General features: G+C 40.8%; 2 protein-coding genes across 2 annotated transcripts in view; one reads left to right on the forward strand and one right to left on the reverse strand.

Annotated features, from left to right (window-relative positions):
- Positions 1-5,131, forward strand: part of LOC308091790 (paired box protein Pax-6-like) — a gene marked incomplete at both ends in the record, with an annotated part of 15,661 nt that extends 10,530 nt beyond the window's left edge. The window contains 6 exons of the mRNA XM_080437511.1: positions 2,107-2,259; positions 2,777-2,859; positions 3,472-3,622; positions 3,807-3,916; positions 4,648-4,789; positions 5,049-5,131. Of these exons, the coding sequence (XP_080293637.1) occupies positions 2,107-2,259; positions 2,777-2,859; positions 3,472-3,622; positions 3,807-3,916; positions 4,648-4,789; positions 5,049-5,131 (722 nt within the window). The remainder of the gene's footprint in view (positions 1-2,106; positions 2,260-2,776; positions 2,860-3,471; positions 3,623-3,806; positions 3,917-4,647; positions 4,790-5,048) is intronic.
- A 36,253-nt stretch (positions 5,132-41,384) lies between these two features.
- dnajc24 (DnaJ (Hsp40) homolog, subfamily C, member 24) lies at positions 41,385-60,724 on the reverse strand. The gene is made up of 5 exons (XM_080437191.1): positions 60,693-60,724; positions 59,130-59,239; positions 55,020-55,155; positions 43,530-43,598; positions 41,385-42,245 (listed from the first exon to the last, which is right to left on the reverse strand). Exons 2-5 carry the CDS (start codon positions 59,232-59,234, stop codon positions 41,989-41,991), a joined length of 567 nt encoding a protein of 188 aa, XP_080293317.1. The 5' UTR covers positions 59,235-59,239; positions 60,693-60,724; the 3' UTR covers positions 41,385-41,988.
- Positions 60,725-66,856: the final 6,132 nt, after the last annotated feature.

Here is a 66,856-nt window from a genome sequence, read left to right on the forward strand (position 1 = left end):
CTGTTTTCCACAGTCACTGTTGATCTACTGGGGATAATGAATAATTAGGCTAGCACCACAGATGATGTACACTCTATTGGGAGCTCGAGTCAGCCTCGCATCCAATATGATTCTAAGCTAGATTACCATTCTAAACTGCCATGCATTCTTATAAAAGGTTTTGAATATTGTATAGTCCATGGTTTGGTTATACCAAGACCCCAGGCATATTCTCAATTATGGATACTATTAATATACCACATGTAACATAGCCTACATGGTGATCTTTACTATTATGGCTCATTCACAAGCTGTAACATCCACTATGTGGAGGCCATTCTTTTTCATGATGGGAGAGGGGCACATGAATAAATCACAGGCTGTTGATGAGAAGATCCAAGTGTCCCACAGGAGATCCCATCACTTTGATTTACAGTATATATTTATTTTATACCAGGGGGGTCTTATTGAAAGAACTTACTAATGTGTGGCTACTTAGACAGTTTGCATTGTGCATCATTTGTGAATCAATTCATGTGAATGTTGTGAGTCAGTTGAGTGTATCAATTGAGTCTGAATTCTATCAGACATTTGTACTTGAGTTAAAGGAGTATTTTCTTTCAAGAATAATGAATACATGTTATTTTGTAATCTGTATAGTAGAGTATGTTAATACGGTATAACTTATACAATTGGGGTGGTTGTAAGAGACATTTAAATGTGTCACCTAGACACAGGATCTGACATGAATTATGTGCGAGATTCAATTTATCCCCTGAGCAAACAGGCAGTCAGAGCCAACTGGAATGGAAACAGAAAAATCTGACTGATACATCTTGATCACATGACTCGAGAGATAATTGTTTTGGAGTAGTAGTAGCAAAAAATGTGTACAAATGGCCGGGGCCTAATATGGGGAGTTTGACCATCCTATGTGGGGAGTTCCGAGTTCGGCCGCCTCCGGACAAAAAAAAGCTTTTGGGCTCCTATAATGTCGGAGGTGGACCATCTCTGGCACAGTCTCTGAATTGTGACTGCTGAGAAGGAGAGTGCTGCTGGGCATCGGTAGCCTGGCTCCAGCCCCTGAATCGCTAGCCTCGCATTCAGGGTCTGGTGACACTGTAGAAAGACAGGGTTTTCTCGGTTAAAAAATCTAACCGGCGGCCCGGCCCAATCGGGATAATGATCCAGTATGAACCAATCGCTAAAGAGAGCCACTTTGGCCTCGCCCCCATTTCAGAAAACGGCTGCACTGAGAGGGCTTTCAGACTGAATAATGGAGTTAAACGAAATGAAAATTCAGGCTGAGTATCAGGCTAGGGCATCGGGTCGTTTTGGGGAGGTAGACTTTTCAAGTCTGAAGAGCTTTACAGGGAATCAAGGTGTGTTGCGAAATCCTGACAGTTAAATGAACAGTGAGGATTTTGCAGTGAAGCTCATGGTGTTTGACAGCAGGTGGGAGACAGGCACAGGGAACAGGCCTGGTGTATCACAGGGTGAGGTCTGCATGTATTTGGGAGGACACACTGTACTGCAAAATCCTGAGAGTCCTGAGGCAGCGCCATGTGTCTGTTAAACTTTTGACCGTGCAATGTCATCCATATGATGAAGAATACATCATGGTTATCATCGTGGTTATGGCCTTCATCAGGGGAAGTTGCCCTAATGAAGGCCTTAATGACTGAAACACATCGGTGTGTTTTTAACTTTGATTCAATCTATTACCTTCTTTAGTGCCTCAGAAGTCTTTCAATAACTCCAAACTGAAGAGCACTAGAGGGACACCTTTTTAGACACAAAAAACACTCCATGCGTTTGTTTCTTGAGAAGTGACTCGTCATTGTGTTACAGGGCAAAGCAGCTCTCCTCTTCATTCAAGAGGACTCGTCTCAAAGGCTCTGCAAACACTTGATTGAAACTGGATTCCCATTGAAAAGACAATGAACAGAAGAGTGGGGCTGCGAAGCACTATTATTAGTAAAGCTTAGATGAGGGTCCTTGAAGCAATTAATCAGCTATGCTAAAAAAAAAATAGGATGTTTTTTTAACACTTGCCCATACGCTTTTTTCGCCTGGTCTCTAAATCACACTCTCTCTCTCTCTCTCTCTCTCTCTCTCTCTTTCCAGATTGTCCTCAGACAGGGGGAGTTGAAAACACCAATTCAGTGAGTTCTAATGGAGAAGATTCAGAAGAGACTCAGATGAGACTTCAGCTCAAGAGGAAACTGCAGCGAAACAGAACTTCTTTCACACAGGACCAGATAGAGGCGCTAGAGAAAGGTGAACTATGGATCCTGAGTTAGAAGCAATTGTATCTGTTTTATGTACCACATACAGTATAACTCAGAGAAAACTGCACAAATCAAAACTAAAGAATGTTCTGTTTGCCACTGCATTACAGATATTTTGGATTTATTTCTTGTGCTGCACTTTAATCTCTCATTTCTATGTTTTATTTCAGCTAATTAGTTATTTTAGATATTCTTAACTCTCCATAGATGCAATTTTATTCAAATGCCCTTTTATAATGAGTCTCTGTTCTTAATGTTTTGTGAAAGCACTTTGAATTGCGTTGTTGTTGAAATATATAAATAAACTTGCCTTGCCAGCAGCCTAAGATAACACCACATTAACATATATGACAGTGACCAATCTCACTATAGCTAGAGTTCATATAAAACTGCTACAGTATATGAAAGATACAGTAGCCTAATATGACATGACAACATTGGGTTATTTCCGTATCAGTTGCATGATATTAAATTAATAATGACCTAACAAAGTGTTTTTGTTTCAGAATTTGAAAGAACTCATTATCCAGATGTCTTTGCCAGAGAACGACTTGCAGCCAAAATAGATCTGCCAGAAGCACGAATACAGGTAGGTTTATTCTATTGCTATCAATATGCCATCGATCAATCAATAACTATCTCCCAGATTCTGTCATTTGTTGAACTGGTTAAAGGGATATTTCACTTTAAAAAAAACTTTGGGTCATTTTATCGTCTACTCAGGCTTTTGTGAGCCCTCCAGACTGTTTTTAAGTTGCTTGATTCAGTATTTAGATATTTGATATTCATTTTATCAGACACGCCCCCTTCCTATACAAACCCATTATAACTTCAAACTCCATTTTTAACATGTTAGATTCATCAAAAACACCCGTCCTTGGTTCTGGTGACTCACCCTGCCCTCCTAATACTCGAGGGGGCCGTGTTTTTTCGATTACTTCTTTTATTCATTTTATATTTTTTTCATTATCCAAAAAAATTTTTTAAAAATAAATGAAAAAAAGTTTTAGCCGTTGTAATAACCATTATTGTTATTATTTAGTAGTTTACTCGGATGTAGACTGGAATACAAATGTGCCAGAGCGAGAGAGAGATTTAATTCTGGCACATTTGTGTATTAGTATGGCAATGCCAGACTAGTACAAATGGACACGAAAAGGTCTCCGAGTTAAATTAACACACAGGATTTTGTTGTGTATAGGTGTGGTTTTCCAACAGACGTGCAAAGTGGAGGAGAGAAGAGAAGTTGAGAAATCAACGACGCCAGGCCTCCAACTCCTCGAACCACATTCCCATTAGTAGTAGCTTCAATACAAATGTGTACCAACCACTACCACAGCCTGCAACACCAGGTACTGGAACTAGAAAATATATGTATTTTCAAACACAACAAATTCTTCATTTGAAAATAACGTTTTTGTCAAGTGACATGTCGCTCAACACTATAGTCACTGAAGCATAAATGTGATTTTATTATGATCAATTTCTTATTTGAACAACTTATTTTTGTCCCTTCTCTGTCCCTGTTCACCCCAGTTTCCTTCTCATCGGGGTCCATGTTGGGGAGGACAGAATCAGTTCTGTCCAACAACTACAGCATACCAGCCATACCCAGCTTTAGTATGGCAACTAGCCTGCCTATGCAAGTAAGTCTGAATTAAGGCTGAATGCCCTACAGTACTCCAGTCAATAACAACTTTAATGGCGATCTGTCGATTCGATTTTGAAACATCAACAACAACGACATAAAGAAAAAAACATTTAAAATAGTGTGGTAAATATGCAAGTCAGTCAAAAATATAAAAATTGATTATACCAACTGTAGTCACCACCAAAATCCAAGATAAGGACTGATCTACAAGCTCATAACGCATTGCATCTAGAGTTGCACCGGAATTTCGGCCACCGAAATTCTTCGGCCTTTTGGTTTTCGGCCAAGTGTTTCCTTATTTTCAGTTTTGGTATCGGCCAATAATTTTCCTTTCGGTGCATCCCTAATATCTTTTTTTTTACGACATGTGACTCCGTCGTTCAATTAAGTAGTACTGTATAAATCTGACTTTACGGTACATGTGATCACAATGTTTACAAGACCGTTTGCACTCGTTTATTGTTCATACTGCTTTACTTAATGGTTTAAGGAAGAATAGAGAAGTGTATGAAAGTGTTTGTGATTAGTCTCACATCGCTGGGACAAGTAACCTTGTATAAATGTTTGTAGAGTTTAGTTTAGGCTATCAACAGACTAGTTTACTAATTGATTTGTTAATCAACATATGAATATAATAACATCAGACCTCTTATCCCGAATGCTAACTACCAGCCCTGTGGTGAGTACTAGAGTTACTGTCTGACAAATATTAATTTATATTTTCAGGTATCAAGTCAAAGCTCTTATTCCTGCATGCTGCCTTCCAGTCCAACAATAAATGGGATTGGGAGGGGTTATGACACATACACTCCACCCCATATGCAGCCACACATCAACAGCCAATCAATGACCTCCTCTGCATCAACAGGTAACTTTAACAGCACTTAATTCTTACATGACTTACAGTACAAATATTAAATTAATCAAGACAAAAACAAGCAAGCAAGTACAGTGTCTGTGCAAACACATTGTATACAGTATGCATGGAAGGACACATCCATTTACCAGCAAACAAGCATACACAGTTTGCAGTCAAAATAACTTAACTAATTAATGCCATTGTGCCTTGATAAAAAAAATACTTATTTTTGTGTGATACCAATATATTATTTTACTAATTGTTTCAGGTCTGATTTCCCCTGGTGTTTCAGTTCCAGTCCAAGTTCCAGGTGAAGGGGACATGTCACAGTACTGGCCACGCCTACAGTGATGCCAGTAGTGGCCACGTTTGTTGTAACATCCTCCCTGCTGTGATGTTATTGGTAGCTTTGAGGGTTGAACCTTGAATTGAGTAAATGGGCCATCAACCTTTGATACATTCTGAACTCAAACTCCTTCTGAGCTCTTTAAAGAAAAACTGCTTAAAAATGTAAAGAAGAAAATGTCAGACTTGCTGACAAACTGTACAGCAGAAAATAGACAAGCAGGGGCTGAGAAAATGCAGGATGTCGGGCACAAGTCCTCTTACCCAAAGCCTGAATGTCTAGACAAAGACTCATACTTACCGTGAGCGAGACTTTCAAGCCAATTTTTTAGACGTGCAAGATGGGAACTGAAGAACTTTGGACGTTTTCCTTTAGCATTACAGCAAGTCACAGAAACATCTAAGCAAGATGAAGTTGGACAAGATGAAAGGCCGTTGGCTGTCTCTACATTACCTCCATTACCACAGATTAATATTCTGGCTAATGAGGACAATTTTGAACCAGATGGCAAACGTACAGATAGCACTAATCTGTGGTACATTGATTGGGCTACAGACAATTTAATAGCATTGCCAAATTAGAGGAAGAGCTGGCCAGTGGTTAGTGAACTTGTTACATTAAGTGGACTAGTTAATGGCTACCTTCGCTGCCAAAACCCTCTTATTTCCTGAGTGTCCCTTATTTTATTATGATTTTAACCCTTTTCAAGTCAATAGAACAAGTTGGTCCAAGTGGGATACAGCTGATTTCTGCCAACTCACTGTTGGCAGATATTGTATGGGTTACAGGTATTGGCACTGGGATACTCGTTTGATTGTTGACTCTTGAAGGACAACCAAGTACCAACTTTAGGAAGGCGAGTGTGTTCTGGACATGATGAACTCGGTGAATGGATAAACAAACAAATTGTAAAGTATCCATTGAAATATTGTTTTGGAAGGAAAATGACCTCTGTTACCTCTTTTTTCAGTTGCTAACTTATGTCATGTTGTTGTATTTGTATCTGGGCACTTGTATGTAAAAATTGTTTAAAAATGTTAAAACAGGAGGAATAAACACTGAAATATAAAGAAAATAATTTTATGAAACATTAAGTGAACTGACTTGGAATTTGTTCCATCATCAGATTCCAAAAAATCATGGACTGGATTCTGTACACAATGTGGACTCTGGTGATATATGTTTTGGTATTTGTAAAGATCCTGGACTTGATCTGTAAACTGGACTGCACTGATTCTAAACTGAAGAGTACAGTCTGTCTGAGAAAATTACTTTTCTCCCTTCGGTACAAATCCAAAGCTCTTACGTTAAATTAAGACACCCTATTGAGAACCAACAAATGCTACATGAAACAAAGCAGGTCAAACTATTTTTTTTGGTTGCTTAAAATAAAAATATATAATTTATTTGAGGGTGTCTTACAAATCTGTTATGTCGAACTGTAAAGTATTTGTCTTCTCCAGAAATCTGGAATGTTTCTATAATAAAAAAAGTAATTTCAATTATAATTCTGGAAATATTCAAAATCATGTTAACCTTCAACAGGTTTCCTTTTTTTTAACGCACTATCATCAACTAAAGAATGTACTGTACATGTGCTGTTGCAAGGATACCTCATATGTCTAGTCTTGGCCTTTCCCCTTTTTAAGCACTTAGACAGACAAAAATATTTTGCGATTTCAAAACAAAGAACATGGTGAATGATCCAAAAACAAGGTTGGATTTATTAAGCCCTGTTAAACACACTGGTTATACTGTAGATATGAGGTTTTCTTCTGACAGTAGATGTACAGTGAAGTGAGGACTCAGGTGGGGCCAATTTACTTGTAACTCCAACTAAAAAATGTTTATAAAAACTGCAGTTCATTTGCCAATGATCGAGAAATAATGATCAGTTATATTTTCAAAAGGTTGACAATATTTTCATTTAATGTTGAAAATCCACATCCTTAATGCAACTGTTTGTTTTACACCAGATCAGATTTTCTCATAATATGATCCGCAAATGATTGTTTTCCTGTTCAGACAGCCATGAATGACAGAACTGGTTGAATTGAACACAGGCCCCAGTAGCTTAGAAAAGCAAAACACGTCGTGTCAGAAAGCTCATATTGTCTACTGGTAGGAATTTGGAACATGCTAACTCAAAACCACTTTTAACAGTAAAATAGTATACAAATGGAATAAATATGGTGCATATTACAGACAATAATATCACATTATGCATTTTGGGGCATACTATAGACATTATTATCAGATTATGCATTGAGATTAATGTTAGTTTTTTATGTAAGCATATTGCATGGTATTGTGCAGATATAAAGTGTACTTTAAGTGTACTACTACATAATATTTTAGATAGTATATAATACATGCTGATATGCCTACTGCATACTATTCAGTAGTTAGAATTTGGCCAGAAGTACAGTATGTATTATGATCTTTCTGACACAGCAGTGGTTTGTTACAGACATCCCTGACAGACTATCAAACTGCTGAATGTAAAACCAGACCAAAGCTTTTGTTTGTGATTCATTACATATCTCTTTTTATCTCAGTTTGTAGTGTACAAGTTTTGTTGGCAACTTTGAAAAATATTGTGGTGTTCTTATAATCAACAGCAAGCCGTATAATAAGAGGTTCATATTTCATTGGTATGGTTTGAGTTAACCTCTTAAACCCTATATTAGTATACTTCTTTTTAATAAGGAAACTCTACAAGCTCACAACCCATTGCACTGCAGTGCGATGTGTTTCTGAACTTGTACATATACTTTCTTTTGCTATTTAAAAAAAAGGGAAATCTTCTAAAGCTTGTGAATGAAATACCCAAAATGAGGGACCCCAGGGTTGGCTAAGATATTTTGCAGATGCCCAGATCTGATCCTCACTAGAAAACAAAATGAAACATGGAATTTAATTTCATACATTTTAGTAATCCATCCAGAAGATGAGGTCTGATCCATTTCTGTTTCAGTGTAAAGGGAGCTCTATGTATTCAAATATCAAGTCACTTATCAATCCTCATATCAACATTACCAACACAGACCACCTTCCTAAACAATGACAGTTGAATTCTAGATATTATCAACAGAGCCACAGCCAGAGACCCTTCAGCCCAGCTGCATATACTGTAACTGTAGCCATGTTCAATTTCTTGTGAAAAATGTTTAATTCCACATTCAATTTCTCAACATCAGTTTTCAAAGCTCATTTATAAGATTAACTGTGATAATTAAGATTTACATACTGTACAGTACGTCAGTCTTACACAGCTGTCAACACATACAAGCTTTAATATGAGTGAGCTCAACACCTTCTGTTGAACACCTATTAACTTTTTTTGTACACGCATTATCCCAACACAGTAACCATGATTCTACCGCTAAACCAAAACTCAAGTCCTAACAGCCTCTTGAAAAGTGAGGACCAGCTAAATGTCCTCATTTTCTGTAATTTTCCTCACCTTGCTACCCTTATTAGGACATTTGGTTCTCACAAGATAGCGGTACAACACACACACACACACACACACACACACACACACACACACACACACACACACACACACACACACACACACACACACACACACACACACACACACACACACACACACACACACACACACACACACACAGGGGCAATACACTCAGAAGCACATAGACACACAATGACACACAATCAGCCTCAGAGAGGCCCAAATCATTTTATACACATCAGTGGGTTCAGGAGCAGAGCGGTATTGAATGGGAAACTCTTTTCATCGGCACTGTCATTCATTCATTCAATCTGTCGTTCCTTTCTGTCCTCCATTGGACGGTGAGCAGTTTGAAAATGAGAATGGGGTCAACCTCTCCTCGTTCACCTGACAAAGGGCTGGAAAAGAAAATGTGGGAGGGAGAGAGGAACGGACCTGATGCCTGCCACAAGATAAAAGCAACAGAGGAGAGACGGAGAGATGAGAGAGAGTGAAAGTGGAAAAACAAAGAAAAAGATACAGACTGAGTGACGGGAACGAGAAGAAACTGGGGGAAAAAGATAAAGAGACCAGGAAGAGAGGGAGAGAGAGAGAGTGAGAGAGAGAGAGAGAGAGAGAGAGAGAGAGAGAGAGAGTGAGGTGTTTTGTGAGCGCATCAAAGACAAATGACCGGTGGATACTTTCTAAAGAGGCTCATTCCTTTAGATTTGAGACGAACCATAGCTGCTTAATGACATTGTGGCAACAACTATCAATTACTATCTTTATCAAATGGCATTATTATGGGAATTATAATTATCAACGGGCATTCTGGGTGTGATGAATGACAACTTTCTACCTTCCATCAGTGAGACAACAGCAACGACAAAATCATTACGTTAGCCCCGTTCATTATGAGAGTGTGTGAGCATACTGTATGTGTGTGTGTGTGTGTGTGTGTGTGTGTGTGTGTGTGTGTGTGTGTGTGTGTGTGTGTGTGTGAACACTCATACACAGGTGCTGCCTACATATGCTGGCGTGTGGTATGCGTCTGAGAGTATAGTATGTGTCCCTGTTAGCATGCGCCGTGTGTGTGTGTGTGTGTGTGTGTGTGTGTGTGTGTGTGTGTGTGTGTGTGTGTGTGTGTGTGTGTGTGTGTGTGTGTGTGTGTGTGTGTGTGTGTGTGTGTGTGTGTGTGTGTGTGCGTGCGTGTGTGTGTGTTGTGTTAGAAGACAAAAGATAAATTAATGTACTTATACAGCAGTTACCTGGCCACAATATAAGACTGAATGCATAGAATATACTGCAAATGAATGCAAGCGCATTCTGTCAATATAATCAATAGGTAGTCCTGGTCATTCTTTTTTCCCCCCATCCAACCTACTGGCATCGTCACTTGTGTTACACAGTTATTGTTGCTCTGAACGTCCTTCAACGGTATGACATGAATACCATTTAACTTGTCCAACATTAATTATCAAGACTCATATTTATGTATATTGGCAGAATCATTTCAGTATGTGCTAAATAAGACAAGAATGAATGGTATCGCAATGTTTGTATCCTCGATCCCAAAGCACAGAAGCAACAGATGAATATGACTGACGATATTTTGACTTACAGTATATCATGTCCAGGTACTACACAACCCAAGCTTCTACCAAAACTCAGCATGACTTTAAAGCTTGGTTGAAAAAGATGATAATCTGGCTGTAATATACAGTCAATTACAGTGTTTCACTGTAAGTCCTATTTATTCAGGTCACACCCATTTTCTCATTTGATCTCCTCTTCTTCACTCGGTGAAGGGCTGGGCTCTCTATACTTTTTACCAAATGTGTTATTCTGTAGTTTGGGACACTTCCAATCAAATTATTGATTGGAACAACGCCCATGTATGTAGATTTCTATCATGCTTCTATCCCATCACCCATTTCTGTATCAGCCCTCTGATATACGCTTTTCTTGATTTAAAAGAACCACTTCCTCTTTCTTAAATGAGTATTCTAGGATCCATGTATATTGTCTGCCCAACATTCCTCTGAACCTTCTACTTGTTACAGTTGGTTGGTAGTATTGTTGATGATAGAGAATTTGACACCGTTATATTTGTCTGTGTTGCCGTGAAAAAGAGCGTAAACTTTTAAGCCTGAAATCTTTCAAATGTAGACACTTGCTGACTCTTGGCAACTCTAGAGCTCTTGAACTGAATGTTGAGGTGTCTCGTTGACCATTTGAAATGGGTCGGTAAAGGAACCCAGCTGTGTTTCACTCCATTCATTAGTACAGCTTTTCACCGGCCGCGTTGCTTGTCTTCCTGATGGAGAGATCAAATAAGCAGACAAAAAGTGACTGAATATCCTTCTCTCTGTCCATTCTGCCCACGCTCCAGCCCTCCACCACCACCAAACACGATAACTACGTATAACAATAATTATGTGAGCTTCCACACTGATGTTGTTGTTATACGGTAGTTGTGGTGTGGACTCTTCCTTCCACTTGAGTTAGAACGATTTTTAAAACAATGTATTTAGTTGTTTTGCTAAACCCATTTAGACCAGAGGCCGATTCTAAAATGGCTTCTAAATCCTGACCTAAATTTTCTGAAAAACCTAAAATTTGTTTTCCAAAATAATAATAAAAAAAGATGTTTTTGTATTATAGCAACAGCTAATGTGACACAGACAGTGTTCCCAGCTTGAAAGGTATAAATGTACATATACGTGTTCCAGGTCTAAATGGGAAATGAAACACTACTTGGCCCAATTTCAATCACCAAATCACAATCTCAATCTAGCATAGATACTTAAAAATCTTAAAAAAAAACAAAAAAACAATAACTGCCATAAATCTTGCTCTAGAATCGCACCTGCCATTGTTCCAATTCATTATATGAGAACGTATTCCCCAGAAGTAATTGATGCTCATTGAATGAACTCAATTTCAGTGTGCGTGTGTGTGTGTGTGTGTGTGTGTGTGTGTGTGTGTGTGTGTGTGTGTGTGTGTGTGTGTGTGTGTGTGTGTGTGTGTGTGTGTGTGTGTGTGTGTGTGCGTGCATGCGTGCATGTGTGTGTGTGCGTGTGTGTGTGTGCGTGCGTGTGCGTGTGTGAACTCAATTTTCCTGCCTCTGTCTCCCCAAGTCCCCAGACGTAATGACAGAAATGAAAGAGAAGAGATGGAGAGATGAAAGGAGAGACGAGGAGGGAATAACACAAACAATAGACAGGACAAAAGGACAGACAGAGGAAAAGGAGAGAAACTGTTTATAGATGAATGAAAGAGCGCCCGTCCATTCAGTGGAAGGGAGTAGAAAAGAAGGACAGAGAGAAACGAGAGAGGGAGAGACAGAGAGAGATAGAGAGAAACAACAGTTGGCTGTCACAGTCCTTTCTGACAGCTGTTGATGTCTTCATAGAAATAATCACCATTTACATTCTAATTAAAAACCATCACATTGTTAATCATTTACAGCCTAATGAAATACATTTGCATGGTAATCATGCCTGGATCGCATTGTGACAAACAGGCATTCTGCCTTTCCAAAGACAAGTCAAAACAAGGCAGAGAGAGTGATAGACAGAACAAGAGACAACAGAAGAGAGAGAGAGAGTGAAATAGAGACAGAGAGAGCGTGATAGAAATCCAAAAGAAGAGAGAGCCTCAGATGGAAGAGGCGCTGAATATTTGATTTGACACCTTTACTTAAACAGGGGAATTCCATGGAGAAGCATGGTCTCTTTTTTTTAAATACTTAATGAGTAGTCTATACAGAATAATTAACATTATAAATCCTTATTGTCATACAGACTGTTGTTCTGCAGCTACTGATAACAAACCAAATGAGGGACGCTGTTGACGTGACCATGATGCCAGACCTCAAGAGTCAGCAGTGGATTTTATCTGTCCAAACAGAAGTACTGCCAAAGCAATTAACAGCTCAATCACTTATTCATTAATTCAATCACTGACTTCGTGGCTGATCTTTTTAATGATTTCAGGGGTAGCAGATAATTGAAATGTTAGTCGGCGTAAATCAGAACACAGTATCATTGCCATGGCTTTAAAATTCAAAAACATTATTATTTTTGGGGATGCAACACTGCCAAATCTATCAAACAATGAAATCAGTCAGGATGAATAGTCTAGCTAGCACACTGGTTCTCAATGTGGGGTCCTTGAGGGGGTTCCAAAGGGTCCCCAGCTAAATGATTGATAGTTAGGAACCACATGGACCCTCAGAGCGTGTAAAATGGTACACTCTCAGAGTTAAAATAACACTTGATGCAACAAAAATTGCATCAAATGGGGGTCCGTTGCCTAGTGCATATCAAACTGGGGGTCCTTGAATTTAGGTTTCTAGGTCTACAGCTGGTAAATCTTTCCTATAAAGATACAGGAACATTCTACAGTTTGCATTAGATCATTTAAGAGTGGACACTGAACTCAGTTGGTGCTATTACTGTACTGTGTGAGCCACGCCAGTCACTACACAAACAACACCAATGATCCTGGACACGTCAATGAAGTGCTGACCAGGAGTTTGAGACTTGATTCAAGTCTCAAAATCCCAAACCACAAACTGGAGAGCCAGGTTTCTTATCTATAATTTACAGAATTCACAGGCTTTCAAAACACTTTGTACTTAACTGACCAAATACCCCTTTCTGTTTTTAGTCAAAGAATCCCAAAAAGAAGGGTGGGCAGTAAGATCCGCTGAAATGCTTCATTGCTTTATTTATCTATGTTATTTTGGCAGGCATTTTTAAGCCAGACAGAGATAGACAGGAAATGCGGAGAGAGAGTAGGAGAATGACATACAGCAAATGGTCCAGCCAGCCGGGAATCGAACAGGGGACTCGCTGACTAGGCCATTGGGTCCATGTGGTATGCGCCATAAACACTTGGCAATCGCCTCTGAATTGCTTTATTTAATCTGATTAATGCACCATGCAGTTCAAATTTAATGTCATTAACAAGATAGGCTACACCCCATTAAAATGATTTGATACATTCCATACAGCAGCTTTAGGGCAAGAGCTCAGAACACAGACTTGGGAAAGGGCATTTTAACACCAGTAAAATCACCTTTTCAAGAAATGCCACTAATGAAGCCTCCTACTTCATAAAATGCAACATATACAGCCAGTACTTCACTGAGGATCTAAAAAACAGGTATACTGATTAAAGCCTAATTTACTGTACATACTTCATTGCACAACGGTGAAACTACAAGCTACGCAATACGTCAATAGCTTGTAGATCTGTTATTTCTGGCAAGTACCCTTGTGCTATATGAAGTATGCTTAAGCCAGCATTAACCAGTAGAACCAAATAGAAAACCAAAGCACTATAATAAAATTAGAAACCAAAATAAATCAATGGGACACAAAATTAACCAAAAGGAACCAGCAGACCCCAGTAGAATGATTAATCCAACAGAAACCAATATCATCAATAGGAACCACTGCCAACAAATAAACTCCAATAGAAACCAACGGGCCAACACCATTGGAATTGATAGAAATCCCAATAGAAAGATGGGTTCCAACAGAAGCCATCAAGTTGAACTCTCCTTGCAGGTTGCCTATATGCATGTGACCATCTGACATGATGCTGTCTGACTCCAGCTACTCACAGGCTTAGAACAGACGGACTACGGCCACGTTGTACTATTCTCTCAAACGGAGCACTTTCCAAAGGTCTTGCCACTCAGCATTAAGAGCTTTTATTAATGACAATAGAAAGGTTGGACTGGGCCACACATTAAATAGGAGGGTTGGACTGGGCCACACATTAAATAGGGAGGTTGGACTGGGCCACACATTAGGACGCATTTAATCTCACCCCTGTTCCCTCGCTGGGACTGAGCGCTCAGCCAGACAACACAGAGCAAAAACAGACTTACATCACCTCTGGCAGCTCAAGCGCTGCTGCTCCTCATGGCTTTTCTCCTGTTGCTGCTGGTCTTTGTGGCTTCACCGTGGACAATCTCCTTTAGCCACAATACCATGGAGGATCCCCTTTTAACCACAATGCAGTGCTGCTGCAGCACGGAGAATCCCTTTCAGCCACAATGCTTGACATTCCCCGCTGCTCAGCTTCAATTAGCTGTGCTCTGATACATCTCAATACAGCCTCCACACACCTTCAATACGTTTTAATACAGCTCAAAACATCTCAATTCAACTCCAATGCATCTCAATGCATCTTAGATTCGGCTTCAATACGGCTATCCTACATCTTAATACGGCTCAGTACTTCTCAATGCAACTTCAATACATCTAAATACAGCTACAATACAGCTCAATAAGGCCATTCAGTGGCCCAGAGCCACCATTCTCCACTCGGCCCCATGGCCAGGCTATACCTGTAGCACTTCACCATGGTGGAGTCTGCTGGTTTCTGTTGGGGCCTAGTGGCTGAACGAATGACAGAATGGAGCGAATTCCTATCGTAATGCTCAGTCAAGTGTTCAGCTTGACTCATAACAACAGGAGCTGAACGCTGATTTAACAAACTGAATAGTTGTCACCACAGACTAACTGAGTTTTGTTGGCTTGTTTCATACATGATGGAATGACTTCACACTATCTAGTATCAACATTTAACCTAAATAAATAGTACCAATATTTACCCTGGTAAGTAGTACCATTAGGGTAATTACTGGTTCTATTTAGTGAAGATACTGAGTCCAGACAATGATTCCATTTGACCACATGAGATAAAGAAAACGTTTGCTAAGCGTGTCCTTTGGTTGTCAGCAGTGATTAGGCAAACTGAATAGTGGTCAGGTATAACAAACTGAAGTGTGTTTGTCAATGTTTTCTCTTGCATTACAAACATGTAATTGTCCAGACACAAAATGCAATCTCAGTAAATATAAACAGATTTCTAAATTCCTATTTAGTCAGTCTACTTAAAGCAAGCAACGGTGAAATTATTATAAGCGATCTAATTATACTGCCAGAAACAGAACTGGTTTCTGTTTTAAACAACAGTACTGAGCCTTAAATTACTGGTCATAGGCTCATATTAACAATTTTGTAAACATTACAGATCAGTGGTTTATATCGGTTTATTGCTTAAGCTGCTATTTTGTTCTGTATTAAGCATCAAAATTGGAATAATGTTTATGTTACGAGGAATTGGAGTTGGTGTTGTTGTTTTGGAACAACAACACCAAGTCATCACGTAGCAACGCATTGTGAGCTTGGAAATCTGCTATTGTCGGCAAAGAGATTTGTTGTAGAGGGAAAATGGAGGGGGCCAAAGAACCCTGGGTGGTTAACAAAGTATATTTCAGAATCAGCTTTATTGTCACATCACAGGTTTACAGGTGTAAAACAGTGGGTGAAATTCATTTTTTTATTATTCCCATAAAAAATAAAGGGAAGAAGAAGAAGGGGGTAAACGGGGAAGAGAGATCAATCAAAGAAAACAAACAAATGATCTACATTTTTACCTGAGTAAGACATACTGTAAATTGCGGTACGTACCTGAGGTACTGCATAGCAGCAGATGTATACTGTACGTGATATGGTATGGACGTTAGTTAAGGTGCGAGAAAAACACAAAAACAAACAGTACAGTCGTACATGGGATTAAGGTACAAAGTGTCAGCGCGTGTTGACCGCTTGGTCCACATAAGGTAAACTGACACAATCCGCAGGTAGATTTTAAGTAGTTGACATGAATGAATATTGAGGACCTGCATAGCATTTCCCTCCTAAAATGTTATCAGAAACCATTTGTGATGGACTTCATAGGTGAAATAAAGCAGTGGTTCTCAAAGTGGGGTCTGGGGACCCCCAGGGGTCCTTGAGGGGGTTGATAGCTAGGAACCAAATGGACCCTTACAGGTCTGTAACTCTGAGTGTTATGGGGGTCTGTGACCTAATACCTATACAATCTTACGCAGAGGGTGTTGGGCGTCGCTATAACGACCAGCTACTGTACACTGAGGGGGTACTATCTGCAGAGGAAGTACTGTACGTGGTATCCAGTTTCATTGAGGTTGATGATGGACCTGCAAGGTATTTCTGCCGGTGCCCAGCTGCAGGGTCTTCAGCTGGGAGCCATCCTACCCTGGTGCTTCTTGCCTTGCTCACTAGAAAGTGTCCCCGGACCCAGCATGGCAGGGATGTCCTCTTCCCTAAGCCAAGCTTGCACCTGGCCACATACCTGATGGTGGAATGGTGATGTTGCAGTTTGTTGACAGGTAACAGGTTTGTTTTGGAATATTGTCCGTGTTAGTGTCACTGCAGATGAAATTTCCATATCGTAGCATAAACTTTGTAGCAAAATCGTTCATAGTAAACATCTTGGGTCTTTCACTGTGACAGGGTCAAGTATTCCGCCGTAGGCTATGATGGAATAAATAATTATATACGAAAATAATAATAATAACCCCCTTTAGTCGTTTTGGGGGTATTTGTCGCTGTACATTTTGCACATTGAATTGAACACATCCTAAATATTAGGAACAGTTGAGTTCTGACAGTGTCAAAAATGTTGTGCCATGTTGCATGTGTGACTGGTGCTATGATGACAGTCAACGTCAGACCATTATATAACAGCTACCAACATAGAAAAATAAAGGGAAGGTAACTGTTTCTTTCTCTTAACATAAACTGCTACTATTACCAGAACAATTACTGTGGCAACCAGGTTTCATGTTTTAAGGTTGAATCAATCACTATCTGCCGTGCAGACAGACAGACAGTTTTGTGAAAAATGACTGCATATTATCACCTCCATTTGGAGAATTGCCAACTGGGCAAAACACCATGTGCACTTCTGCCAAGCCAAGACTGGGTCCAAATTAGAGCCTGACCAATGGCAGATTTTGAGGTCTGATACTGATCCCAATTTTGGAGAGTCATATAGCCCACCAATTACAGATGTTTTGACTGATACTTAAAATAATTATTATTATTATTAAAAGCACAGTTGCTCTTTTTGAAAAAAATTCCAGGTTGAAAGTACAAATCGACAAACATAGGATGCATAATTGCTTTCGGTCAGACCAATATGGTGTGGCTCTAATCCCTAATCTCTATTTTCCTTTTTTGTTTTTGTGTTTTTCTGTGTCGGCATACGGCAGCTGACGGAGGTCATAGTTTCATCACCCGATGTGACAGGCAGAATTCAACTCACACAGTATGACAAGGTGGATAATCAAGATTTTACCTTTTCCACACAGTGTGACATCTAAGGATCGTATAAAACGGCCAAAATCATGATGTGTTCAAACGCCTTTCAGGCTGTGCTTACAATGATCCACAGACAGGCCGTGGCTGAACAAGAATGACACCTCTTCACACCTTGCTCTCCTCTGTCCCTGCATCACTCGCTCCACTTCACTCTCTGCCTCCCTCTTATAGTCCTTCCAAATAAATACTGAATAACATAAATGGCACACCGAATACACTGACAGCTTATAAACAGCGTTAACCACTTGAACCCTAGTGCAGTGGCTCTCAAAGTGGGGTCCAGGGACCCTCAGGGTTCTTTGAGGGGGTTCCAAATGGACCCTTACAGGTCTGTTACTCTGAGAGTGTACAAATGGAACCTTACAGGTTCATTTGGTTCTATTTGTACATTTCTTTATAATTAATATTGAAATTATTTGTCATATATGCCCTGTGCAATTTTTGTTTACTAAGCCAAACAGAAATTTATTTTTCATGTATATGTTCCAATGTTCAATGTCAAAAACACAATGAAATCGTTAATCGCAATTATGTAAAATTTCATGATCGAAACAGCTCAAGTGGTTTATGGATCTGGGGCAAGGTGAGAGACTATATACTTATGACTTTGTGTCCCTGCATGACTGTAGTATTGTAGAATACTCTAGTATAAGAGCACTGGGATATAAAGAATTCTTGGTTAAACGGCATTTTTAAATAATATCCATGAACACACAGGCACACACGCAAATACGATAAACCCCCCATTAATGTGATGGAAACTTCATTATTAAAATGAGGCTTTATGCAGTAGAGGATGGGGACAAATCCTAAGATGAAATCCTGGGAAATATTTGGAACTGTTCAAAAAACACACTTTAATTCCACCACATACTGTAGGTGTGTATTGGTGAGAGAGAGAGAGAGAGAGAGAGAGAGAGAGAGAGAGAGAGAGAGGGGGGGGCAGACATAAGCAAAACTTTCAGGACAAATTATATTGTTGCAACTTTTATACATTGTGGTTATCTTAAATATTGCTCTCAGCAGTTATGAGTATGGCGGCAACCAAACAGTGTATGATGAATTACATACTGTAATTGTACCATGAGGCTAAATGATTGCTAGACTTGCATGATGTACTAAATAGCAGATTTTTTTTGCCACACAGGATTTTCAAAGTGAGGGCATCTGCAACTAAGCCTATTGTGCAACCAAGTGATCTAATAAGAGACTTTGTTGTATGAGAAGAGGGGTCAAAGATCTAGAGCGAGGTTGTCTGTCTATACTCACTGGCACACAGGGTGCACTGCTAGCATAAGCAGCTTTAACTTTTAGCTAGCTATGGGCCTATGAGACCAGCAGAATAGAGAACTATACAGAGCACAGAGAAATCCAATAGAGATGTTCTGCCAGGGAGGTCCAGTGAGAGGCTTTAGCTAAATACATGACACCAGTACAATAGACAGCTAGACACAGATCTTCAAGAGATCTTCGGCCCACCCCAGCAACTTAAAAGACTGACCTACAATGAAAGGCTAAAGCAGGCGAGTTTGAACTCTTTCAGCAAAGGACGCAAGTTGTATTGAGTGCAGTCACTGATCTTTGGGCTCCTGCTCATTAAACATACCGGTTGCATTTCTTTTCTTTTCTTTTATCCAGTATTTTTTTTTACTTTCATTTCAAATATGTCATATAGGGACCAAATCTGAGAGAGATGACCCAGGCTTGTCTCTGTACATTGTATTCACAATATTCATCGTGGAGTTGTATTCTTAAAGGTAGAACTATTAATATATCACTGTTTCATTATTAATAAGCAAGTTGGTCGAGACGGAGCCCACCAGGAGAGAGATGAGCCACTGAGGAGAAACATAGACAGTGTTTGTCTGACAGCTTGTCTATAAAAGATCGATACATTTTAGATGATAAATATGCCATGCTTGCTACTTGATTAATTTCACATCTACAACACCTACTAATTAAGAACTTTGTTATCAATATTTGGTACTTTGATACTTAGTACCCACCCCTTCACCACTGCCCTCCCCCTTCACCACTGCGTTATAGACAACACCTTTTCTTCATAAAAGAAACTTCCCTAAAGCTACAATCCATAAGCTGTATGTCCATTGTCTCCCTCTCCAGACGGAGAGAGATAATTGCAACGTCCATGTCCAAACTAAAATAAAGATGGCAGCGCATTTAGTATCCAATCCGGTGCACCGTCTACTACTAATAACTTTAGTGACATTGACAACCAGTAGGTGTGCCACCCAACACCACGGTCTACATTTCTCAACGGTATTATGGACCAAAATGTGCTGTCTAAAGAAACATGGAACGGGTTAAGAAATAGGGAACGCAGATGCAATACAAGTATTATTGGCAACCCCAGCATGCCTATTCTGGGAAGAACATTCGGCCAAAAATAAGCTACAACTATTTTTAGCCTATAGCCTGTATAGCCTATAGTTATTTTTGGCGAAGAGATTTGACTAAGAATAGAGGGTTTAAGTGGTAAAACCCCTGACTGCTATAGCGAGGGGCACCTACTTGAATGAACAAATGAAAAAGAAGGAATCTGTTTTGGGTACTGAACCTCCAGTGGTACTGGTCCAAATTGTGTCTCCCTGTTGTGAGTTTCACTGAGAACGCATGCCAACTGCATCTGACTGTATGATACTGCTCGCTGTGTGTGTGTGTGTGTGTGTGTGTGTGTGTGTGTGTGTGTGTGTGTGTGTGTGTGTGTGTGTGTGTGCCCTGCTCTGTGCCTGCAGACCACCGATGATCAGTGGTGTTCTAGAAGAAGCCACCTCTCCATCTGTCTCACCAGCTGACTCTGCACACGCGCGCGCGCACACACACGCACGCACGCACGCACGCACGCACACGCACACGCACACACACACACACACACACACACACACACACACACACACACACACACACACAGTTGCACGAGTCAAAAAAGTTGATGTGATGATTTGTGTGGAAATGGATAGTATATGAAATTTGAATGTGTGCGTGTGTGCGTGCGTGTGTGCGTGCGTGTGTGTGTGTGTGTGCGTGCGTAAGTGCGTGCGTGTGTGTGTGTGTGGGAATGGAGGGGGGCGGTGGGGTTGTGGCAGAGAAATATTCCACAGACAACATCAGGGAGCTGGAACTGATAATCAAGCAGGCTCTCTGCCAATATACTGTAAAGACACACAGGGACAGACAATGAGACAGAGACACACATTGAGACAAAGACACACATTGAGAAATACATTGAAACAAAGAATGTGCTGATTTATGTACCATTTCATTTACCCTTTTAGGTATAACTCTTTTTCTCAGAGTAACAATAAGTGGAAGAATGTAGTAATATTCATAATGTTTGTTCAGTCATAATCAGTCACTAAGTTGAGGCAGACATGGAGTGGAGAGGAGAGGAGAGGAGGAAGGGGGAGAAAAGGAGAAGGACGGGCAGAAGGGGAAAGGAGAGGAGAGACTGCCAGAAAAGGAGAGAAAGGGGGGCAGACAGAGTAAGGAAAGTTGGCCTTAAAACTAGCATGGTTTGATTGGTTGCCAGTTCTCCTTTTTTATTATAAAAAATAAACACAATATAAACTCATAGGGGAGAATGAAAAGCTTTGATGTATAAATAACATATGGTATGTGTAGGGAACTTTAAGACTTCAGCACTGCAAAATCCTCAGTGTTAATTTAAATATTTTGTGTAAAAATTTACCAAGGAGTATAGGGGCTTGCTGTGTATTGTCATTGAGGAGAATGAGGCCAGTCATTGCCATCGACCCATCGACTCCCAGACAGAAAACGTATGCTATGGGAGCCAACAAATGGGCATCGATCACGAGGGCGTCCCACACTTACCAACGTGGATGTACAAAAGAAAGATTGAGGGGCAGAAGTACTGGCGAGCTAGCCAGGTGTATGGAGAATCGAGATGACTGGTGACGCCGCTGGAGGGCTCGTTTGAGGACGACCTAGAGAGTGAGTCATTACTAGGGATGTGCGCAGCTAGTTGAATAGTCTATTATATATAAGGTGCTGCCCCTACTAATGTTAACTAAATACTAGTGGTTTAAACTATTACTTAGTATCATACGTTTTTTATTGCAAAACACGCTTTTATTCTGCAAAAAGTAAACAAAATGTTTTGACGACAGCAGTTGCAGCTCTCCTTCAGCTAACACAGGGAAGCTGTCAGAACCTTCCCTAAAACATCCGCTCCACACGTCCCAGACTCTTCTCCCTTCTGGCTCCCAAACTGTGGAACGAACTCCCCATTACAATTAGAGACTCACTCCCAATCTTCCACCATAACCTGAAGACTCACCTCTTCAGACTCCACCTTAGCCCGTAGCACTTGCCCTAGCCTCGACGACCTTGCAGGCTTATGCAAAGGCTAAAATTTAGATATCATGTTATGTAGACAGATGCCAGGTCATGTGTAGACCTGGCATCCTACATAGTGTGTATAGTTTCAATGTACAGATTATAGATCTTTTGATATTATACGGTTTAGACCGATGATCTTTGTGTTCTCTACCGTATCTGTGTCATCTTTTAAATGACTTCTGATGTAAAGGCCTTTTCATATTATTTTTTTTCTTGCCTGTTTTATCCAAGCTAATCTCCCTGGATGCCTTTTTATGTCTTGTGTTTTTAATTGATGTTATTTTATCTTGTTTGATCAAGATCATTATCTTGCCACATTTTGTAAATCTTTGACAAGTATACAAATTAACTTTATTATTACTATTATTATTATTATTATTATTATTATTATTACAATTTAATGGACTGTTGTGACGCTCTATTTTATACTGTGTACAATGGTGTTACCCTAAAATAGCGAAAACAGCCAATCTATTTTTGACACTTGGAAAAGTTGTATCTATAATGACAACACCATGACAATCATTAGTAATAATAATAATAATAATATTAACAAATCTTTAATGCATTTGACCAACATGGTTTCTCTGAAAGTAAAACAAAAACAACCTTGTTTTAAAAAAACAAAGGTACGCAAACTAAAGGTAAACAATCATTATTGAGTCAAGGTAATAAGCAGAAGTGAATCTGTTTAAGGCTTGTTTCTAACCAACTGTATTAGCATGAAGCTAACACAAATGCATGCACGCACACACGCATGCATGCACAGATACACAAATGCATGCACCCACCCACGCGCACACACACACACACACGCACAGACACATAGACACACACACACACAGTATGTTTGTCATCATTTAGCTGGTAAGTACAGTTGTTTTCGTTGGGGACCCTAAGGGCAAAAATGACACAGACTGTGGCCCCTAGAGACTCTGCCATGTTTCAACCTGCCATGCACACACGGTAAACAACTCTGTGTGTGTGTGTGTGTGTGTGTGTGTGTGTGTGTGTGTGTGTGTGTGTGTGTGTGTGTGTGTGTGTGTGTGTGTGTGTGTGTGTGTGTGTGTGTGTGTGTGTGTGTGTGAGTGAGAGACAGAGAGAGAGAGAGAGACAGACAGACAGACAGACAGACAGACAGACAGACAGACAGACAGACAGACAGACAGACAGACAGACAGACAGACAGACAGACAGACAGACAGACACAGAGACAGAGACAGAGACAGAGAGAGAGAGAGAGAGAGAGAACGAGAGTACGAGTGTGAGTGTGACAAAGAGTGTGTACACCCCCTGAGGTTGTAAAATGGTTCTTGACAGCTGCCCCCACCCTCACCCCAAATGCCCTAGGGTTGCTATAGCAACTGTCATGTCATAACAGTCCCTCCTTTACTATCACCAAGCTACAGCCATTTACACACACAGGCACACACACACACACACACACACACACACACACACACACACACACACACACACACACACACACACACACACACACACACACACACACACACACACACACACACACACACACACACACACACACACACACACACCTCCTCCACATGTCCTGTGCTATGTGTTCTTAGTGTCTGAGACATCAAGGCCATGTCACCACGGCAGCAGACTTGTAGTGTGACTGTAATCTATTCTCCCAGGACAAAACAAAGAAGTATAAAAAAAAACGAATGAATGAGTTCTTCCCTGTTGTCTTTATTTCAAATGTTAATATTATGTAAGGTTTAAAAGAGAATGGTGGAGTATTTTGGAATGACAGTAAAATGTCTGTCCTATAGGGTGGGTCAGGGAATGAGGTCTTAAGGGGTCCAGATGGCCCCATATCACTATGCCATTTTCACTATTTTTTAAACGTTTTTAAAATATATATATTTATGGAATGTTTCATTATTATTCGTTATTATTTTCTGAAATTCTTTTGAAAAAGTATTGACTACTTTTATTCTGAAATGTTTTAGTTTTGTTTCTCTTTGATTTGTTTCGCCCTGCGAACCAAGAATTTCGCCCTGCGACCCAAGAATGGGTCCCGATCCGGTGTTTGGGAACCACTGCTCAAGATGACTGCCATCTGTATTGCAGTTGAGCAGCCTGATCGCCAGAGAAAACTTCACTGTTTCTGCAAATTGCAAAAAAAAACATGTACCAGTACCAGACATTGTTTTTATCCCCAAAACATTTCTAGATACTGACCATGTCGACTCAATCCTAGATTTTTTTTTATTCGATGTTCATTATAACTGAGAATGTACATATTATTTTCTATTTTGTCGGTTTGCAACTGGAACGGTGCAGAGTCAGCAGCAGCGGGCTTCACTCTGCTCGGTGAGGCCCCATAATGCCTTGCTCAGAGGCATTATGACAGGGCTTAAGACTTCTGCCTACAGCGCACCTGCCTTGCAACGTTGAAATGCAACGTATCAGTGGTTTGCAGAAATGCACAAAGGTAACATTTCTTCTCTGACAAGATATTGTGAGGTATAGGTATTTCCTAGTGAAACAGGGGATGGGTGTGTCTCAGCCAATCACAGTCTCAGCCAACAGTCCCATCCCCTCAGGCTATGGACTCTAAATGCGACTACACTGCCTTGTCAGCACTCGCACTCTATAAGTGCATGGCAGTGACGAATGAATCACATCGATCTTACTACATTGCCTATTTCTCACCTCAAATGTTTCGACAAACGGTACATATTGTGGGGAACTATGGTTAAGTTTAAAACGAGAACGTTTGTAATACACCGGCCATCTTAAATTTGATTCAGAACAGATTAGCACCACCCTGAGAGTCTAGTGTCTCCATAATGAATCAGCTGCGTGTGGAAGAGGGACATCGAGCTCTGGGATTTACAAGTGAATGAAATAAATCATGATTCATGATTTTATTGGATTAAATTGGTTCATTTTTTTCTTCAAATCAGCATCATGGTGGAGCTATAACAGGCCGATTCGTGTTTTACCTATAACTGCACCAATCTAAGTAAAACTTTGTATTTGCACTTATATAGAGGCCAAGGAAAAACTTTTGCCCTGCATTTTTTTCACATCTGCCTTTCATAGTGCCACCAGGAGGCCAACTTAAGAAAAAAAAAAAAAAAGAAGATATTACTCCTTCATATTGTATCCAAATTTCACGCAAATCGGTACACATGATATCTATAGTCTTTAGATTTTTCATATTCCATCCTGATTGACATCTTAAATTTGCAGGCGTGGCCCGTTTTGAACAAAATGCCTCAAATCATGAACACAGCGTCGGATTGCAGTGAAACTTTGCATGCACATTCGCACTACATTGAGGAATGCCAGCCTTTTGACATGACCTTGTAAAATATACCTCCATTATGACCATGGCCATACGCTCTAAAAGTGTGAAAAAAACATTTTCATTTCAGCTTTGATGTCTCAGTCACTGAAAAACTGTTTAAATGACTGCTTGGATTATTTTATAAACAGAACGACAGCAACAGACAAAACAGACAAGCTACAGCGAGGTAATAAAGCACAAATAACATTGTGTAAAATATACAAAATGCTGCAAATAAACATCTCTTTCATCCACTGTCACTCAGTCTCTCCATTGCATCTGTGTCTTGTAGTGGTTTCTAAATCACTAAACACACACACTACAAATCAGCCAGTCTATCCACTGGGTCTTTTGTGATGGCTGTAGAGGCCTGTGTAAATGTGGGAGGCTTGTGGACACAAAGCTGCTATTTACACTTGGTTTATTTCACAACTCATTGCTCAGTGGTTTGGGCTAATCACCTATTGTATAAATCACTCAGCACTTTGAATCTATGTAGAGTGGTCCGCGTCTTCACCGAGTTTCCTCTAATGAATGGTATAACAAAAACTGTTTAAACTAATGCTTGATTGAGTTCACAACTCACTGTTCGGTGGTTTGTGAAAATCCTTTGTTGTGCAAATCACCATACACACACACTGGAAATAAACCAATAACCAACTGGATGAGTCCATTGTTAAAACTCTAATGTGCAACAGTGTCTTTTGTTTAAACTAGCATTGTTGGTTTATTCAGCCGCATTGTTCAATGGCTTGGACTAATCTCTTGTTGTTTAAATGACTAAATGCACACTTAACATTAAGTGATTTGTCAACACAAGCCTCTATGGTCAAAAGCAGCGAACGCACACAGGCAGAGTTGAAACCCCAGAATTGTGGTGATTGTAGGGATCACCACAACACAACATAGTTGATTTTTCTGTCAGTGTTAGATGATAGTAGGTTTCCACTATTTGACAACATTGATGTTTATTAACCACTAAACCCTATTTTATAATTCATCGTATGAAGGTGTTTTACAGCGAAAGTAGTCAATCTTGTAGGAATAACATTTTTGCTATTTTATTTAAAATGTTTAAAAATGTTTGCCTATGACATGCCCAAAATAGGGACAACAGGTTAAAAGTAGTTAATGTATCTTATTTTTTTTATATCAAAATTGGCTTAAGGGAGGACCAGCAAGCGGGCAGAAGGGCTGGCGGACCACGTCATCATGCTCATGTCACTATGACTCAGCCATAACCATATAAGGAGTTCCCAATGCAGCTAACGCCCAAATATGGAGTGTGTTGTCTGACCTAAATGTGTCGTCATGGCACCAGGCGCAAACAATTCAGTCAGCTCCATATAAGGGGAACAAAAGGTGGCATGCCCATATACATGCCCATATATAGTATGGGCATATTGGTCTGGTCTGCGGTGCGACGTAGGTGTGAGGGTCTCGTCGCCGCCCGAATGCACCACAAATTTCCAATACCTGAATCATGACGCACGCTTCACTCCTGCTCTCTTCTTTTCTGAATGGCCAAGAAAGGTCAATGTTCAACTCACACAGCTTCATGCAGCGTAACGTTCAGCATGTGATTTAGTTAAATTTAAATCTAATCAAACTACTTTCGATTATCATTTTAAGTCAAACTGCCTGGCTGAACATCCATGACAGAGTTCATTGTTTGAAGACATCTACTCGTATCAAGTGCGTTGTTCAAAGTTTTACTCGGCAAGCCTTGAAATAAGTTATGGAGTGTTTCATGTGCCGAGGCTTGGAAGGGGCAGCGTAGGGGGCAAAGAGGGGGCATAGAGGGCAGATTAAGCGGTGAAGAGGGCGGAGAACAATCGGGGAAGGAGGGCAGGGGTGTGCAAGACCTCGGCCATTGAGCCGGCGCAGATTACTCACGCTTAACCTGGTCTGTAGCAGGCTTAGTCAGGACCAGAACAGAGCTTCAGGCTGTCTTCAGACTAGCTGCATTCTACTCTATTCTCTTCTATTCTACCCGCTGCCCCTCGCAACCCTTCTCTTTGCAAACTCCACAGACAAGAGACGGCAATGTTGTTGTTGGGAGATCAACATAGTATATACAGTACATTTATATTTTAAATTAAGGGCTCCATAGCCCTCTACTTCCCCTTGATAATAGCAACAGTCCCTCATCATTCCTCATTGGGAGAACTCTCTCTCTCTCTCTCTCTCTCTCTCTCTCTCTCTCTCTCTCTCTCTCTCTCTCTCTCTCTCTCTCTCTCTCTCTCTCTCTCTCTCTCTCTCTCTCTCTCTCTCTCTCTCTCTCGCCTCAGGCAGCTCCCACAAGCCTGTTCTGCCTCCAGATCTATTCTATTCTTATGGTTTCATCCGCCCCCCAAAAGTGCACCTGCTTTAATCCATCGAGCCAGAGATTAGAGGAGCGGAACAAAAAAGGACCATTCAGGATCCCCCCAGCCCCCAACCCTGCACCTCTTCTACAAAGCAGTGGTGAGCTGTGGGAGGATTAGCAACGTGAATGAAGACATCTCAGCTCTGATCAGACAGCAACAATGAGGGAGAAAGACTCAAAAGACAAAAGTTAAAAAGAATGAGAGAGAGAGATGTAGACATCAACTCAGCTCATTTCAATTAATTTCCTCAATTTTGTGTTTTATGCTTTCTGAGCGCATGTTTGTATGATTTCTGTACAATGTTTGGCCTGTGACGTCCTTGGCGAACATCACGTATGCCGCCGTACAACGTGTTTAGTATAAGAGGAAGACCAATGTTTCAATAGCAAGCTGCCTTCATCAGGGTCAATCAAACTGATGATCGTCGAATCGAATCGTCTTTCACCTCTTGTTGTCTTTCAGTTTGTCCAGATAAACAGACACACATAAAGAGCTACTCCTGTAGCTCTACTGGGGGCCATTAGATACCAGTTAGCTCCCTGACACATGGTAATGAGGTAGCAAAGACACATAGGTTGAGTGGTTTACTGTGGTCCACACTCACTCACACACACACACACACACACACACACACACACACACACACACACACACACACACACACACACACACACACACACACACACACACACACACACACACACACACACACACACAGGGGTTAAGTGGTACACTTCGTCATGCCTGAACAGGCCTTAGTGTTCTTCTGGCCATTCATCAAGCTAACATGGTAACACTAACAAACCCTTCAAGCTAATAGCAAGTTAACAACAGGCTAATGAGCTAACAAGGTCAGTGTTTCCCGAGGGCCATTAGTCTGTTCCGTCACCTGCAGCCAATTAGTTACTGCCCAGAGGGCCATCATGTCCCATTAAGAACATGACTGAATGGTGGACAGGTAAATCGTCACCCATCTTCCTTCTCAGTCAAATTAAGTAGCACTACACACTTTCACATTTCTCTGAGCTAAATGAAACACAGAGGATTTGACTGTTTATAGAACTAGGTGGATGATGGTGAGTTACACAAATCAACGGATACGTAATTTGTAAAGAATTGCAGTTGATTGAAGAAAGAGGAAGCGAAGTTGACATTATAGCCAACATTATTTTAATGATTAATCGATTAATCAGATAAATAGTTCTTATTTAGCTATTACTTTAAAATTTAGTTTGAGGTTGTTTTAGGCATATTCTAACAAACAATAAAGACAATAAAGATGAAAAATGTATTAAAAAATATGTTATAACATTTTGCCACACTGCTGATTAGGCTACTCATAAAAATCTAATAAGTAATGTATGTGTGTTTATGTAGTCTTGTATGTTATATCAACGCGATCTCTTTTTTGTATAAAATGCTATACATTTGTACGAGTATATACGTGTATGTAACATAAAAACTGTAAAATAAAGTTGTAAAAAAAAATAATCTAATAAGTAAGAGCCACCCATGGTACCGTAACTCTTCTTTTCTGCTTGCATACACTTGACCAAACATACACTTGACCAAAAGAAAAATACACATTTGTAAGGCTAAACGGTAACTCAAATATTTCATTAAAACAATTTAAAAACATTCGAGCCCACCCCAATAGAATTTATTAAAAACTGATATAAAGATAAAGCAGCAGTTTGCTGCTCATTCTGATCACTATTCATCCTGGCTGCGTGCAAGCATGTGTATGCTATGACATACAGGTACGTGTGTGTGGGTGAGGGGCTTGCATAAATTGCTAAATATGGCAAGGCAAAGCAATTTTATTTGTATAGCACATTTCAACAACAGGCAATTCAATGTGCTTTGCACAAAACATCAAGCAAAGGAAACACAACTATAAAATGTCATTAGGATGCATAAAACAAAATAAGTACAAATAAATACAATTACAGTGCAGAAGAGAAAGAAAAAGAAAAAAGACAAATGACTCAAAGGCAGCGGCAAACAGGAAGGTCATTAGTTGTGTTTTTAAAGAAATAAGAGTGGCAGCAGACCTGCAGTTTTCTGGGAGTTTGTTCCAGATATGCGGTGCATAAAAACTAAATGCTGCTCCCCACGTTTATTTTTGGTTTTAGGGACAGAAAGCAGACATTTCCCAGATGACCTGAGAGATCTGGATGGTTCATCACAAAAAATCAGAAATGTATTTATAACTATAATAGTTCTTATTTAGCTATTACTTTAAAATTTAGTTTGAGGTTGTTTTAGGCATATTCTAACAAACAATAAAGACAATAAAGATGAAAAATGTATTAAAAAATATGTTATAACATTTTGCCACACTGCTGATTAGGCTACTCATAAAAATCTAATAAGTAATGTATGTGTGTTTATGTAGTCTTGTATGTTATATCAACGCGATCTCTTTTTTGTATAAAATGCTATACATTTGTACGAGTATATACGTGTATGTAACATAAAAACTGTAAAATAAAGTTGTAAAAAAAAAAAATCTAATAAGTAAGAGCCACCCATGGTACCGTAACTCTTCTTTTCTGCTTGCATACACTTGACCAAACATACACTTGACCAAAAGAAAAATACACATTTGTAAGGCTAAACGGTAACTCAAATATTTCATTAAAACAATTTAAAAACATTCGAGCCCACCCCAATAGAATTTATTAAAAACTGATATAAAGATAAAGCAGCAGTTTGCTGCTCATTCTGATCACTATTCATCCTGGCTGCGTGCAAGCATGTGTATGCTATGACATACAGGTACGTGTGTGTGGGTGAGGGGCTTGCATAAATTGCTAAATATGGCAAGGCAAAGCAATTTTATTTGTATAGCACATTTCAACAACAGGCAATTCAATGTGCTTTGCACAAAACATCAAGCAAAGGAAACACAACTATAAAATGTCATTAGGATGCATAAAACAAAATAAGTACAAATAAATACAATTACAGTGCAGAAGAGAAAGAAAAAGAAAAAAGACAAATGACTCAAAGGCAGCGGCAAACAGGAAGGTCATTAGTTGTGTTTTTAAAGAAATAAGAGTGGCAGCAGACCTGCAGTTTTCTGGGAGTTTGTTCCAGATATGCGGTGCATAAAAACTAAATGCTGCTCCCCACGTTTATTTTTGGTTTTAGGGACAGAAAGCAGACATTTCCCAGATGACCTGAGAGATCTGGATGGTTCATCACAAAAAATCAGAAATGTATTTTGAGTAATATGCTCCACTTTCTTGGTTTTAGTAAGGACTCAAGGAACAGCGTTCTGAATCAAAAGTCGTCTGATTGATATTTTGTGCGGACCTGCAAAGACAACGTTACAGTAGTCAAGTCTGCTAAAGATGAATGCATGGACAAGTTTTTCTAGATCCCGCAGAGACATTAGTCCTTTAACCTGTGCTATATTTTTTAGGTGATAGTACAGTACTTTGTGATTGTGTTAATGTGGCTGTTTAAATTCAGGTCTGAGTCCATGACTACACCAAGGTTTTTGACTTGGCTAGAGGTTTTTAACATTACCGATTGAAGCTGGGCACTGACTTTTTTGAGTGGTTGGCACCACTCAAAAAACTATTACTTCAGTTTTGTCTTTGTTTAATTGAAGAAAATTATGGCACATCCAATTGTTGATTTGTTCAATGCATTTACTCAGTGTTTGTATCGGACCATAGTCGTCTGGTGATACGGTTATGTAGATTTGTGTATCGTCAGTGTAACTATGGTAGCTTATTGTCTCCGCCAGGCCGAAAGGCATGGCGAGAGAGTATGTTTTGCCCCCTGTCCGTCCGTCCGTCCGTGTGTGTGTCCGTCCGTCCGTCCGTGTGTCCGTGTGTCCGTCATTCTGTCATTTTGTGTACAGCTAATCTCCGGCACCGTTGGCTTGATCGCAACGAAACTGTGCACACACACTCCCTGGATGCCAGAGCAGAACCTCTGCCCCAAATGTTTCAAATTAGCCTTTTATAGCGCCACCAGGAGGCCGCTTTTTGCAAAACACACTTCTTGACAGTACTCCTACAGATTTTATCCAAACATCACGCAAATCAGTACACAGTATCTCTATAGTCATGTGATCAACACGGATCTGTCCAATTTTCCATATTTCATCCTGATTGGCTAAGGTTGGCTTCCAAAGTTTGCAGGATTGCTCCGTTTTCAACAAAATGCCTCAAATCATGAACGCAGCTTGCGATTTCCGTGAGATTTCACACGCACATTCCCACTAGGCAGAAGAAGAAATGCCACTTGAAAATGTTCAAATCAGCCTCATGGTGGCGCTATAAATGGACGATTTATGTTTTTAACTATAACTGCACCGATCTGCATGAAACTTTGCACGCACACTCCCTAGAGGCCAAGGAAAAACAACTGACCTGCATTTTTCACATTTGCCTTTCATAGCGCCACCAGGAGGCCGACTTATGTAAAACACATTCTTTGATATTAAGCCTTCAGAATTTATCCAAATTTCACGCACATCGGTACACTTGATCTCTATAGTCATGTGATCACGATGGATCTTTTAAAATTTTCATATTCCATCCTGATTGGCTAACATTGACATCTAAAGTTTGCAGGAGTGGCCCGTTTTGAACAAAATGCCACAAATCATGAATGCAGCGTCCGATTGCGACACTTTGCACGCACATTCTCACTACATTGAAGAACAAATGCCACCCTTTTAACATTGCCCTATTATAGCGCCACCAGGAGGCCAATTTTGCAATACTTTTCTTTTTTATATTACTCCTACAAATTCACACATCATGCAAATCGGTACACATATAGTCAAGTGATCAAGATGGTTCCATCCAATTTTTCATATTCCATCCTGATTGGCTAATTCCGAACATTGCTGCCCCACAATAACCTACCTGACCTGGAGGAGGAGCACTTTTTCTAGTTTTGTTGTCTTCCATTATCTGAGCTAGTGGGAGCATGTAGATATTGAACAGTGTCCCTAGAAGGGATCCTTGCGGAACTCCGCACGTAATTTTTGTCTGCTCAGATGTGTAATTAGAGATAGATACAAAATAGCCTCTGTTCCCCAAATATGATTCAAACCAGTTTTAGAAAGCCAGAAAGTCCCACCAAAAAATTGACCACTTTCAACACTTTAACAAAAGAGAGCAAATAGCAGAAAATTAAAACCTGAATCCTGCGTCTCTGAGGCTGAAGAAGAGGGGAAGGTACAGAAGACACTGAGAGAAAATTGAATAAGAGAAACTTTCTGTCAGCACCAGACCAGTTAGATACTGTAAGCTGCTCCACAGGCGCTGCATGTGCTACTGGACCAGCCACACAAGTTGCAGTACCCCCTTAAAGGACAACTTTGTTTTTTTACAACCAAGGTTTATGTTTTAGATTGTAATTAAAGTAAATACAAATTTTAAATGTACTGCTTTCTATAGTTTTAGCAATTTTCGCGATCTTTTTTACAGTGGGCGGGGGCATTCTATCCGGTGGCTAAATATGTCTTTTTTTTAACACAATAACCCGGTGTTTTCTTTATTATTATTTACAGTAGCTCATCTAGCCCCCAATAACTCACATCTGGCCATCAAATACCGCAGGACCTTTTTCATTGTGTAAAAAATGCATATTTAGCCACCGGACAGAATGCCCCCGCCCACTGTAAAAAATATCGCGAAAATTGCTCATCACTCATCTTTTATTTACTTTAATTACAAGCTAAAATATAAACCTTGGTTGTAAAAAAAACAAAGTTGTCCTTTAAGACTGTCAGCACTCGGCAGCTGAATAGCCACATCGCCCTTTTCTCTGGCGCTATTCAGCAATTTTGTGTATTATTGGAATGCTGAGTTGTAAACGTGACTGGAAGCTGCCACAACCTGCTACAGTATATCCACATATCCATATAGGTGAAATACTTTCATAATTCCTGGAGGCAGACTTGGACCTCCCCCCAAAAACAACAACAAACAAACAAACAGCACACACCTGTCAACCACACTGAGGCAGAGACGGAAGGATGTAGACAGGGACAGCCCGAGAGGGCGATGGGTTTTGAAGATGGTTAGAAACTGATCTAAATGGGTCTAATAATGGCAGGTGGAGAGAGGAAGGTGGGGGAGACGGAGGGGTGGAAACAGAGAGGTGGGGGAGGGTGGGGGTTAGCGAGGGACACAAAGTGATTTAAAGAGGTCTAATTGCAGGGATAGCGAGATGTGGGAGTTAGTGAAAGAAGGACAGAGAGGGATACAGAGGATGGATGGATGGATGGATGGAGACAGAGGGAGAGGAAGAGGGGGGGGGGGTAGTATATGTTAGAAAGTGATCTAAAGCACTCTAATTGCAGGCAGTGTGTTGGTGAAAGTGATTTTGTGTCCCTCTATATCCCAGCATGTCTCTGTCTCTGTCACATCAATATTCTACTAACCTCTAATTTAAACATCAGCTGTCAGTCCTCACCCCCCGTCTCTCCAGTTCACTGTATTCAGTGTGTGTGTGTGTGTGTGTGTGTGTGTGTGTGTGTGTGTGTGTGTGTGTGTGTGTGTGTGTGTGTGTGTGTGTGTGTGTGTGTGTGTGTGTGCGCACGTGCGTGCGTAAAGGTCCACCACGCTACTGACCACCAAGCTATTTCAGTATAGTGGGGACACATTTTAATGGAGTAATCAAATGCGTCACTGACTCCATCTTATGCTTTCCTACTCTCCAAACCACTTTCTTCCATCTCTTTCAGCCCTCTATCTCTTCCTTTGTCTTAATTTAATACACAGACAGAGAGACAGACGGACGGACGCAGGATGGACAGACAGACAGACGGATGGATGAGAGAGGATAATGGATGAGAGATGATCGTCAGTTCCTGGTTTTGTACATATGTCAGCTGTCAGCCAGTAAATCAGCAGTGACCTTTGCCAGCTGAGTGACCAGTGAGAGAAGCGAGTCATTATGAGTCTTTATCCTATTGTGTGTCTGTCACCACCCAGCTGAGAGAATAGCTCTGTCATTTAGAAGAGGGAAAAAAAGAATACATACTGATGCTTGAAGATGAGGGGGGGGGGATGTCTTGCATCACCATAAAGGCAACTTTAATAATAAGGAAAGGACACAGCCATAATTTTCAGACTGACGATACGAATACGACAATTTACGTTTTATTATTTTAAGCATTTTTCCAAACAGGGTTGTAAAGTGCCATTATATACAATAGCAAGATGAAATGTAGCCATGACAAAACAAATTGAGAATTTTTTTGTGCAAAAGTGCAAAATAAAGCTGGTCATCTTTATAGCACACAGAGTTGACGCAAAGCACTTTCCAACCAAGGCAGATGACAAGAAATAAAATGTTCTCCAAATAAGTTTCAGTCATGACTTATTTTGGCAAAGCATGCATGTGACATAATATATGTAATAGATATTATTTATTAAGTGCAGATGTGTACATGTATTTGCATATTGTGGTAATGAGCATCAGCTATTCTAAGTGTGTCTGTGTGGGTCCCTAGGCCTGTCACAATTATTATATAATCGCCTGATTGAAATTATTTGAGATAATCGCAATTATTTTGCATAATGGTCATTATCTTAGCTCAACAAGAACGTGCCTGGCGTCTTGTACATCGGTCGGTCATTTCTTTATTATTTGTCATATCTACCCTGTGCAATTTTTGTTTGCAAAGCCTAAAAAGTAAAACAGAAATGTAATTTTTCTTCATATGCTCCAATGTTCATGCCCCAAAACAAAACAAAAAAATCGTAAATCGCAATTATTTGTATGACAATTAACCGCCACGTAAAGTTTCATGACCGTGACAACTGATAACCCTATGTGTCCCTGTTAACTAGCATCAGGTAAGGTGGTAGGGCAGGTTCAGACTTGCAGTCCTGTATGTCAGGGATGCACTAGCAAGCCCCCTGGGCTTTTCAGGCTGTACTGTACTCCATACTGCCTGAATTAAACAACTTCTCCAGAGGATATGGTGTCACCCGCTACCATTTGAGCTGTTCTTCACATTGTCTGCACAAAATTCCCATGATAATGTCCCAAGTGGTCTTTGACAAGCTCTGTCCACAACATAATAAAAGGCAATAATAACCACTGAGAGCTTCACAATAAACCATCCAGAAAGGCATCTCGAAGTAGAGAACCCTGAGGTCTCTTTTAAGTGACCTCAAGTACAAGACACCCATGTGTGAAACACCTGGTTTCTTATACAGAGAGTGGGTCTTTACTAGAGGGCTTTGTTTTGTATCTTCTAATGCACCCTAAGTTTTTTATCTGTTTAAAATAGTTACAGTGTGATCTTTTTTGCATGATGTTTGTTTCAAACAAACATAATGCAAATTCTTGTTGCGAATAGTTTCCGATAGTCATCTGATGGATGTGTGTGTGTGTGTGTGTGTGTGTGTGTGTGTGTGTGTGTGTGTGTGTGTGTGTGTGTGTGTGTGTGTGTGTGTGTGTGTGTGTGTGTGTGTGTGTGGTCCCACAAGTTTTAATGTTTTTTACTTATAGAGGTGGGTTTGTACACTGAATGGCGGGTGTGTGCCTGTTGAAGCCGGACAAAGGTTCAATAGAAGGATAAATGCTCCTACACACTATGATATAATCCTGATGAGTTTACTGCTGACAGTGTGGGAATAAGTAAAATCATAATTGCAGTTTGACCTTTATACTTTAGCTATGCCTTTTATTTCTTAATCTATTTTATTCATTTATCCTTTATTTATTTTTAAAAGCCTAATTATGCCTTTATTATGCCTTATGTAAAACACTTCAAATTGACATTGTGCCCTACACATACATTTCCCTGGCCTAAACACACTTGGAGTAACCTGCCGTAAAGACAAGTAATGATCACGTGATAACAACAGTAGACTAGAAAAGTGTGCTTCTCGGAGCAGAGGTCTCCGCCAGGCCGGCCGGGTTGCCTACCGCCAACTTTGGAAGGCAGTCTTAGCCAATTGGAATGGGATCTGAAAAATCTGACTCATACATCTTGATCACATGACCCAGAGATAATGTGTACAAAATCTGTAGTAGTAGCAAAAAGTGTGTTTTGAAGAAAACGCAGAAAATGTAATCTGGAACTAAGTTGAGTCATGAGAAAAATATGTTGATTGTACGACCTACGGTTCAAGAGTTATAGGCCAAAACGTGCATTTGGGATGGAGGCTTAGTGGGAATGTGCGTGCAAAGTTTCCCAGCAATCGGGCCCTGCATTCATGATGTGTGGCATTTTGTGCAAAATGGGCCACTCCCGCAAATTTTGGAAGCCAATCATAGCCAATCGGAATGGAATATGAGAAACGTGACAGAAACGTCTTGATCACATACCAGAGATACTGTGTACCAATTAGAATTTTGTTTATTTTTCTAGGCTCTACATACAGATGGAAAACAAATGACAAATAAAGCAATCTTGAATCTTGAATGAGGTTTGGACAAAATCTGTAGGAATAGTAACAAAAAATGTGTTGCGCAAAGAATCTGTCTCATGGTGGCACTATAAAAAGGTTGATTTGAAAAACAATTGGGTGGGGATTCTTCCTTGGCCTACTGGGAGTGTGCGTGCAAAGTTTCCCTGACGTTCGGTCCAGTGGTGCTTGAAGCATGTTGTGCAAAACGGGCCCCTCCAACAAACTTTGAAAGACAATCGTAATCAATCGGAAAAGAATCCGAAAAATCGGACAGATACATCTTGATCACATGACTACAGAGATAAGGTATACCAATTTGGGTGACGTTTGGACAAAATCAGTGGGAGTAGTAGCAAAAAAAATGTTTTGCAAAGAAAACGCAACTTAATATTGTCTGGTGGAAATGGACGTGGCCTATTTGAGGAGTTGCACAATGATCCAAGGGTCCAAAGATTTTTTATTGTATGACCTACGGTTCAAGAGTTATGGACCAAAATGATTAGCTGCTCACAGACGGAATGACACACGGACACACACACGGACAGGGGCGAAAACATAGTCTCGGAGACTATAACAACAGTAGTCATTCAGTGCAGCATGTGAGTGAGAGCTGTGAGTGTTTGACAAAAGCAGCAGTATTGCATAACTGAGTCATGTTGTGGGTTTTGTTTTTTCCTTTAGGGGAGTTTTGATACAGAGTTTGACCATGATGATTTCAAATCTTTCTAATAGCTATTAACACTATCTAGTTATATAATGGAAACCTCAAAGGATTGCATCAGCAATCCCTAGTCGTATATGACCAATTTAACCTTTAAATCATTTATATCTTTCAGTAACATCCTTATAGGGATTAGGGACTCAGTTTCTATCGATGATAGATACTGTCAAAACATGTAGTGAGAAGAACAGTTCTGTACTGCTGGTGTCAATGGGACAAGTTGACATGATGAGGAGGAAGCTGGACGCTATCTCAGAGAACCCCTCCCATCCCCTCTATAATGAGCTAGTGAGGATAGGGAGCACAGTCAGTCACAGACTCATCCTTACTCGGCACACTACAAAGATACTTGGCCAGTACTTTGTACTAGTAGCCACAACCAATCTTGACCCCAATATGAGAACTTTGAGAGCTGGTCTGTCTGTTACTGACTTTTGACCAGTGATTTCTGCATACTCTGGTTCACTTGCACATGGCCTACTAGGATGCACACTGTCAAACTTTGACATATGCAGTATGTTCATTCATATTGAATGTCTGTTAACAGACCATATACTGTACAAGGGGTCCTCAACAACAAATCTCGAAGGTCCACAAATACGTTTTTGAATAAGGCTAGGGTCCTCCTTGGCGGATTTTGGCGGATTCGGGTACTTTTTCCCCCATTTTTGTTACTTTATTTCGGTTTTAGGGTAAAAAAAACATGTTCCATCCATTCAAATATAGCTGGTTCTGCTGTATACTCATTCATATAGAACATTTGTTCACTCATTCTGAGATCCAGTGCAGATATCTAGGGCCTCTTACCTGGACCTCTCCTGTGTTTCATTATGACTGCTGTTGCTGAGTGCTAAGACACCTGAATTCCCCTCTGGAGATCAATAAAGGTTTATCTTATCAGTTACTTTACACACGACAACATTGTCATCAATGATGAGGTTTTCTGTCTGATTTCTGACTCAGAGAACTTATCAAAGTACCGTAATAAGAGAGTGCATCGATGGGACCTAATGTGCACCAAACAGGCAAACTAATATCACAGTATCTTTCTCGCTTGTCTCCTCGACCCCTCGCCTCGCGTTCCCTTTATCTCTCTCTCTCCATCCCTATCTTTCCTTTGGACCTCCAGTCCTTCTGTCTTTCTCCGTCTCATCTGTCCCTAGCCTCGTCTTTCACCCCCTCTCTTTCTCTCCATCCCTCTCTCTCATTACTAGGCAGTTACTGTCGTCTCCCTCCATTCCTCCCCATCCTCCACACACACACACACACAGACGCACACACCTCATAGCTTGGCTGCTAGGCTGTTAGTGTTAGTGACAGCTGACTGAACGGGTTGATGGGGTGGCCACCAGCCACAGACGCACGCACGCGCGAACTCGTTGGAATGAGTGCATGCAGACACACACAGTAAAGAACACACACACATAGCAGCATACACACTGGCCTGTATGTATACCTATACATACGTTAATGTACTTAATGCCATTGAGAAATGACCTCAGTAAATATGAAAAGTTTTCCTATGCAGCATTTCCTTGCTTCCATTACTGTACAGAAATGCATTACAGTATCTGATAATCATGTTACATTTAGAAACCTAAATAACGTGAAAGCATGCACCTCCAAATGATAAATACTAGGGAATACTAGTCCATCTGCTGAAGAGCTGATGCTTGAAATGTCACGTGGAGGTAATACATTGCTACAGGAGCATGTTCTGGACTTTATTCTTTATACTTCATACACATCAACCAGGATCGGAATGCCCACTGAGTTTTCATTTTTGGGTAACATTGTTCAGTGGTTAACATCAATGACATTAGCTGTTTCTTAACATTACTTCTGGGGGAATTATGTCTAATGATTCAAGCATTTATACTTCAAAAATGTCATATTTTCAGCTGGGATTTGTTTTCTTCCTCAGTTGAAAATATGTAATTTCTGTCAAGTCCCACGGTCACGTGGACATTTATAAATTAGACTTACCACTTCTGTTAGATTTGAGAGGATGCTGCAAGGCACCTCAGTGATCTGTGTGCTTACATGGAGAGAGCTGCATGTTCTTCAAAACCACCACACTACCTGAATACCATGTCTGCTTTTAAATGCAATGAAACTCCTCATCTGCTTTTTTTTCATTCACACTGTTGGACAGAAACCTTGTATCTCCACATTTCATCTTTTTATGTTTTTTCATAAATGAATGTCCTATTTTATTCTATTTCTTGTGGTATGACTGCCACACAAAAGTAGCAAAAATAGCCAATCTAAAAGCCCACGATGTGTTTTCAGATTGTGGATCTGCTTTTTCACAACTTTTGAAATTATTGCCCAAAATAGGGACGCCATTTCTTTAAGTTTGTCTGTGTGGGTTTTATAAATATTTAACCAATAAAAAGTATTTAACAAGTGCTTGTGACTAAATAATAACTAGATTGGTTCCATTGGAGAACAGGTTCTTTGTTCCATTTCCTGAAAAGTAAAGGTTTTCGGACATGCAAGGGTTCTGCCCGACAGCAACAAAATTGAAAATGTTGCGTAACCCTGGAATCAGATGAAGCATTGATAATTCATTACAATGGTCAAAAATGCATCTTTGGGGAAATCAATCACCAAGAGTTGCTAGAGTTTAAAATGCAGTTATTTGACATATCACAGTATATTATTAACCTGGGTTGACTTTTCAAATGAAAAATATAATCAGAGTATGGGCTGTTAATGTGAGTATAGGAAGAATCTTTGTCTTTGTCTCTCTTTCTCACCCTCACCCTCACTCCCTCCTTCCAAATTAGCCTTCTACCATTTCTGCCCCTACCTTATGGTGAAATGATAGAGGGCTCTCTGCCTCCACCTAGAGGCCGCATCATACACTGTTCTCAAGACTGCTGTATACTGCCAAATGGTTGTACAGCAAAACACGAGGAGGAAATAAAGGTCAGAGGGAAGGAGAGAGGGAGAGAAGGAGGCAGAGGAAGGCAAAAAAGTAGTGAATACAGAGATACAGAGATGGGGGTAAGAGAGAAAAACATGAAGGCCTTTCTTCCTTTTATCTGCAAGTTGGATTTGACCCAAACAAGGTGAAGCTCCTGCTCTTCTCCTCGCTATACTGAAGAAGACACACAGTGTGTTCCAACCATCGTTTTGCAACGCATTGTGAGCTTGTAGATCGGCTATTTTCAAATAGCCTAAGTACTGTATGCATAGGGCTGAAGTTGATAATGCATGTTTTGTAATAATAATCAAAATCTACAAAGTAACTTGTAACTTAAGTTGTCAAATAATTATAGTGGATTAAAAGTATTGCATTATTATTACATGTACTTGAGTACATGTACTTAGTTACATTACACCACTGGTTCCAACCTAAGATAGATGGCAACTGTGAACCCAGATGGAACACTCGACAGCACAATGGCACATGGCCTGTTTCAGCTCTATACTTAACTCATTTGGAAGGTTATAAGGAACAAGCGCTAATGAACTTTAAATACAGTCAGCTAGCTTTGAGGGTATATTTTTAAACACAGCAGATGCACGGTAACCAGCTATTTTCCATGGTTAAATTTAACAGACGTATCCAAAAGGCTCATTTACCGTAAGGTGTAGTTCAAAAGCTATTGCTGAACAAAGGCTGACTATAAAAGGGTCCTTGTCAACTTCTGTTTGTGATGTTTTAAAACAGAGAAACACCCATATAATGTTCTTCAGTTCCAATGACATTTTAATGAAATAATAACAGGTGAAGTGTGTGTTCACTGTTCATCAGCTACAGAGAGAAAAATAACCACAAAATCTTATGGCAAATGCTCATAATTTCGGACACTGCTCGGCTCACCCATGAGGGAAACCTTACCACTGTAGCAGTGACTGGTACGTATGTCATTTACTAGCTTACTGCGCTAGTAGAAAATGGTCCACAATGACTTTAAGGCAAAAGGCTGTCCAACATGTATACTTTTTAAGACGTTTTTAAAGGTGTGACCTTTTAGTGTCACCTTGACCTTGTGACATAAATACTGAGTGAACAGGTGTCACAACAGACCACTATGCCACACTCCTCTTCGTCCTCGTCTCTCTGTTTACTCACTCCTTCCTCCAATTCTTTCTCATTGAGTCTCTGCCCGTCCTCCCCCTCTCGCTTTACTCTCTCCTCCTCTTCCTCACTGAGTCTGTTTCGCTCCACCAGTTCTTCTTCAGTGACTGTGAATTCCCCTCCACAGCGACAGGTGTATGAATAGACTGCGTCCTCTGAGACCACACAGAAAAACAATCTATCTTTAACCCAAAAGTCGTTCTCAAACTTTTCATGTCAATGACCCCCAAAGTATTGCCATGAACCCTCATCTGAAGATATGTTACCCCAATCGTTTTGTTAAAATAAGAAAATATGTATTAAACAATTTTTAAATAGCATATCTATAAGCTCACAAAGCTGGTTACATTTGGCTACACTGCCTTGCCTTTGAACAAAAGACAGTTTATTGGACTATAAATATTTAACAGCAATGCAGTGTAGGGCTGTAAACTTTCCTCAGAAATGATATTTGAATATTGGTCTTAAAAATTGGCAGATATATATTATTATTATTATAAAAAAATATCTTAATTATTTTTTTCTAAAATCATATTTTTTTTGACAGAAACAATACAAAAAACTATGTATTGAGTGCTCGGATCCAATAAAACATATATTTTGTTTGTTTTTATAACTTGATACATTGTTTTTTGTATTGTTCCTGTCAAATAAACATTAAAAATAAAACGTTTTTTTTTTTTTATATATAATTCTCCAGCCCTAATGTGTATGCATGTGAACAAAGGCTGAATTGTTTAAGTTTTGTTTACAACACAGATGAGTGATTTACATTTGTCTACACTGCCAACAAAAGACTATTTCTCTGTAGTTAAAATTGTTGTAATGCAATGCAGTGTGTTACTTTGTTATGGTCTGAAGGTACACTATGACAGGAGATGCAGTCATCCGTAAGGTATTTACTATTTTCATATTTTCAAATAATGGCCCCCTTTGAAAAAGGGTACAGTACAGTAGCCATGAAAAGTTACACTTTACGGACTGCAAGAAATAAGAAAGTGCGGTTGCAGTTTTGATAGACCTCAAGATCGATCGTTTGGAGACTCTCTCTATGTCCCTCTCTCTTTCTCTATCTCTCTGTTTCTCTCTCTTTTCAGTCATCAGAAGAAATTAATAATAAGGATTTTACTGTATAGTCACTTCGGAGACATGCCTTTGCATCAAAATATTTAAAACATTTCAGAAAGAATATAAGATAATAAGTCTTATAGCATCCAGTGGAGCACAACCAGCAACTTTTACAGTGCTAGCCTGCAACGCACAGCACGATTTTGATTATTCAATTAACATACAGTAGGTGCTTAACAATTAATATGCAGTATATGATTAATTTAGAGCTTAGAATAACGATAAAGTAAGGTAAAGTACAAAATGATTCACTGAGTTTGTGTGCGTTTAGTGTGTATGGTGTAATTGTATATACACCATACTGTATGTACCTTCATCCCAGGTCATGTCCTCCAGATAGATTGCAGAATCCACTGGCCAATCCTGTTTCAGCTCCTTGGCTAGAGAAACACAAATTAAGGGTCAGTTAGTATCTGATATTCTTGCCAAATGCTGAACTATGGGAAATGGGTTGTGTTAAGGTGTAACTGTCTCTAAATCTGAAGGATGTAGTAGGTGAAGTATAGACTTTCAGAGAGTAGAGTTTCTTTTTGAGCAGAAATCACAGTTGAGCCATGATCAAAAGGTAAAAGAATGATGCCCTCCTTTTAGGTGCGGGCTATCAGGGGTGCAAGGAAAAAGAAAAAGAAAAGGAAATCATAAAATAATTATATGCTGTACATTAAAATCTAATTCATATGATTATTGTGGCTGTTTAACCACATTTCAACCCTGCAAATAATTACATCCCTATTTTGGCCATGTAATTATTGTCAATATCTGTACACATTTAAAACCGAGAAAGCATCCGTGTCATTTTATATTTTTGCGTTGGCTATTCAAAAATAGCAGATATACAAGCTCGCAGCATGGCACAAAGTGACGCGCTGTGAGCTTGTATATCTGCATTGAAAAATCTTGAAAGTGTGAGAACTACTGATTTAGTGGGCAATCGGCCTCAGGTCTTCATGGTTTAAAATACATTATGAAAATAGAATAACTATTGTTTTTAATTTGTTTGAGTAATTTCGGAAAATATGGGGTTTTCAGCCAGAGGCTATGGCTATTTGGGGGTCCTTCGCATGGAAAAGTTTAAGGATCCGTGAGCTAACAGTTTGTGCCCTGGTCTGTGCTGGTCTGTGCTGGTGTGGATCAGTGGTAGCAATCTGCAGAGACCAACTGGACAGCAGCCAAGTCATAATGACTGGACCATCATCCCATACAGCCGAGCAGACAACCTGTGCATATTGATTTATTTATGTACGCATCTTAATAACCATTAGTCCTACAGAGGTTTGTAACCATAGTGCAAACAGCAGGTTTTGGCTGGAAGCCACCAGCCCATTAAAACATCATGCTTGTTAGCTGTTGGTTAACAACAGTCCGTTCTAGTGGAAACCAAGAGGATAAAAAGGAAAAGCAAGGTTGCTTGTGACCACACCTGCCTTAAAGAAAAGCGTGCAAAATCTTACGTCTATCATACGTTATTGTTAGATGTGATGGATGGAAGGATGGACATAATAGTCAAATAGAGAAATAAAGGATACTCAAAGATTTTTTATTTTTTTTACATTTCAAGTGTGAGGAAAGAATTGTGCAGTTTCACAGTTACAAAATGAAAATGAGTTTCATTGTTAATTGGTGTTAAACTTCATTAGCTGCTAGTGTTCAACTTTGCTCATAACAATTAACAATTCACTGTGCAAATCTTTAATTATTAAGAATAACGAGTGTTAAATGGGTAACAATTAGGGAGGTGCTGGGAGGGACCCCCTTGGGAGCCCACAATTCACATCCCAATATGTCGTTGGAATGAAGCTGAACTCAGATGACATATGTGAGAAAAAGAACCCAAAGTAGTTGTAGTTTTAACCTCAAAGTATGAGCAGAGAAAGAGATGGCTTTGTGACAACCAAAGGTGACTGACAGGCTATGCCCTCAACCTCCCCTCATCAATGTCATGTGACTTTGAAAGTAAAATATACACCAACTGATTATCTAAACCAAGGGGTCTTCAACAGGGGGTCCGGGACTCCTAGGGGCTCCTCAGAGTTACTACAGGGGGGCCGCCAAATCTTCGTGTGTTATGGATTTATTGTTTTAACCACTTCAACCATAGAATCCCTATTCTTAGGGGAACATAGAAGATCTGCTTAGGTCACAATAAACAAAAAAAACTTAATTCACACAACACTGACTATATAGACAGACTACTACTGTCTATGAAGCTATCTATGAAATCTATGAAAAGGCTTAATCTGCAACACAATGTTATACAATATGTAGTGGTGGTCCCTGTTTCATCTCTCTCAGCTAAGGGGTCCTTGGCCTGAAAAACGTTGAAGACCCCTGATCTAAACCAGCCCGCCTCTTGAAAAGTCTCCAGTTCAAGTGGCAAAATGTGGGTACCGATACTGTAAAGACAGTGGTCAATGGTTGATAAAGGCTTTAGGCTAGTTAATCATCATCAGATAACTAGAATCAATGAGAGCTAAATCAATTGATCCCTAAAATCCATTAGTTCAGTTAACCCATTGAGACCTGAGGCTGATTCTACAAAATGTCTTCTAAATCCTAACAGTTTTCTGAAAAACTTAAGTTGCTAATATATCAGTGGTAGTCAAACCTTTTCATGTGAAGGACCCCCAGAATGACATGTATTTGGCCGCCAACCCCCATCTCAAAACATTTTGTTCCAGGGACCCCCAGAAACAAAGACTTGTTAAAAATATATATATATTCAAAAAATCTAGATTTTTTTTAAATAGCAGATCTCATCTCAAGCTCATAGCGTGGCACGAAGTGACGCGCTATGAGCTTACTATTTTCTACTATTTTTGAATAGCCAAAGTATAACATCATGCTTTTTTGCTAAAATCGAGAATGACACAGAGTTTCATCCTCATGACGACTTTGTTCGGTAAGCCAAAAAACGTTCAACTTCATTTGGAGTATGCTACCAGCTTAAGCTGTCCAGGCCCAAGTAGAGTTCTTTCACAGAACACAGATGTGCATAGAGCCAAGAGTTTAGTTACAAGTTTAGCTACGTACTCTCTATCAAACTGTCCTTTTGTTTATACGGGTCAGATTATTGAGGTAGAATTAATATGTTCTAATGAGGGAGTCTATGTTTAGCTCTGAAGGCTGCATGAGTTGATTATTAGATTGACAGGTGGTTAATCAGAGGGAGACACGAAACGGAACCAAGTGACAACGATGAAACATTCTGCTGGGTGAACACACACCTTTACACACACACACACACACACACAATTTTGCTCTCACACTTTCTCCACAAACACACACATGCACTTTTGCTTTCACCACACACACACACACACACACGCAGCCTCTCTCACCACACCCTCTCCTCTCTCTCTTCACATACACACCTCATGCCCTGTGGCTGCCGCACTATGTTTCTTTTGACTTTATTTTGTTGTTTCTCTGTGTAATAAAGTTGCCAATTTACGTCATTTCCTGTCGGAACATTATTTTGGAAAGTGTTTCCACACGGCTGGGTATTGCGCTTCCTGCTACAGTCTTGTCGTGTCTCCGCAGAGCGGAGGCATGAATTGTTTGTTCCGTGTGTTGGCCGGTGACATCTAAAGGTGCGTTTTTGGTTCATGTTTTGTATTTTCATTTGTAATTTTGGGTTCTTTGTCTAATTTCATTATAAGTTTCATTCATTGGTTGTTCGTATGATTTTCAGTTGTTTTGTTGGGAAACCTGGACTCCCTTCTTCCCCCCGTGCATTCCTTTTCATACCTACATGCAGCCAGAAAGGTGATTTGTTTTCTATTGTTTTCTTTTTGTTACTCGTTATGGTTTGGTTTGGTGTTTATGTTATATGTTTACTTTGCTTGTTTATTTTCTATGACAGTTTGACGGTGTTTAATAAACATCTGTAATCCGAACGATCTGCCTCATCATTGCGACTGGGAAGGAGTGACAGTCAAACTTTATGCATAATCCATCGGGGAGTCCAGGCCATCACCACCACCAGCCTGCGGCAGCGTGTCTACCAGCGGCAGTGGAGCGGCGCCCAGCAGCAGAACCGGCATCAAGTGGCGGCGTCGCTAGCGCTGCTAGCGCTGCTAGTCCGTAGCTAGACGCTGCAGTGCAGAGGCAACTTCACGCCCCCCCTCCCCCCCAACAAACACTACTCACTATTGCGTGCGCGTCAACCAGCCAACGCACGTTTTCGCTTGGTCATCAAAGAGGCACAAAGGTTAGTAGTCTACACTACACTGGTGTTCCAAAGGAACTGTGAGGCTACTTTGTGAGGTGCAAGGAAGAGACATTAAAGAGACATTTCTGAGGAAAATCGCATCGTTTACATTCATATGCAAATGTCACATTGAGTGCAACACTTTCAGTCCTTTATTCATGTCGACAATGGGTTGGTCTATGCATTTGCCAAATGGCTCTTTTTGGTTTAATTAAATGCCTGTGCATTCAACACTTTGTTTATGAGGCTCTTGAAATGGTTTAGGTGAATTAAGGTATAAGTGCTTGGTTTATATTGTTGGTAAAGTGTTTGGGTCATATTGAGAATGTCACTGCCGACATCTAAAGGGCCGTCACAGCCAAAAGAAACTGCACAACCTATATTGCCAATTACACAAATGGAACCATTGCAATCAAAGGAATCGGGGCCACCCAAATCAAGGGCATCTATTGTGGTTAAGGATGCTGGTACAGATACTGAGAAACAGGCTCTGGAGCCTCGTAGAGGAGAGAGAGAGCGCAGACCAACTGAGAAAGGGAAAGGTTTTCAAGCCAACAAATTACATGCATTATTGGGTAAATTTGACCGTGTCTACGAACACTGGAAGGTCGAGGCTAAAAATACAAAGAAGGGTATTGTTAATGACGCTGCCCTTGAAACCTTGCAAGATAATGTTGATGCGTTGGAAAATTATTTAAAAGACCTAAATGAAAGGTATAATGAATATCGGAAAATGGAAATTCCAACACACAATTTTCGTCGTAGAATTGACAAGTGTAATGAGGTCACATCAAATCTTGTCCATAATGCGAAAACACTGATTCAACAAACTGGGGAAGAGCTATTAGACTGGCCAGAAGTCAGCTCTATATTTGACAGCAGTGCCACGTCAAGCGTATCCTTGCCGGCTTCGAATCGAACATTTCCACAGCAAACTCAACCTAAGGATCTCAACAATACTGCATCAGAATTTATAGCCACAAAAGCTTTTCTACGGATAATGGCCGAACAGGAGAAGCAGCAGCGACGGCTCAACCAGCTTGAAGAAGAAGACCTCAAAAACAAAAGAGCTATGGAGGAAATAAAAAAGGAACAAGATCGTTTGGAAAGGCAAAAAAGGCTATGTGCAGCTAAAGCAAATATCCCAGTGTACAATGAAAATGGTGAACCTCTGATTTCTGCAGAAAGTAACGTGCAATACCAACCATCATCACAAGAGGTCACAATTGCACCTGAAAATGACATCCTAAAGCTGGTTAAAGTGCTCTCTGAAGCCATTACATCTAATAGGCTACCTATACCGGAGCCCAACGTTTTCACCAATGATCCATTAAAATATAACCTATGGAAAACATCATTTCAAACTCTAATTGAAAGGAAAAACGTCCCAACAGTGGAAAAGATGTATTTCCTGCAAAGATATATTGGAGGAGCAGCCAGGGAGGCTATAGAGGGATATTTTTTAATGGACACAGAGGACTCCTATTTCTCTGCATGGAATGTATTGGATGAGCGATTTGGAGATCCATTTATTATTGCGAAGGCATATCGGGATAAATTGCACAGTTGGCCAAAAATAATACAGAAGGATGGAGTGGAACTGCGCAAATTTGCTGATTTTCTCAGGAGTTGTGAATCAGCTATTGCTCACAACACACATTTAAGGATCTTGGATGATGCTATGGAAAATCAAAGGCTTGCAAGCAAATTGCCAGATTGGCTAATTTCAGGATGGAATCGCGCAGCTACAACATACCAGCTACAACATGGACAGTTTCCTAATTTCAGTTATTTTGTAACTTACCTCAATTTCGAATCCAGCATTGCCTGCAACCCGATAACTTCATACAGTGCACTGAAACAACTTGAATCTGATGGACACAGTAAATCCAGAAATCAAGTTGCTGGTTCATACAGGGATCAAATGGCAAATGCAAAAACATTCAACACAAACACTACCTTTGAAAGGCAATCGAACACCTGTCTCCTCTGCAATAAACAAGGACACGGACTGCACAACTGTCACAATTTTTCAGCCAAGTCACTCGCTGACAGAGTGCAGTATGTGCAAAGAGAGAAGCTTTGTTTTGCCTGCTTGACACCTGGGCACCAATCAAGAGGATGCAGAGACAGATTGACATGTGATACTTGCAACAGACGCCACCCTACCTGTCTTCACGATGAAGATCGTGTGAAGCCACAACCCAAAAGGGAATTCAGTTTCACTGAGGATAAAGGACAGGCAACACCAAGTCAATCAAACGCTAAGATATCACACAGTGTTGTGCAAGAAGGAACGAGCATTCAAACATCATCCATTGTACCGGTGTATGTTTCTACATCAGAACATGCCGATAAAGAAGTGCTCGTATATGCGATGCTCGACACTATGAGCGATTCTTCTTTTATCCTTGAAGACGTTGCAGATATTTTAAAGGCCTCCGTCGAACCTGTTAACATCAAGCTGTCGACCATGTCCTCTAAGGGTACACTAGTACCATGTAAGAAAATCTCAGGTCTCCAAGTGAGGGGTTTCTTCTCAGATACCAAGGTCACAATACCGACAATATTCACTTGTGAATTTATTCCTGCAATGAAATCTCATATCCCAACTCCTGAGACAGTCAAGTCCTGGCCTCATTTACATCATCTTGCAGACCATATCGCACCATACCAGGAATGTGAAATTGCACTTCTAATTGGCTACAATTGCCCACGGGCTCTCATGCCCAGAGAAGTTGTGCAAGGTGAAGGAAAGCAGCCGTTTGCCCAAAGGACTGATCTGGGATGGAGTGTCATAGGCTATGGGAAACCCTGTGAGTATTATGGAGATGCTATAGGGATAAGTCATCGCATCATGGTAAAACAAGTTATCCCTGAAATCAACCCAACAGTTAACCTTAAAGAGGAAGTGCATTATGTTTGCAGAAGTCAAGTCAAAGAAATGATTGTCCCAAACGACATCATCAAAGTATTGGAGTCTGATTTTAACGACAGGAGTGGAGAAGATGTGATGGTTTCTCAAGAAGATCTGCTTTTCATGACAAGGTTGAAGGATGGAATCAAACACAAGTCAGATGGCCATTTTGAAATGCCTTTGCCCTTTAAGAAGGAACGTCCGAATCTACCAAATAATAAAGTCTGTGCACTTCAACGTCTCTCTGGCTTGGAACGGAAATTTAAGAGAAACCAGAAATATTATGACGATTATGTGACCTTTATGGAGGACATTATCTCTCGTGGTGATGCTGAAAGGGTCCCGGAAGAAGAGCTACAGAGTCTACCTGCTTGGTATATTCCTCACCATGGGGTTTATCACCCAAAAAAGCCTGGTAAAATACGTGTGGTCTTTGATTGCTCTGCAAGGTTTCGAGACACAGCCTTGAACGACCATCTGCTGACTGGTCCAGAGCTCACAAATTCCTTGGTGGGAGTCCTTTGTAGATTTCGCAAGGGTCCTATAGCCATCATGTGTGATGTTGAGCGAATGTTTCACCAATTCCATGTGAAACAAGAAGACCAGGATTATTTAAGATTCCTATGGTGGGAGAAAGGCAATCTTACAAGACCACCATCAGTCTTTCGTATGAAGGTACATCTTTTTGGGGCAGCTTCCTCACCTGGTTGTGCCAACTTCGGCCTTAAACACCTAGCCGCTGAAGGTCAGGAGCAGTTCGATCAAGCCACTGTCCAGTTCATACAGAGGAACTTTTATGTTGATGATGGACTGTTGAGTGTACCAACTGAAGCAGAAGCTGTCAAGCTCATTCAATCAGCAAGAGCTCTTTGTCGCACAGGTCAACTAAGACTACACAAGTTTGTTTCAAACAGCACCAATGTGTTAAAGTCAATACCTAAGGAAGAATGTGCTGCAAGTGTTAAGAACTTGGAAATGGATTTTGGAGAACCACTAATGGAGAGAGCCCTCGGGGTTCAGTGGTGTCTATCCTCCGATGACTTTCAATTTAAGGTCACTATTCAAGCAGGCCCTCTGACCAGAAGAGGCATACTTTCGACTGTCGCCTCGATCTTTGATCCGTTGGGGTTCTTGTCTCCTTTTATACTCTTGGGCAAGCTGATCTTGCAACAGATGTGCAGAGAGAAACTTAATTGGGACGATCTACTCCCAGAAAGCCTCAGAAGTCAATGGGAGTTATGGCTTCAAGATCTTAAGACCCTGTCTACTGTAAAGATCAAGCGATGTTACATTCCATCGGATTTTGCTGCCCATCAGTACGAGCTTCATCATTTTTCAGACGCTAGTGTGGTTGGGTATGGTGAATGCACGTACCTTAGAGCCATTAACATCCATGGGGACATCCATTGTTCTCTAGTTATGGGAAAGGCACGTGTTGCTCCCTCTAAGATAACCACTGTACCAAGGCTGGAGTTATCTGCTGCAGTTGTTTCTGCAGGGATCAGCGCCATGCTCAGGAATGAGCTTGAGTTGGACAACCTCCAAGAGTACTTTTGGACAGACTCCAAAGTTGTCCTTGGCTATCTGAATAACGACGCTCGGCGTTTCCATGTGTTCGTTGCCAACAGAATACAAAAAATCCAGTCTTTAACTGATCCAAAGCAGTGGCACTTTGTTCCGACAGACTCTAATCCAGCAGATCATGCGTCAAGAGGCTTAACAGCAGATCAGCTCATAACATCAAATTGGTTTACGGGCCCAGACTTTCTATGGCAAAGAGAGCTACCCCAAGAAGGAGAAATCATGGTGGGAGAGGTCACTGATGATCCGGAACTTCGTAAGGCTCAAGTGTACAATGTACAAGCAATGGAAGTGAGGACAATTTTGGACCGTCTCAAAAGGTTCTCCGATTGGAAAAGGGCTGTCAAGGCCATTGCATGTTTAAGGCGCCATGCTCAGAAATTAAAGGGTTCTCCACGTCAAGATGGAACCACAAGTATTGAGCAACATAAGGAAGCAGAGCTGTTCATAATTAAGTTGGCCCAGAAGGATGCATTCAAAAATGAACTTGACAGTATCAAGCTCCGCAAGGTGATTAAACCTAAGGATAAGAGGAACAAGTTGCACACTTTGGATCCATTTATTGATGATGATGGTGTTCTACGGGTTGGAGGACGGTTGACGAGGTCAAGTCTTCACCCTCATGTCAAGCATCCAGCTATTTTGCCTAGAACAAGTCACATATCTGCACTACTTATCAAGTATTATCATGAGAGGGTACATCATCAAGGAAGAGGACTTACTGTGAACGAATTAAGATCAAACGGAATTTGGATAACAGGATGTAGCAACGCTGTTGCCTCTCATATTTACAAGTGCACGAAATGCCGGAAGTATAGGAGGTCAACTCAGGAGCCAAAAATGGCAGATCTACCATTGGAAAGAGTGGAGACGACCCCTCCCTTCACTTATTGTGGAATAGACTGTTTCGGGCCTTTCTATGTGAAAGAAGCAAGAAAGGAATTGAAGAAATATGGCTTGCTGTTTACTTGTCTGTGCTGTAGAGCAATTCACATTGAGATGCTGGATGACCTTACTACAGACGCATTCATGAATGCTTTGAGAACACTGATTTCCATTCGTGGAAATGTCAGACAATTAAGATGCGACCAAGGGACTAATTTTGTTGGAGCAAGAGGAGAATTTATGGAGGCTATGAAAGGGCTCAATGAAGAACAACTGAAAGAATATGGCTGCGAATTTCTGATGAATGTGCCAGCTTCCAGTCATATGGGAGGAGTCTGGGAGCGGCAGATTCTAACAGTGAGAAATGTCTTAACTGCCATTCTAGATCGGTCGTCCCAGCGTCTGGACAGTACGTCACTGAGGACCTTCTTTTATGAGGCGATGGCAATCGTGAATAGCAGACCTCTCACAACAGAACATTTGAATGATCCCACGAGTTTGGAGCCTTTAACACCCAACCACATACTCACGATGAAGTCCAGCATTGTCATGCCACCTCCGGGTCAGTTCATCAGCCAAGACGTATATCTACGCAAGCGATGGCGTCAAGTCCAGTTTCTGGCCAATGAATTCTGGTTTCGATGGAAAAGGGAGTATCTCCTCAATTTACAACAGAGGCAAGTCTGGCAGAAAGACCGACGGAATACTAAAGTCGACGACATTGTCATTCTACAGGAAGATAAATCACCACGAAATCGTTGGAAAATGGCACGAGTTGTAGAAGTTTACCCCAGTCCTGATGGGAGGGTCAGGAAGGTGAAACTTTTGATCTGTGACTCTACCTTGGATGACCAAGGAAAGCGAAGATCGAACCCAGTCTATTTGGATAGACCTGTACATAAAATTGTTGTACTGCTGGAAGCAGAAACTTGGCACGGTCAAGATTGATTTGTTTTTTTTGTTATGAAATCCATGTGTTTCACATGATTTGGTGGGAGTGTGGCTGCCGCACTATGTTTCTTTTGACTTTATTTTGTTGTTTCTCTGTGTAATAAAGTTGCCAATTTACGTCATTTCCTGTCGGAACATTATTTTGGAAAGTGTTTCCACACGGCTGGGTATTGCGCTTCCTGCTACAGTCTTGTCGTGTCTCCGCAGAGCGGAGGCATGAATTGTTTGTTCCGTGTGTTGGCCGGTGACATCTAAAGGTGCGTTTTTGGTTCATGTTTTGTATTTTCATTTGTAATTTTGGGTTCTTTGTCTAATTTCATTATAAGTTTCATTCATTGGTTGTTCGTATGATTTTCAGTTGTTTTGTTGGGAAACCTGGACTCCCTTCTTCCCCCCGTGCATTCCTTTTCATACCTACATGCAGCCAGAAAGGTGATTTGTTTTCTATTGTTTTCTTTTTGTTACTCGTTATGGTTTGGTTTGGTGTTTATGTTATATGTTTACTTTGCTTGTTTATTTTCTATGACAGTTTGACGGTGTTTAATAAACATCTGTAATCCGAACGATCTGCCTCATCATTGCGACTGGGAAGGAGTGACATGCCCTCTCTTCACAGTGCCACACCCACTGATATTCCTGTTGCTCCTGTTCACTTCCAAATATCAGCAGGTCAAAGTCTTCACACAAACTGGCCTCTGCTCAACTCTGTTCACCCCTGAGCAGCTCTCATGTCATGAGTTTTCATTTAGAGTTAGTTCCCCTCAAAAACATGATGTATGTATTACTGCAACACTATTGACCAAAGTCTGTCTGTCTGTCTGTCTGTCTGTCTGTCTGTCTGTTGTTTGAATCCGTGTCCATCTTTAAGTGTGTCTAACACCATGTGTTTCATGTGTACTCTAATACCTCGGCAATAACAGAGATGGCTATGAATCCTAATTTGTGTGTGTGCGCATGTGTGTGTGTGTGTGAGAGAGAGAGACAGAAAGAGAGTACATGCACACTGGCATCATGTGTATATGTGTGTCTGAGACGAGTAATAGCAGAGATGACTGCAGAATGTAATGTCAATGAAAGGTTAGTGAAGCAAACAGATCAGTCAAACTCTTGCAGAGCTGGAATGAACAAAAGATGCTCTGTGACTTATGATAAAACAATGTCATTGTACAACAGCCTATTCACTCCTTAGTAGAAATGTTTGTTAAATTAGAACAAACAACACGCTTGGACGTGTTCATTAAAAAGCTAAAAACCTACCTCTCCTCTGTAGGTCGTATTTTGTCCTGGCATTGTGGTCACTGAGGACCTTCCAAGCTGCATCTGCTGCCAGAAACTTCCTCAGGCCAGCCTCTGCTTCTGAAGAACACACACCACTCAGACGATCTGGATGGTACTACAGACACACACACACACGCACTCTATTTAAGATATATCAGCTATTAAGTCATAAACTTAAACAGATAATTCCAATTCAGATAATCTTTCACAATTAGGCTATTATGAATTGAGATGTTTAGATGTAAGATGTATGATGTTTAGAATCCTTCATTGAATTTGCAATATATTTTAGCTCAGAGTTCTGACAGTTACAGAACATATTCACTTCCAATTATTCTTTCCAATGGTTTACAAAAGCAAACTTCTTTGCTTTGCCTTTTTGTATGTAACTCCATGTGTGCTGTAATGGACACCAGCAAAGTCCATGAAAAGGCAAAGGGCTGTCGAGTGGAGTGACCATCTGAATTATACAACTTGAGCTTGCAACTACACAGGGACCACTGCAAAGTGGGATGATTATTGAACTTGATAAGTACCATCTTGAGATCGACTGGCAGACACATTCACCTAGCAATCGACTGGCAGACACAAGGCAATCGACTGGTCGATCACAAAACACCGGTTGGCCACCCAAGCCCATATTTTACCCAATACATGTTGTTGTGTGTCTGTGACAGACTGTTGGCGATTAGGCTAGTGGCTACTGCAGTATAATTAGCCTAACCTTTGCCCACCATCAACACACACACACACACACACACACACACACACACACACAGAAACACACACACTTGGCCCGTGTATCTATCTCTCTGTGTTGGTCTCCCTTTCTGTTAAATGGACCAGAAGGAGCAAATTACCCAGAAAATCCTGTCAGCAAGGGCTGGGACATGACCACTCTCTGTGTGTGTGTGTGTGTGTGTGTGTGTGTGTGTGTGTGTGTGTGTGTGTGTGTGTGTGTGTGTGTGTGTGTGTGTGTGTGTGTGTGTGTGTGTGTGTGTGTGTGTGTGTGTGTGTGTGTGTGTGTGTGTGTGTGTGTGTGAGAGAGACACACAGGATAGACAGACAAACAGACAGGAAGACAGACGAATGGATAGACAGATGGACGACTCACTGGAAAAATAGATAGACACAGACAGAGACAGACAGACACACAGATATGATATGCAGAAAGAGGGAGAGATATGCTCAACATGCATACCATGCATATAGAACAAAAACCTGAAATCAAGAGAGAACAATACACCATTTATAAAAATAGCCCCCTAAAAGCTGAATTCTATTTATTAAGGGCCTGATTGAAGAAGCAATATATATGTTCAGAGTAATGATAATGGACTGGGAGGATAGTTTAATCCAAATAATAGTGACCACTTTCAAATCTACTGATTAAGAATTTAATCCCCCAAAACAGGAGAGAATAAGTGGTTATGAATTCAGGGCCCCAAATATTCTGATATTTGAATGTTCAGCAGGTACAGTAAGTATTCAAATAATATTTGAAATTAAATTATAATTTCAATATTCAGATGCTTCACTTTTAATCACTGCACAGCCATGTCACACACGGAAGTGTAACAGACAAGGACAGAGTATCCTATCCACTTTCAATCCACTCCCATGTTAATTTCCTGATGGTAGCTTGTGGGTGTTTTGGCTAGTGTTGTGTTGAGTTGGAGTGACTGTCTGGGGTAGTTGTCCCCTTTGGATGAAGGGAAAGTGATGTTTATAAACACTTCACCTATGTACAAATCTGCTTCATAAGAACAACGATGGTGTAGCTAAGATTCACAGAAAAAAATATTTTGACATGCACAGATCAAAAATAGCAAGTTCCACCCTGCCTATGACTCGTGTTAATTTATACAAAACAGAGTCGAGATGCCAGCGCAGCGCAGTATGATTTATTTTCTTCTTCTTCCCTTTTCAGTGAATCCCTTTCATCAAGTAAGTATTTATGAGGAGCACTCTTTCCATTTGCCGGTGAGACAGCACAAGACAGGGGCCATGTTTAAAGTAGGCTTGGCTCTCAACAGACATAGCAACCTTTACAATACATCATCTCTATACAATCTTGCTGCAAAGAGCCTTATTTTTATTTTATTTTTGGGCGGTGAAACGGCCCCTATATGTGAGGTTTGGTGTACCCCCCTAACCCTGCACCGTGATTGGCCAATCACAGTCTATTCAGGACTGTGATTGTCTAGTGAAACATGACAATTGTGCATAGCCCTATAAATAGGACTATGCATTTAAAAAAAAACACATTTATGGGGTTTTTTAAGTTAGGGGTGTTGGTCCACAATATTACTTTTCTTTAAGTGAACTTCCATCACTGTGATGACCACTGTGACCACACCGCCCACTTCACACTGGGTGTGATTGTATTTCTTACCTTTTGAAGTAGTCACAGAATATTTATCTCCAGTATGATCGATCCCCTGATGGTTGCTAATCACAGAGGGTTTCACTGTGCTTCCATGAAAAAAAAAAAAATGTCATCGCGACCTCCCGTTCGCTTTTATACGCCTTTGAAAATAACATGTCTCGGCCAAAATTACATAGTAAAAAAAAAAGTACACAGGAGCCGAGATACAGGATTTTTAAGTAATAAGTTAACCAGGAAGTGAATGGAGCAGTAAATCTTCGGATCGCGTTATCTCTGGTTCTGTGTGAAAAAACTTAAAGTTGTCATAAGTCGTCCTTGGCAGCCAGGGCGTTATGACGATGTCTCGTCATAAGTCGTCCTTGGCAGTGAGAGAGTTAAGGAAAGTCAGTCACACTCTCAGTGTTTGTCCCACATGGTTCTCCTAAGCACCTGATTCGGATGCTATCAATGCATTGAATGGGACATTATCACCTTTTATTAGACCATTGAATGGGCGAAATAGGCGACATACTGACCTACCCGCGATTTATCAGACCATTCATTGGGTGTTATCAAGACATACTGACCAACCAACGGAGATGACTTAAATAGTTCAGTTTCGGTTTTGGTTTTGGTTTCGGACCATGACGGAGGCGCGCAGTCTCAGGCGAACTGTCACCCCGTGAAGGACCACCGAGGGAGCTAAAGCGACCGAGTTGCCGTCCTGAACGGTGTGACGTTCGCCTGAGCCTACTCAGTGCCGTTGGAGTTATGTACCGATAGGCACAGAATCGTAAATATTGTTGTGGGGACTGCTCCGCCTCCAAGTAGGTCAGTAGCTCCTGATTACGCCCCATGAATGGTCTGACAAATCGCGGGTAGGTCAGTATATCGCCTACTCGTCGCCTACTCGCCCATTCAATGGTCTGATAAAACGTGATAATCTCCCATTCAATGCATTGATAGCATTCGAAGCCGGTGTCCTAAGTGGGTCGAGCAATTGATCTCAACTTGCACACAGATATTGACCCTTACCATATGCACAAAATGACGATGTTTTTCACTTTCCCAAAATGTAAGCTGTTTATTAGCATTTTTGTGCCGGAGATTGGCAGTTCGGCCTATGGGATCTGTTGTCACTGTTACGCTCATGGGCTGTGTTGTCATTACGGCGTACCCGCAGGCTATGGGATTGGGCTCAGCAGCCGGCGTGACAACGGTAGCAAAGGCTGAGGCAGATCTGCCTCACAGCTACAAAGTTGTAAAGGAGTCGAGGACTTTCATTTAGGAGCTGTGTCCACACACACAGCCTAACTTAGAGAGAAGTGAATGACAACGAGTGAGCTGCACTGTGTGTGTGCGTGTGCGTGTGTTGTAAATGTCGGATCTAGGCAGAGATTGAGTCATCCCGGGTATGGACCAGTATGTGTGTGTGTGTGTGTGTGTGTGTGTGTGTGTGTGTGTGTGTGTGTGTGTGTGTGTGTGTGTGTGTGTGTGTGTGTGTGTGTGTGTGTGTGTACTAGAGAGAGAGAGTGCGAGATAGAGAGAGAGAACTGTTACCAAAATTCAGTCTTTCTCTACTGTACTCCTACTGTCAATATCTAGTCATGTGATTTATATGAAAGAAAGAGGCAGTGAGGGTTTAGCATGTAGCATTGATGGTAATTTGAAACATACAGAGATATAAAGAGGATTAGAGACGGTATGATGAGTATAGTTACCAATAAGGCCATTTGCTGGTATTTGTGTTTCAGTTGTTGTAGGGAGTCAGACGGGCTGGCTCCTAGTATGTCATACAGGTCTTTTTCTGAAGATTCCCCTGACATACCTACTGAAAAATGACATTTGATACCATTTTAATAGGTGAAATATGATGGGTAATTCATTCAACAACAAAACAATGAGTAAGTGCTCAAGAGATCCATCTGTTTAAGTTAAAGAGGGGTGGACAACGCTACTGTGACCCAATCTGTTCTGTACAGTATAAACATATGGATGATCTACAGAACTGTTTCCCAAACAGTGGGTCGGGACCCATGTTTGGGTCGTGGACCGATTTTTATGGGTCACAAGTAAATATCCCCTTTTTTCCTACATTAGATTTTTTTCTCCAAAACATTAAAAAACTGTAAACAAAAAAAAATCACTTTTCAACAATTCCACCATTTTTCAAAAGCATTATCTAAATAAAATCAAAAAATCTAATAATTTCCATAATAAAAATAAAAAAACTGTTTAAGAAGTTGTGGAAATAGCAGATCTGCAAGCTCGCAACGTGGTGCGAAGCGACGCCTTGTGAGCTTGCAGATTTGCTATTTTCACTACTTGGGCAAACGTCTAATTTCTCTTTTGGGTCTTGAGTTTGGGAACCACTGTTTGGGAACCACTGATCTACAGAACTTACACTTGACTTAAGTTTTTTTCTGTTTCTATAAAGCCAGGACAACAGATCAAATCGATTTTTTTGCAACATTCTCTTCTCAGAGAATGAGTGTACATGGCATGGGGGTAATGTCTAGAATGGTGTAACTCAGGGGTCTTCAACAGGGGATCGGGGACCCCTATAGGGGGTCCTCAGACTTACTACAGGGGGGCCACCAAATATTTGTATGATAGGAACTTTTCTTTTACATTAACCACTTGAACCCTAGAATTCCTGTTCTGAGGTGAACATTATTATTATCTATGAAAGGTTTTAATCTGCACCATGTTAAAAATAAAATGATGTAGTGCCTTGGGGGTCCCTGCCTCATCTCAACCTCAGCTAAAAGGGGTCATTGGTCTGAAAAACGTTAAAGACCCCTGGTGTAACTCATGTCCTCCACTCTCATCATGACTGACATATGGACAGACACATACAGAAAATATGTTGATATCTGTACTGTTATATTAGATACAGCTGGAATCAACTAACCTCAAGCTAAAACATTGAAGTAGATTTTTTTCCCTGCGATTTAACAGCAATTAAAAATATAGGCTATACACTATATGCTACTGTATGTAACAGTAAGAACGCAGACAGATCACTGGTTCAGTAAACAGCGACCGACTTGCAGCCTAAACAGACAGACACTAGTTAGTTTAAAACGCGTCCTGTGAATGAATTACATTCCCTATGATCATTAGCAGCTAGCTATCATTAGCCGTATGCTACATCAATCTGAATCAATCACCACTGTCGTGTGTCTGTTATGACTGTCTGTCGTGTATCTGTTATGACTGTCACTCGGAAAATGACTGTCATGGAATTATGACCCCAAGATTTAGTTGAAATGTAAATAAACCTCTTGGTTGCTGTCGAACGATGCCTTGGTTGTTGTTGTGCGTCAATTTAACGAGACCCCCTTGAAAACGCACTCGGGTAGATTGGTTCCGGACGTGTGTGTGCTTGTTTGTGGGGGTAGAATTCAGCAGTGGTGGAAGAAGTACTCACATTTTGTACTTAAATAAAATGACCAATACCACAATGTAGAAATACTCTGTTACAAATAAAATTCCGATATTCAAAATGTGCTTGAGTAAAAGTACAAAAGTATTCGCATTAAAATATAATAAGTACTGAAAGTAAAAGTACACAAAAGTACACAGTTTCCAATTGTAAAAAATACTTTGAAAATAGCAGATCTACAAGCTCACAACGCGTCGCTTGGCGATGCATTGTTAATGCATGTTTTGTAATAATAATCAAAATTTACAAAGTAACTAGAAATTAAAGTTGTCAAATAATTGTAGTGGAGTAAAAGTATGATATTTGTCTCTGAGATGTAGTGGAGTAGAAGTAAAAGTATTGAAAATTGGAAACACTCTAAATTAAATCCAGAATGACCTACAATTTACTGTTTATAAACCAAGTAACATTGGCATATATTTTGAATTGGTTGTCAATTAAAAGCTTATATTTGCAGACAAGTAAATCATCCTTAAATGATCTATGTCATCTTCATTTACATAATTTAAAGATCCATTGCAAAAAAAATGACTAACTTGAAACACCATGATGGGGGGTCTAACAGAATCTGTCTAATCTGCTAATTGAGGTGGGAACAGAGTATACTGTAGGAGAGATGAGGTGACAGAATGACACATCCCACATCTCATTCTGTCTTTCACTCATTAGTGCCTCTTTGACAAGAGAAGTGAGGAAAGATGGAGGTTGAAAAAAATGTGGTTTTAAGAAAATGTACAATGGCAGTTCACTAGGAAAGACCAAACATCAGACAAAATAGGTTTAGGTTGTTTATTGAAAACCCAGGAGTATGGTCGTTTATGGGCGCGTTGCATGCGTTGCATGGGACGAGCGGCATAAACGGCCAAGGATGCAGAGTGCGGGATGGTCATCTAAGGTCATCACTACACGCAAGCGTGGAGTGTGCGGCTTAGATGGCCAAGGGCACGAACAACATCTTACGCTGTTGTGGTATTGTTGTTTATGTGAGCGTCACATGGGCAGCATGGGACGTGCGGCATAAACGGCCAATAAGCTGAGTGCGAAATGGTCATCTAAGGTCATCACTCCACGCAAACGTGGAGTGTGCGGCTTGGGTGGCCAAGAGCACGAACAGCATGGAGGGCCAGCGTGGTCATCTAAGGTCATCACTACACGCAAGCGTGGAGTGTGCGGCTTAGATGGCCACGGGCAGGGATATGACATTCTGGAGCGCGTGGTCATCTAAGGTCATCACTACACGCAAGCGTGGAGTGTGCGGCTTAGATGGTCATGGGCCCGAGAATGGCATTGGGGTGCCGGCGTGATCATCAAAGGTCATCACTACGGCTTAGATGGTCAAGAGCACTGGTCATGGGAAGGCAGGCGTGATTAGGAGGGGAAATGGCCAAGGAGGAGGTTCCGGGGGGTCGTGGACCCAGATACTTTGGCTTAGGGGTCCGAGGCGTTAGCCGTGCAGAGGTAGATTAAGGGACCCCGCCTGGAACCTGTAGAATAGGATAGAGGTAGAAAACAGAGGGAGGGAGGGAGGGTCACAGGAAACTAGCACGCCGCCATTTTTTAAATCTGGGTTTAAATACCCCGGTAGTTGGCAGGGGAGGAGTTGTCAGCTTGGTTGGAGATAGGTGAGTGGTTGGCACTGGTTGGCATGGGTGGAGTTGCTGGTGGCTGGTCAGAGAAGTGATTGGTTGTCTTCTCCTTGGTCAACCTCCTGAACCTCAGTTGTACCAACTCCATTAAAACCTATTTAGGCGTGGCCTAAATGGGGAGTTGTGTCAATTCAATTCATTCCGGGAAAAACGTATTTTGATGACCTACGGTTCAAGAGCTGCCTGGTATCCATCCATGGCATACTTGCTGTGTGCACTAAAGGTTTAATGCTGATTGGCCCGGGGGTTTCAGATTAACTGCACACAGACAGACAGACAGACAGACAGACAGACAGACAGACAGACAGACAGACAGACAGACAGACAGACAGACAGACAGACAGACAGACAGACAGACAGACAGACAGGCAGACAGACAGGCGCTGCGACACGCACACGCACACACATACACACACACACACACACACACACACACACACACACACACACACACACACACACACACACACACACACACACACACACACACACACACACACACACACACACACACACACACACACACACAAAGAAAGCGGGAAAAAACATAATCTCCGCATTCCGGGCCTGTTGAAGATAATTAGAAAAGTGACAAAATATTCACAGTCTGAATGATGTGAATGTGCCAGGGGGTTAGGATGGGGTGGGGTTATGGGGATTGGGAGTGTGAAACATACGTTAATGTCTACTAACTGTTCTGCCCTGCCAAGCCAAAGTGCAGTAAAGGGAAAATCACTGAAAAATTTGTTTAAAAGTGATTCAACTGGTCAGCCAGATGAGATGTCGGCATATAATTACACTAAATGTACATCTGTTCTTGAGGTAATTGTTCATCCCCAAAATCACAAAGGCTAATTTGACCTTTGGGATACACAAATAAGTGGGTGTGTCCAAAAACGTAGTTACTGCACTTTGGCTTGGCAGGGCAGTATATATATTTCCAATGATGTATGGTGTACAAATGATGCAAGCAGCACCCCTTGTTGTTCTAATCTTTGCTCTATGCGACAATGGGCTGGCTTTAACCCAGCTGTTAGCTGAGTCAAGTGAGTTCATTGACTCCACAAAGAAACCTCTTCAAAATATGTGGTTACAAAATGTGTATGCACGGGATTGTGTGCGCGCGTGCGTGCGTGCGCGTGTGTGTAGTTGTCAGTATTGTCTTTGTACAGTATCTGCTGTAGGAGTAAGGTCAGTAGAGATGTGTGCTAACATGACATCTGTACTGTAATAACGAAAAAAGTTTGTTCAGTTACCTACCATTATTAAAGGCAAAAAGAAGGTTGCTTTTGCCATCCTCTATAATGTGTCTGTCATGACTCCCTCTTTCTTGAACCTATGTGAGAGTCATTTGTGATGATAAAAATAGTTATTCATTAGGAAAACCTGAATTAACACATGTCATCATCATCATCATCATCATCATCATCATCATCATCATCATCATCATAAACAACCACAAGAACAAAAACAATAACAACACCTCTCCAAAAGACACACACACACACACACATACACAAAGACACACACACACACACACACACACACACACACACACACACACACACACACACACACACACACACACACACACACACACACACACACACACACACACACACACACAAAGTATGCAGGCAGACACACAGACAGACAGACAGACACCATCAGAGAACAGCTGTTCATTAGATAGGTGTTAGCTAAAATAATCATCATCACAGTGATAAATAACAAGAAGAACAGTAGCAGTTCTCCATCTCTTTGTCTGTCTGTCTGTCATTACTTTGCATGCTCACTGACCCACAGAAAGCAATGGACCTTTTATTGTCACTAGGGCTGTCACGATCATGACATTTTACCTGACGATCAATTGTCATACAAATAATTGCAATTAATGATGAATTGCGTTTTTGGCATTGAACATTGGAACATGTGAATAAAAAAATTCCATTTGCCTTTAGGCTTTGTAAACAAACATTGCACAGAGCATATGACAAATAACTTAAAGAAATTACTGACATATTTAATAATTTAATACTTTCAAAATATTTTTAATTAGTGAAAATAGCCGAAAATTGCACATAAACAAGCGTGAACAAAGATAATTCTGATAATACATAAAAACACTAGTTTTGCTAGTGTTGTTGCCATCTTGTTTGCCATCTAATCCTGGAAGTACAGTCAATACAATGGAGTGAATGGGAGTGAGCTCAGTTTGCAATGCTGTTTATTTTATTTTTGATGTGGTGATGTTTTGATGTTTGTTGTTTATGTTTTTATCATGTTATACAGCACTTTGGGGTCAACCTGGTTGTTTTTAAACGTGCTTTATAAATAAAATTGACTTGACTTGACTTGACTTGACATGGGTGTTACATTGGTGACAGGACCCAGATCGGATCAATGGGGGTGAATGTAATGGAGTAGCCCTGCCCGAGGTCAAAATGGGGGTGAATTTACTGGACGAAGACCTGCTAGCTCATGAACTTATATATAATATCTCCCATGGCCAGGAGTCGATTTGGTTTCCCAAGCGGGAGACCAGGAATCGAATCATGGGTGTTAAGCAGCCAAAGATGATTGACTATATTTGGACTTACTGTATATCACGGCCAGGTAGCCTATAGATATAGGGGTGGGGTAAGTAAGGTAACTTTCTGACCGACTAGTCACGTTATCTTCCTTAAAACTCTGTCTTTTTGCAGGACATGGCGCTGTGGACCCAAGATTTTAACCCAAGATTTTAACAAAGTTTAATATTTATTTTGTACCCAGTTTTGGCATGCTTTAGTTCTTCTCCTCTGATTGTGTTTTTACAATAGGCATACCTTTAATATAGTGGGAATCAAGTTGTAATTTAGTCTCTATATTATCACCTCGTATCTAATAGTCATTTTACAGTATAGCTAACACCACGACACCTCTCAACACCCACCCCTTCTGTACTAATACCCAAGACTATACCTGTTCCAATCTACACATCTGATACCCTGACACATCTGTCCTTACAAGCACACACACACACGCACGCACGCACGCACGCACGCACGCACGCACGCACGCACGCACGCACGCACGCACGCACGCACACACTGCAGCTGCTCCCTGCTGAAGAGTGACCAAGGTAAATGAAGGTGAGGAGAATCAGAAAGATAAAGAGTTCAAGAGGAAAGACATTTTGAACCTTAATGAGCAACACGGTCAAAAGACGACATATGAATTAGACCATTAGAAAATGAGAGATTCAAAATTCAAACTTTTTACTGTTTACGAGTTGTCAAGAGTAAAATTATTTGTTTTTTCTTCCTCATCATTGTAGCAGAAATAATAGACAATAGCAAAGACATATTATTGACCGTGTGTGTGGGTGGGTTGGGTGGTATTCTTTTGTATACTATGTTGTAAAATATAATCTGTTCCTCCTCCCGCATTTCTCACATAATTTCAAAGCAGTTAATGTCCGTTACACCTCTATTTTGCCCCCACCTCTTTGCTCTCCCCACCTGCTTCAGCAACCCATGCACCCCACCCTGTCTCCCCACATGCCCCACTGTCACCCTGTCTCCCTGCCACCCTATTTCACTGCCACCCTTACTCCCTGCCACCCTGTCTCACTGCCACCCTGTCTCCCCACACACCACACTGTCACCCTGTCTCTGCGCACGTCACACTGTCACCCTATCCTGTCTCTGTACGTCACACTGTCACCCTATCCTGTCTCTGTACGTCACACTGTCACCCTATCCTGTCTCTGTACGTCACACTGTCACCCTATCCTGTCTTTGTACGTCACACTGTCACCCTATCCTGTCTCTGTACGTCACACTGTCACCCTGTCCTGTCTCTGTACGTCACACTGTCACCCTGTCTCTGCAGAGTGCAGACGACACACTGTCACCCTGTCCTGTCTCTATACGTCACACTGTCACCCTGTCACCCTGTCTCTACACACGTCACACTGTCACCCTGTCTCTACACACGTCACACTGTTACCCTGTCTCTATACGTCACACTGTCACCCTGTCTCTACACACGTCACACTGTCACCCTGTCTCTATACGTCACACTGTCACCCTGTCACCCTGTCTCTATACGTCACACTGTCACCCTGTCTCTACACATGTCACCCCGTCACCCTGTCACCCTGTCTCTACACACGTCACCCTGTCACCCTGTCTCTACACACGTCACACTGTCACACTGTCACCCTGTCTCTACACATGTCACACTGTCACCCTGTCACCCTGTCTCTATACGTCACACTGTCACCCTGTCTCTATACGTCACACTGTCACCCTGTCTCTACACATGTCACCCTGTCACCCTGTCACCCTGTCTCTACACACGTCACCCT

This window comes from Gymnoscopelus braueri, assembly GCF_963280865.1.
Source record: "Gymnoscopelus braueri genome assembly, chromosome: 9".
Lineage (NCBI taxonomy): Eukaryota > Metazoa > Chordata > Actinopteri > Myctophiformes > Myctophidae > Gymnoscopelus > Gymnoscopelus braueri.

Coding starts and splice junctions, on each gene's coding strand:
- dnajc24 (XM_080437191.1), bottom strand. CDS start 59,234: ATGTCAGGGGAATCTTCAGAAAAAGACCTGTATGACATACTAGGAGCC. Junction 55,156..59,129: donor ACCAGCAAATGGCCTTATTG/GTAACTATACTC, acceptor GTGTGTCTGTAG/TACCATCCAGATCGTCTGAG. Junction 42,246..43,529: donor GGACATGACCTGGGATGAAG/GTACATACAGTA, acceptor GTGTGGTCTCAG/AGGACGCAGTCTATTCATAC.